The following is a 55459-nucleotide window of genomic DNA, read 5'->3' on the forward strand; positions in this document are numbered from 1 at the left end:
AATTCATTCCAGCCACTTTTAAGCTACAGCTTAAAACTATAGCTCACTGCCTACAGGAGCAACAGCAAGGTAGAGTTACTCGGTTCAGGAGTTTGCCTACCAGGGATGTGCCAGCATCCTGGAAAAGAGCCACCACTTCTGTCCCCCAGAGCTCTGTCCCTCCTGGAGATTCTGCACTGGAGCAAGGGAGCTGCCGACAGCTGCAACGTTGCACAGACTGTGTGCACCAAGAAGGGGCTCTTCCAGAAAGCTTAGGAAGAGACCCTGAAGCTTCACCTGGAGCTGACGTTTGTGCCAGACACGGAGCTTGGGATTCCCCTGTCGAAAACTGCTCGTGTTGGGGCAGTTAGGAGCATCTCTGTTGCCTTCCCTGCAGCCTCATGCTGGGGACACATCTGCCCTGTGCTCCTGCTGCTCCTGTTGCCTTGAGAGGCAAAGGAGGGAAACCCAGCGGAGCGAGGAGAAGAGCTTGGAGACAAGAGGGGAACCCTGGCAGGCAGGAAGTGTGTGATGAAGACTATGGAAGGAGGAAGGTCAGGGTATGTCTATTTTCTCCTTCAGGTTTGCTGTACCGAGAGCCTGGAGAGCAGCCCATAAAGTAACGCTGCGCCCCAAAGGTCGGTTGGGGAGGCGTGTGGGGCCCGGTGCCCACGGCTGCCCCGTGCTGGAGCTGGTGCCAGGGCCGGTGCCAGCAGCGCCGGAGGCGGGCGCGCTCTGCGCTCGGTGCTCTGCTCCCAACAAGGGCTGCCGTGATTCGGTAGCCGCGCGGACTCTGATCCTGCCCCTCCTCACAACACAGGCTGAGCGCGCGGAGCAGGGCCACAGCCAGGACGGTGGCACCCGCGGCAGCGTCGCGATGAGCGTCGCCCTCGAGCCGGGCATGAAGCCCTCCTGGCTCGGCGTGGACGTCTCCCGCGCGCTGCACCTGGCCGCCGTCTTCTGCCTGACGTGCGTGCTGCTGAAGGGCATCCAGCTCTTCCACCGCAGACGGGAGCTGCTCCGAGCCTTCGCCAAGTTCCCGGGGCCCCCCACCCACTGGCTCTTCGGACATGTCCACGAGGTAGGAGAGCAGCTGGATCTGCGTCCCCGAGGCGGGAAGGCGAGTGCAGGAATGAACTAGGTGCCTCTCTGTCAGCAAAGCAGTTTCCCCAAGCTGTAGGTGGGGGGGTATGAGATTGACACAAATTCAATGAGATTGTTTGTCAGTGAGACTGGCAAACCTTGTTTTTATCGGATCCATTTAGTAACTCAAATACATATAACAGACTTCACCTGTTTCTCTTGGGAATATGTCAGTGTTCGTTTTAAGGCACTCTTAGGTATGAGTATCTATTTAGCCAAATCACCCAGTATATGTATGGATATATATACACATAAATGGTGTAAAATATCTGATGAGGTCATGTAAAGCTATTCTATCTCCTTCCGGTCTTTTCAGAGATGAAGTGGAAAATGTAACTTCGTTAAAACTCAGAGTCCTGCCTTGGGAGGATAGGATTCCCTGTGGTAACTGTTGTTGGGAATTATAGGACGCAAACGGAATATAATCCAGCGTCGAGGAAGGCTGGCAGCCTCTGGTGATTGTCTGGCCTCTTTTAGCCCCTGGTAGAGGAAAACAATTTTTGAATAAGCCCAGGGCAGTTTAGTGTTCATATTGCAGCTCTTCTGTTTCCTCAATTGCATTTGCTGTCAGTGTGCAGTCGTTAACTAACACCTTTAAGGACTTTAGTCATTAACTAATATATTTAAGCCATTCTTTCTGGATGCTTTTCATGTTGGTTCCATTCCCAAACTTGCATTTCAGCCTCAGAGCAGACTATTAACTTGCTTCCTTAGAAACAAGCAGGGGTGATACTTTTCTTTTAAATCACTCAAGGGAGGAAAAAGTAATGGTGATGGCATTTTAGCCAGATCCTCAAATCTAGAACATTAGTTAGAAAAGTAAGAGCATTCAGTGCGATTTTGTTCCCAGCCTGGAGGATTTTAATCCCTATGCTCCCTGCACAGGCTTGGCACGGAGACGTTACAAGTAGAGGTTACTCACCTTGGCTCACGTCTCCATTTGGATAAAATCAATCCACCCTGTGCCAGCAAGAGGATAATTCCCTCTGACACAGATTAAATTGGATGCTCGTGCTCCAAGATCAAGGCAGGGTCCAAGGTCTTCTCTCCCTTGAACTTCTTCCATCCCTAGAAATTCAGGCACAATGGGGCTTATTCAGCACCTCTCACTTACTTCCACCATGTTTATGCTTCTTATTGCCTGATGACAAGCAAAAGTGCCAGCAAGCACCTCGATGGGAATTTCTGTTGTTGAAGTGTCACTGCACTGAAGGCATGGGGGCACGTCCCGTTCCTGCTGACATGGTCAGGGTAAACGCTAGCAGGTGGGTACTGCGGAGAGGTGCCTTCTTTTCAAGGAAATTGTTCAGTTTGGAAGCTGCAACCGGAGAAATGTACGTTTCTTCTCAGTAATTCCCAAGTCTTGAACACAAGAAGTTGAATACATGAAAACTGGATGTAGCTCTTAGGACATGGGGCTCTGCCAGATGCAGGGCGACTGCTGTCTGTGCCACGGGTGCCCACGGCCTGTCTGCAGCACGAAGGGAGCTCCGGGCAGACAGGCCCTCTGCCCACACGGCCACTTTTGCAACGGTGGCTGGTGCAGGGGTTGTGCCAGCCATGGTCGAGAGAGCTCAGCCACATAGATGTGCCATCTGTGCATGTTGTTTTGTGCCCTGCAAGACCCCGTGCTGCATCTCCCCTGGATACATTTGTGTTTCCTAGCTGAGAGAAGGCCGGCGTCGTTGATTGTTTGTGTATGGGCGTAGCCAAGCTCAAAGAGGAACAGAGATAGCCTAGCAATAAAGAAATTGGGCCAACGTTCACTGGGCTTGATAAACAGGAGCTGTCCTTGCTAATTTCTACACCAGTGTGAGTCACCTAGAGCACGTGGCACAGGACTGCATCCAAGCAGGTTTTGAAGAACTCCAGAAAAGGAGATTCCTTCCTCTCTTGGCAACCTGTTCCAGTGCTCTGTCACCCTCACTGTTAAGAAATTTTTCCTTAAGTTTTTGTGGAACTTTTGGTGTTTCAGTTTGTGTCCATTACTTCTAGTTCTGTTGGTGTCCACCTCTGAATAGAGGCCGTCCCCATCCTCTTCACTCCCTCCCTTGAGGTATTTGTATATATTCATTACATCCCCTCTCAGCCTTCTCTTCTTCAGGCTGAACAGGCCCAGCTCCCTCAGCCTCTCCTCATAGGGCAGATGTTCCAGGCCCCTGATCATCCTTGTGGCCCTGCACTGGACTCTCTCCAGCAGCTCCACATCCCTCTTGTACTGTGGGGCCCAGAACTGGACACAATACTCCAGATGCGGCCTCACCAGGGCTGAGAAGAGGGCCAAGATCACCTCCCTCGACCTGCTGGAGACGCTTTTCTTAACGCACCCCAGGATCCCATTGGCCTTCTTGGCCACGAGGGCACACTGCTGCCTCATGGTCAACTTGTGGTCCACCACGACGCCCAGGTCCCTCTCTGCAGGGCTGCTCTCCAGAAGGTCAGTCCCCAGCCTGTTACTGGTGTCTGAGGTTATTGCTCCGCAGGTGCAGGACCTTGCACTCGGCCTTGTTGCATTTCATGAGGTTTCTTACTGCCCAGTTGTTCAGTCTGTCCAGGTCTCTCTGGATGGCAGCGCAGCCCCCTGGGGTATCAGCTACTCCTCCCAGTTTGGTATCATCAGCGACCTTGCTGAGGGAGCACTCTGTGCCTTCATCCAGGTCAGTGTTTCAGTTCAGTAAATCGAACAGAACTGGACCAAGGACTGACCCCCAGGGGACACCGCTAACTACAGGCCACAAACTAGACTCTGCGCTGCTGATCACCACCCTCTTGGCTCTGCCGCCCAGCCAGTAATGGCGGCAGCCATCTCAGCACTAGTCTACCAAAATCCTTTCTTCTGTTCACTGTCATAGCTGGATTGGATCTCTGCACAGTTTGCCTGCTTTCACAGACTAATTTTTGTTCAAGGAAAAGGCTCATCTCCGTTTCTCTGCCTGTGACTTTAGACCTTTCCATTGAGACTTCTGAATAGTTCTTTGTTTTCTGGTGAAATCGTATTTCTCAGAAGGAAACTTTCAGGGAACAGAGATGAAGCCTTCTGGGAATGGGATGGTGGTCTACTGCATGTAAAATTAAATTCCTGAAAATCCAAGTAATATTTATTTGAAGTTATGAACCAGTATCCCTTTGTCTGTACTCTCTGGCTCTGATTTTAGACTATCAACTTTTACCTGAACTCCGGCCTCCTCCATGTAAATAGCTAGAGATCTGTGGAGCAAGTTTTCCAGTCAAGGACATTGTTGTACCTCAGCGGCCAAAGCAGCAATTCAGCTGGCTGCCATAAAGTGCTGCTGTATTTTGTCATTAACAAAGGGTGCTAATTGCTCACCAATATTCAAGTGAGAACATACTTTGATGTCACAAACTGCAGATACTGACTGAGGTAAATGTGATTCTCTTCTGGAGTCTCCATGGCAATAGAGAATGTAACATACATGCATTGGTAGGCAAGGTAGGCCATCATCCGTAAAGGTATTCTCGATGGTTAAAATCAGATTATATGGGAGAACTATTTTATATGAATATCTATTTCTCACGATACGCAAAGCCAGTGGGATCACGTGTTGTTTGTGATTACCTGTTCTTGTGATGCAGGAAGTCCTAGAGCTTTTTAAGAAAATGTGGTTTAGTTTTTGTTTTTCTCAATCTCAGTGCCTTCTCTTTTTCCTTTTCCACAATTAAGTTTTTGAAAGAGGAAGAGATTCTGGACAAGGTGGAGGCATGGGCACAAAAGTACTCATGTGCACACCCAAACTGGTTTGGGAGTTTCACTGGTGTCCTGGTTGTCTCAGACCCCGACTATGCCAAGACCCTGTTTGCCAGAGCAGGTAAGGGATGTTGCGTTCAACGGTGGAGCAAGAGCGGCAGAACTGCAAATGCCAAGAGAGCAGGTCACAGCAAAGTGGGGTCTCACAAATGGGTTGTCTTGCAGAAATCATCTAGAGGTGGCCAATTTTACCATTCTTTCACCTGGGTCCCACTCCTTTGTGCCTGAGTCTTGGCTGCTTCATGCACAGAGTTGCAGTTTCACTAGCAGGGGCTGCCTGGCTTTGACCGAGTCTGTCTACCCAAATAGCGTTCGTCCTCTCAGCTGTCTATCCCCTGAAATCTGAAGCATTTCTGATTTGCAAATCAATTTTCCTCAAGCTCCATCAAAAACAGTGTGTCTTCTTGGTGCCTGATGCCAAGGAGAGAGCTGCTGGGAGGTTTTTATCAGCTACAGGGAAACTTGGCTCAGGCCCTCACCTCATACGAGGGAGCAGTATGTTTAGTGCATTCCAAGAGAACGTGCTAAGCAGTGCTGTTAGGAAAGGAAAATCATTTATTTCCCAGCATATTCATTTGACTTTGGACCATTAATATGCTTATTATTCCAGTGCCTGTATCTGCTCTTATACATGAGTCTTCCAACAGGGCCAAACAGTGTTTGTTGTGAAATGCAAATTCTGATGGGATGATATCAATTCTGTTGCATCCCAACCCAAAGCTGTATCCCAGAGCAACTTTAAGGAGAAAACAAGTAGATTGATACTGGAAAAATAGTTACTTTTTTTTTTCTTTCTTTCTTGGTGAATTTCTTTTACAGATCCCAAGGATAGCATAGGTTATAAGCACCTTGTTCCGTGGATTGGTATGTATTCCCAGGGCTTGGGCTACCATGAATCATTGTGAAGTTAGCCAAGGACATACTATAAAGAAGCATCATTGCACTTGTTCCTTGATATAGTTATAGCTACCCTGAAATTTTCATGTTTATTGAAAAAGATGCTAAATAATGCTGCGTTTTTATGCTTCTCAGAAAGGAAGTTCAAACACCAGGCATTTGTAAAAATAACAGCCACCTTTGTCCATGGGAGAAACAGATTCAGCAGTGCCTTTTAGGGGGCCAATATAAAATTAATCTGCAAGTTCCTCTTCCTCTAGGAACATGGGCTTTCTTTTGCAGCATTAGTGCTGTGTAGTTTTGGTCCTGCCAAGAGCCAGGTGTGACAGCTTTTGACTGGTGCTTCCAAACTGTCACACCTGGTTGTGCCTGAGAGGTGCAGGAAATGGTAGATAGTGAAAACAGAAAAGCTTTCTTGGTTTGCAGAAAAGGCCCTTTCAAGCTGTGGGTGACGTTCAGTGAGGTTCTTGTTTCGCTTTACTCTGGGTCACCTCCAGCTGTGTTGGCACGTGAAAGTTGTCTGCCTGCAGCTGCTGAAATCTCAAGTGACATGAGCTCCATTGCCTGTGTTTCCCCAGGGAAAGGATTACTGGTCTTAAATGGGCCAAAATGGCACCAGCATCGAAAACTTCTGACTCCGGGGTTTCATTTTGACGTCTTGAAACCTTATGTGTCGCTGATGGCAGAGTCTACTAACGTGATGCTGGTAGGAATGATCCCCACTCCTGTCTTCTGTCCTTCTTTCTTTGTGTTGGTCCTGGCTGGTTAGAAGTGAACTGTTGGATCAGAGTTGGAGTACTCACCACCCGCATAGTTGATAACCGTGAGGACAAGCTTTGGCTTAGTTTAGCTTTCTGAATTGCCATGAGTCACTAGCTGCAAGCTGAAAGGAATTAATGAGCTCAGCTGCTTTTTGGTTTTGCCCTTTCTCAACTTTTGAATCCTCTAGTTCCTCACAGCTCCTCATAGACAGAGAATCAGCACAGTTTCCTTTCTCCCACAAGAGTTTCTGTAGGGATCATCCATGGGAAGAGCTGAGCAAGAGCTCCTCTCTTATATGCTGGGGAAATACCATAGATGAGAGACAGTAGGATACAGGAGAAGCCTTGAACAGAAGCTGTATCTTATGCACGAAAGGCCTATGTGCTTGCAAGACAGAGCCATAAAAAGCAGGTTTGATGAATGTCTAGGCAGTATCCAAGAGTGCCCAAGCCCAATGTGATGTCAAACACGGCACTCTTGGCCCCTGTCAGTCACCAAGAGCTCTCAGGTAAGCGAGAGCAGGTCCTGAGCAGACCGCCTGGGCCATGTGGGAGGCCTGGCACGGTCTCGGACTCCAGGAAGCCACACACAGACCCCAGTCCTCCTGAGCACCGAAGCCTCACAGAGCAGAAATGCCTCACTTGTGTCATTGCCCAATCCACAGGGAACGGGGGATACTCACTCCTTGGCGAACGGCAGCTCATGAGCCTCTGTGATTAGCTAAGAAAAGGCTGTTTGTACCCACACATGTTTTGACTCGGCATCAGAGTGACTGAACCCAAGCAAGGTGGAGGCTCAGATTGGGTTCTGGCTTCTCCTCTCTGGGATTTCAAGAAAGCCTTCCAAACAGATTTTTCCATATTTTTCTGGGACATAGCACTAGCTGAGCGCTCATTTAACTGGAGGGTAAGGGCAGATCTTGCAGAACAGCTTTTGACCTTCTCACCTGTGTCTCTTCCGGGCACTAGGATAAGTGGGAACAGCTGATCAAGGACGGGAGACCCGTGGAGCTCTTTGAGCACGTCAGCTTGATGACTCTCGATAGCGTCATGAAATGTGCCTTCAGCTGCTACAGCAACTGCCAGACTAACAGGTCAGTGGTGGCAGCTCCAGCCCGGGCCAGAGGTTTGCTGCTTGTGAGGGCCCTGTGCAGGCTGCTTGTCATGAAAATCTCTTTTTCATTTGAAGGATTCTCCAGCTCAAACAGGCAGGACAGTTCAGTGGCAAGAGGGTAGAGAAGTCCCCTTTTCCCGCAGGCAGAAGAGCTTCTTCCAAATCCCATATGAATAAGGTTTATTAATTATCAGGTCCTTAACAGATTTTGCAGTGGGAGGTTCTCTGGGGCACCTCAATGGTTTGGACTCTTGCTGTGTTAGTCACCTCTCTCAGACCCTGGGGGACTGGGGATCAAGGGAGCTGAGAACGTGGGGACTCATTGTACATCCCACCAGAACCAGCAGAGTAAACCCCATTCGCCCATTTTCCAGGGAAAACAGCTACATCCAGGCTGTGTACAACCTCTGCTTCATGATGAACCAGCGACTCGCCATTTTCCCCTACCACAACGACATCATTTACTGGCTCAGCCCCCACGGTTACCGGTTCAGGAAGGCCTGCCAGCTCGCACACCAGCACACAGGTAGTCCCTTCTCTTCATCCTTTCCTGCAGGACAGGTAAAGGCTGTCAGAGCCTTCCAAAGAGCAAGCCTGGTCCAAGCACTGCATCTATCTCATCTCGTGTTGCTGCTCCTGCCTCCGTCTTAAAGAAGCTCCATCCAGAACTGGGAAGTATTGAAACGTCATGAGATCCTGCATGGCAGCCAGAGGCGGTTTCGTTACTTACCTCCTTGCCAATGCAATTACACTGCCCAGAGCCTCAGAACAAGGATCTGGAGTCTCTGTGCAGAGCTGCAGTGCATTGAGTGGGGCAACAGCTGTGACCCAGCAGATCTGGCACATTTGGTTGCTGGTTCGGCTCTGGTGGATCCTGTTGTACTCAACAGAATTATTCACGGGCCTTTTGCACCCTCCTGGCAGTGCTGGATGCCACATGCAGCACAGCTTGCTGGATGGCAGCATCTGGGAGGAACCAGCATCTCCAGGAGAGTCTGTGTGACCTGGGCTGCCTGGACATGGTACCAGTGAATACAGTGTGTGCATAGGAGGCTCAGGGGACTCCAAGTCCTTATATTGAGGTTCAAAACTGTTGCTTACCTTCTAGTGTTGATAGAGTCTTAGAGAACTATTTTCCAGCAATGATTGATGTTGGACATGAAGATTTGCGGGAGTCTAATAACTCTTGGATTACTGGAGTCTGGGAACCCTCCTCCTAAAGCACCAGTGAGTGGTGAGAGGGAGACATCAGTCCCACAGACAACAACAGAGGAAGGAACGGTTTCTTTCCCATGCCATGCACGATTTAAATGCAGATTGTGTGGGTAAAATAGGCCAAGGAATCTGTGGTAGGCCAAGAAGGAGATTGCAAAAAAGAATTGCCTACTGCAGCTGGTGGCAATGTGCACATGATTTGTTGCCATCCTACTGAAAACACGAGACTTCCTGGGGTACAGAAAAGCAAGTGTCAGATGTGAGGAGGTGCATCTAAATGGAGATATCTCCTTACACCCTTGGGTGAGCTCTGCCTTGGAGGAGTGGGCTCAGCATCTCCTGCTGCTACTGAACCTTTCCCTCTTTCTTACTCAGACAAGGTGATTCAAGAGCGAAAGGAGTCTCTTAAGGATGAGAAGGAACTTGAAAAGATCCAGAAGAAAAGACACTTGGACTTCCTGGACATTCTGCTCTGTGCTAGAGTGAGTGGTGGGGAGTGGGTGTACAGCCCCTCATGGCCATGAGAGGACACAATCTACCAGGGTGGGCAATAGAGTCTGTCACAAACCACCATAGCCCTAGGGACTACAAGAGCCATTAAAACGGATACAATCAGCCTAAAAGTGGGTCCCCTGTTCTAGTCAGCTGAGAAGGGGGCAAGATGGCCTGATTTTCCTCTCCATGTCTCTGAAATGTTGATAGTGTCTGTTGAGGAACATAACAAGGACAGAAATTTCAGAGTCTTGCCAGTTTAAATGTAAAGGGCAAAAGGGTGACCAAGGGGTTTAAAAGCAAAGGACAAGGGGTTCTGAGCCAGTCTAAGCAGAGATTTGGATTGCCTTGTATGTATCCCAAGGGCATCCTCACCCTTCCTTGCAATAGCTGGAAGACTGTAATGTTCCCTTGTGGGTTAACCTGAGCCACTGAAAGTGTCTCTGGGCTGTTAGGACGAGAATGGATGTGGTCTCTCCGACGAGGACCTGCGTGCTGAGGTGGACACGTTCATGTTTGGGGGTCACGACACCACAGCCAGCGGCATCTCCTGGATCTTGTACTGCCTGGCGTCACACCCGGAGCACCAGGCGCGGTGCAGGGAGGAGATCCAGGGGATTCTGGGAGACCGGGATACACCTCGGTGGTAAGTTTTCTCAAGGTTGTTCAGAGGTGTCCTGGGATCCCTGGCACACATCACCCCATGGAGTGAATGCTGTTGGCCCCTCCACACCAGATGGTTGGCAAAAGCAAGGGGCCTGCGCGCTCACAAGTCCAGCGTGCCCGTGGGTGCAAGCTGTGCACCTGCAGCGGGAGGAGCCTCACCTCCTGCCTCTGCCTTCAGGGAGGACCTGGGGAAGATGACCTACACCACCATGTGCATCAAGGAGAGCCTTCGCCTTTACCCACCAGTACCTGGCATAGGTCGGCAGCTCAGCAAACCCATCACCTTCCCTGATGGACGCACCTTACCAGAAGGTCTGCAAATCCCCACCCTACATCTCAGCCATTACTTCTCCTCTGAGACATCAGATGTGTTCTTACTATGGAGATGTGGTGTGGCATCTCTGTTGCAGCTTTCCTGCTGTAGCTTTGTCCAAAGGCCCATGTTATCTTGAGCAGGAAAGAGGCAGCTGTTCACCAAGTCTGGCAAAGCTGCAGGTGGACGGCAGCAGGTTGCCAGCAAATGGTCCTGCCCTGACTTGCAGAGTGAGGATTAGCCTGTACTGTGCTTTTCCTATTTTTCTTAAGAGTCATAGAAGCAGGCAATCTTGGTGGGGAAGGTGAGGCACCTATGATGGAGGTGCCTGGCTAATCTGCACCTTTTGGCTGCCTACAGAATCCAACAGCTAAGTAAATGGAAAATTTATAGGATGAAATACCCACTCCTTGGAAGTCACTGACAAAACTCTCATAGGCTTTGAGTGGGTCAAGAAGGCTGTGCTGATTTAGACAGACTTTTGTGTAAGCAAGCTGCAGCATTTTGCTTTGTCACTGAGCTCTTTTCTCCTCTTCGGTTGCTTTACAGGTACAGTAGTTGCAATAAGCATTTATCTTATTCACAGAAACCCAAACGTATGGAAAGATCCTTTGGTAAGTTTTCTTCCACCCTTCTAATCCTTTTTCTGCTTTATCCTGTGTCCTCTAAAATGTCTTTGGCATATGTTACTAGGATAGCAGAGCCTTCTTGGTGCAGAGCATCTTTGCCCACAGGAGTCACAGCCCCCAGGAATTTCATGCATTCTCACAAATGATTGCCTTGTTTTAGTCTCTGAGATTGGTTGAAAAGCATATTCACACTGTGCCAGCCTTCCCCCAAGTCTACCTTGGTAGCTTTCAAGAAAGGACTATTAGATGTATCTAGATAGACCTTCCAAGTGCAGGCTTGTAGCTTTTCTAGCTCTCTGTACAGCACCTTTTTCAAGAATCTCCGTTCTCTACTTAAAACATTCCAAATGATGTTCCCCAGGTCAGTTGTTACCATGGTTTATTCCACTTATCACAAAAGAAACTTTTTCTTCTCTGTATTTGTCCAGCTTTGATTTACAGCCCTGCACATTCTCCCCTCTTTCCAATGGGATTGCTCAGAAATTAGAGGGTTGGATCCAGCACTTCTGCACATACCAGTCAGATCTTTTTCTCCTTAAATGATTGCTGTTTTTTCCTGTGCATACTTCATTTCCAGGTGTTTGATCCTTCACGCTTTTCTCCTGAGAATGGGTCTGGCAGACATTCCCATGCCTTTTTGCCTTTTTCTGCTGGAATGAGGTAAAATACATTGAATTGCTGAAGAATTACGGGGAGAGGAATGGTCTCTTCCCTGAAAACTTTAGTCTGATGAGAAAGTGCTGCTCTTATAATTTCCATTGCGGGAGCACATGGAGACCCATCAGAAAGCAAACTGTGAGCCCTGATGTGCTGGTGTAGAGGACAGAGTGGTTTTAGTCGTCCTGTCTCACCATCTCCTCCAGATTCCACCATAATACCTAGTGCAGAAGTCTCCCTCGTCAGCCCACGTGATAGCTCTCCTTAGCAATCACATCTGGCCAGAAGCAGAAGTAATATCTTTCCCGTGCAGTGAGAGAGGCTGAGCTGTAGGATCGTTGGGCCCTTTTGTTAAGGCTCTGTTTGGTGCATTCTGCTTGGCTTTGGTTGGTTTCCTGCATCCCCTGAATGTCTGTGTCCTCCCAGGAACTGCATCGGGCAGCAGTTTGCCATGAACGAGATGAAGGTGGCTCTTGCACTGACCCTGCTGCGCTTCGAACTCTCCCCCGATCCCTCCAACCCTCCCTGCAAGATATCTCAGGTCACCCTTCGTTCCAAAAATGGGATTCACTTGTACTTAAAGAAAATCCACTGATGCTGGAAAAAGGGCTCACTGTACATAGAGGAGGCATCGTGGCGATAACGAGTCAATATTTCATCAGGGGAAAAAGGCAAGGCAGGATTCAAGGATCTGGATTCCTGATTTCTGTGCTTCCTCCACCAGCCTTAGAGCCCTTTTTGGCCTGGAAGCCTATCACAACCTTTCCATTTGATTTACATGATTACCTGCCGTTTCTACCAGGCTTTTCCTCACCAAACTCTGTCTTTGCTCTCATGTCTTCTCCTGGTCTTTCCCATTGCCTTTCTACCTGCCTACACATCCATTGGTGCCTAGGCTGGAGATTCTCTACTTGCGTTTACTTCTATGAGGCCTTACAAGAACAGTTCATGTCAGATCTTGCTCTCTCTTTTGTACCTGGTGCATCTCTGTTTTGTTAAATCACTGATTATAGTTTGGTTTCTTAACCTATGACCAGATTACAAAATATTATGCCATATTTGTCTTTTTTATTTAATAAATTATTTATTCTTCCTGTAATAGCCGCTGCCTTTTTTTTTTTTTTTTTTTACTGTTGATGCCTACCAGTTTGATCAGGAATATCCTTTAGAAGTGAGAGATGAAAAGGAAACACACGGATCCCTCAGGTTCCCCCAAATCCCCCACGCTGACCGATGAGACTCCCAGGCAACTGTTTTGATGAGTACCAACACTGGCCATCAAAGCAATAAGAGGATCTTTCCTGGTATCGCAAAAGTCCCCTTCTGCCTGACGCCGCATTAGAAAGACCTGCTCACATGTGGGATGTGCAAGGACGGATTTTATGCCCTGCTGTCTCAGTTTAATCTTCTCTCTTAATTTCTCCCTCCTTCTGGCCAGAGGGCACAGGTGACTACCCCTGGGTTCTTCTGCTCTGCTCTACTTGCCCCACATTTTAGTTAACTGAATTAATTGGCGTTCCATGTACAACCTTCATTTAGCAGTTGCACAGGAAGAATGGTAATGGATAGAACCTGATGTTGTCCTCTTTTTTCTAATTATAAAGTTATGCAAGATGTCCTCTGGAGAGGCACTCAGTCACACCAGTGAGCTATCTCTGCAGAAATCATTACTGGGGTAGAAAGTGCAAAACTGCTAAATGCCAAATACTGCTGTTGTTATCAGCATTGTGGTGACATCACTGGTAGATCGTCAATTCAAGCTTCTTGTGCCAGCTGCCATAAAACACCCATTAGCTCAGTGCCTGTCTTCAATAAACTAGAATTTATAGAGGTGGAGCACATATAGAGCTGCAAGTGCTTTAACCACGAAGCCACACAACTCACATGAGCTGAGACGGGAACAACTCATCTCTTGCAACCACATCTCTCATCACTTGCCTTGACCCAACCATGTCACCACTAACCTCACCACAACTATGTCACACACTGCTAATGGATGCTGTTTTGAGCACACGACCTTTTGGTTGTAGAGAGCAAGAGGTACACCTTCAAATTTGCTTCTGGGGTCAGCATGGGCAATTGCCAGGCTCTCCAAAGCATGGGCCGCCAGTTCAGGGTTTCACTTATCCATGGCATGGTAGGAACTGCCATCTGCTGGGCAGACTGGCAAAAAATAATTTATCCAGACAACTTAATTCAGGCATAGGTCCAAGCATTGGCTGCATTGCAGGATTTATGTAGTGAGAAAACAAAATTTGTGCTGAATAGTCCAAGGCAAGAAGATGCACAACCCAGCCATTGGAGGTGAGGTTAATCCAAAGATTGGGTCTTGATGATATTTCCTAGGAGAAGCTCTGGAAATTTTCTTTCTCTTTCTTCTTTCAGCTGCAATAATATGCTTAATGTCTGCTCCTAAGGGACAATATTAATTACATTAATTAAAATTGTAGTTTTAACTGCAGAAAGGGTCACTGTAATGCTCACAAGGATAATACAGATAAACTGTGTCATTCTTCTCTTGCTCTGAATCTATCACCAACCCACAACAAATGCCACACTGAAGGTGGCCTCCAAACAACACTGTATGTCATGGTGTTCCAGGCATTGAAACCATGAATTAATTCCTTCCCTAAGAAAACCTTCAGTTTGCCTTGCAGTGACTACTGTGCTTCAGTAATATACTATTATAGCTAATTTAACCAGAAGAAATGCTAACAGAAATAAAGTCACTGTGTTCATGACTAACAATATGCCATTCAGCTTCATCTTGAATTCAGCTAGAATTTTGTTAACCCTGAGCTGACAAAAAAAAAAAAAAAAAAGACTTTCCACCCTGCCATGGATCTCTGCCTGTGGCTTGCATGGAGCAAACTTGGGTCACTGCAGCATTGCTGGCACCCTGAGCATGCAGCAGTGTCCCAGGAGGTGAGCATGGATGTGGGCTGGCATTTTTCTTCCAGTTGTAAATAGGTCACCGCTGTTTTGAGAAAGAGATCCAGCTGTCCTTCTCTTCCTCTAACGTGTTGCAACGTGGAGTGTCTTCTAACAGCAAGCCTTGTTTGGGAGCAGAGTCAAGCACAGGCTGCTTGCTGGCACCGAGCGCTGGTTCTTCGCCTTTCTAATAAGGGAGTCCTGGGAAAACACGCAACACAGCATGAGTCACACTATCCTGCAGCAAGCACGGGCAGATTTATCACCCTCATGCCCTGGGCAGAGCATTGCAGAAGCTCTCTCAAGTGGTGCTCACCTGTGGGTCATTTGTGCTTTGCACAAATTCCCACTCTACCCATATTGAAGTACTTTGACTTAATTCTACCAGACTGCCCCACAAACCCTTCCTACTTGTAGCAAAAATAAATATTGGGATATACCTACTTTTATCATCTGCACAGCTTCAACAAGAACTCAATACTGCCATGCCCCAGGCAAAGAAATATCCACTTTGTCATCCAGTGTGGATGGGAAATGCCTTGGTATTCCTGTCCATCAACTACCCTGAATATGCCAAGATTGCCTACAGCAGAAGAGGATGCTGTAGCTTTCAAGTGAAGGATAGAAGTCTGTCCTTCTATCAAGCCTACGTGCAGCTGCATTGCGAAAAAAAAAAAGGAGAAACTGAGGGTGGAGGAGAGGGACAGGATCTAGCCCACAGGAAGACACTGGTGGAAGCATTAGGAGACCATGTTTCTGGCAGGGATTCCAGCTGTGCTTCATAGTTAGGTTCCTGTTAGAAAGAAACAGATGGTGACACCATCATACAACTTTCCGGCAAACCAGCTGAGCTCTTCTGACTGTACTGAGCAACTTGTCTAAATCTTGATAGTCCCCAGCTGCCAGATAGTACAGATGTGGCAACAACTTTTACATCTTTCAGTCATTTATGAACCCTTATACACCACTCACAAATTCAAACCACACATACACAGTTACGATTGCTCTGCTCCAGAGGCTCTTGGTGTTGAAGTAAGTTCTGATATAAAAAGCCTAGAAAGTCAATCTTTGCCTGAGTACGTCCCAGACACGTCTGGGCAGTGGTTCACGAAGGGTGAAGTAAATTTATTTCTTGGGCAAGGGGATAATGCCATAATAATTGCTGACCCAGAAATGGTGCCAAAGATCTGCCTCCAAACCAGTCTGACCCCACACGTTGGTGAGAGCGGAGATTAGCGCTGTACCCAGGCTCAGGCATCTCAGCCTCAGGCACATTGGCCATGCTCAGAGCAGCCCTCAGCCTTGACCCTCCTGCATGGCAGCACGGAGCTCTGCATCTCTTGTCTGCTTATTTAGGGGACTAAGGGTAATAAAGAAGAAAGATCTGCTATTTCATATCTCAAAGAGTTGTAAACTTGTGGTTTTCAGTGGATATTTAAAAAGGCCAAATTTACAGCAACCAGAAGAATATAAATGGAGCTCAGAAAAAGGAGGAATTCAGAGCCGACCTGAGCTGTTGGGACCACCCCCATCCTTAGCAGGTGTCTAATCAAGGATCTCAGAATAGAATAGGTTATGTTATACACTGTACTGTTTGGAAAAATTATAGAAAAAGAACAAGTGTCAGGCCAGACTTCAGCTTCACCCCAGTTATTTTTGTCCACTTTCAAAACCAGAAAAAAATCAAAATGTCATTTCTGTTCAGAGAACTTTTCTTATTTACTTTGAAAAACAGGACTTCTTAGAGGTAATGTATCCCAGGAAGAAAAGATTTTTTTTAAGAAAAAAGTCATAATCTTGCTGGACCTTATGTTATCTGAATGATTATGCTTCACTTTGCCTTTATAATGAATTCTAAAAAAAGTACAAATCCAAACTTACAATGAAAAAGATTTCTTAAAAAAACCAATAAACTTCTGTGCAGAAACAATCATTCCCAATTGAAGGGCAATTGGCAGGTAGTCTTGGACATTGCCCCCATTTATATACAGAAGGATCAAGACTTTGGAAGGTAATATCTAGGTAAGATCTCTTGATAGATGTGACTTTTATTTTTCCTGAGCATTCCTGTCTCTATTTCTTCTACTATGGAAATGTTGACTTCCCATCTCTGCCAGGGAAAATGAATCCTAGATCAACAGAGATTGGCTTTGGAGCTAGTCCAGTTTATCCAGGCACAAGTCAGCTCCTGCCATAACCACAATGCCGGTGCAGCGCAGCCCAAAGCTCCATGTTCAAGCTGTAGGTCTTCTCTTCAGGTGTGAGGTGAACACTCAAGTTCATAACTAAAGTATCCCACAGTGAAAACAAGCTCTGAATTCTATATTTTGGGTTCTTACTATTTTTTTATGCAAGGTGAAGCAACCCGCTTGTTGCTAAGTGTGAGTAGCAGACGGGTAGGAGCATGTTGAGTGATGGAATGATGACCAGAAGTGCTTTCAAAAGAAATTCATCAACAAAAGCCTGTGCTTTTTTCTCTCAGAGAAGAGGTCAGTAGACCCAAGACTCATGCTAAGACCTATGCTAAGGGAAGGAGTAAGGCCTGTGATCATGGACAAGGCACGGAAACTTGGCTAGATCTATCTTCCATTAGGTAGACGTATAGATTTCATTTTCCAGCTCAGTGAGTTCATTAATAGTTCACTTTCAAATAGAGAAGATATATCTCTTGGGTTCAGCAAAGGTCCTTGATCTACTCGGTTCTCTAATGACTGAGATGATGAAATAGCAAGTACACTTATTAAAATTTAAAATGCTGTATAACCATGAGAAGCTGAAAGCACTTTGAAGGGCAATATTAGAATTCAAAATTACCTTGATAAATTGCAGAAATGCTCAAGTGAATAGGGTACAATTCTGTAAAGACACATACAAAGCATAAGGGCAGACATAATCATTGCACAAATCAAGAAGAGAAATGATCAACTAGGTAATAAACTTGCAGAAAAGATATTTTGTAGATACAGAAGATTACAAATGAAATCAATAATATCCTGATGTTGTAGTAAAAGCAAACACCACAGTAGGATATATAAGAACAATTATTTCTCAAAAATTTTATCTTGCATTTCCTTCTCCTAGATAAAATGAGAGAGTGTCCCTCAAGCCTGTTTTGAATTTTGAAGCATAAAAACAACTACATTTACTCTACAGTATATCTTGCCTACATATTCTAAATCGCAAAATGAGAAAAAAATTAATCAAAATAGCTGAAGTCACTAAAAAAAACACTACATACTTCTCTATGCTGGGGTCAATTTTCTTTTAAAACAAGATTTGAAAAATGCTGGCAGTAAATTCATGGAGTGGATAAGCCCTGGTAGGCAAACACAAAAGTCTGAAGCAAGAGAACCTGATTAGCTGGACTAAAACACAGAAATCACAATCTGCCCACTGCACTCAGGCAAGTAAAAGGGGATGGGACTGGGGTAACGGCCCCCATGTAAGTGGTGCCTGTATTTATTGTGAATAAGACAATGGCTTAAACTGCAGTTAGGCAGCTATAGCTTATCCACCACAAAGTGCTTGCTAAAAGTAGTTAGGCACTGGAATACGTAGCCTGGGAAATTCCATTTGCAGAGGTTTGGGGAAATTTGATGCTGCCCTGTGGCAGAAGCATGGACAACTTGAGACTTGGCGCCATCCTAGCTTTGCACATCAGTTTTTGAGGACTCAGTAAAACCTGCCGCTCTGCACTTGAAGCAGAAAAGGAAGGCAGGGCCACAAGATGCTGGACATGGGATGCAGGATGCATCACACCTCCTGCATCCTGCATAGCAGATCCTGTGTCCCGCACGTCCCATGGAGCTGGTGCTGCGCAGCACCCCTTGGCCCAGCTCTGTGCACCAGGAGCTGTGCTAAGGCTGCATAGGTGTCTGGGACTACTCTTATCCCAGCTCCAGAGTAAGACAGATCTTGCCAGAATATAGTTCTATCTCCCAGACAGCTTCCTACCTCCTGACCTAGCTATTAAAGTTCTAGCAGTAATAAAAATGCCTGCTTACAAGGGATATAAAAACAAGAGGAATAAAGACAGTCAAGGCTGGTTGCTGAGAGGTTACCTCATTCTGTAATCACTCCCAGCTTTCTGTTGAAAGGGTAATTGCAAAGATGAGGAGCTGACCTTGGACTGATTTGGCCCTTCAAACTAGTTTAACAGCCGTTCATGAGAGAGGCGATGCTCAATACAGCAGGATGAGTATACATTTCATTTAAAAAGATCTTGTTCTTTACTGTTACAGCTAAATAGCAAAACTCCTGGCCTTTCAATAACAGCAAAAATGCCATCTGCTCATGCAGTTATTCCTTTTCCTGCATAGACCACCATAGCACTGCAGGCGGTAGCATATCCCTGCATGCTGGCAGCACAGCCAAGGATGCAGGACCAGTGATGACAGCAGCTTGTTGGGATGTAGCCCCTGCCCAGGACCGGGCTGCTCCCAGATCCAGTTCATCCGTTGGTTCATTATCAGATGCTACCAAAAATTTCCATCCAAACTCCATTGGGAATTTCAAGCCTGGAAGTAGACTGTAAATTAAATAACTATTACAACATATTTGCAAGACAGCTGTATTAAATGCTTCCAGATTCATCCTCAAGACATGTGTGGTCAGATGGGATCCATGCAGCTCACATTACTCTGCAACACTTGCTGGGCCCTTGCTGTGATTTCCTCATATGTCATGTTTTTGGAAGCCTGAAACATTATTATTTTTGTTGGCATTCCAGCCACATTTCATCTTTCAACAGTAAGTGCTGCAGGAACACACAAGGACAGATGGGCCCCAGCTCTCTTCCTATCCAAATAAACACATGCATACCCAGGAAAGCAGCTGTCACAAGGTCATACTGCAGGGCAAAGTACTGATTCACCACTTAAATTACATGCATTCAACCAACCAGTTCTTCTGCAACAAGTGCCAACAATGTGCATTAAGTGAGTGAGAAAGTTCCTCTTTCCTGAAAGTTCCTCCAGCTTATGTCTCTAATTGAGTGGAGAGACTCCCAGGACTTCAGCCATCTTGCTAAGTGGCCAAGTGGCCAAACAGGCAGAGTCTGTCCTGCATCCTCTCCTCATGGGAAGCCAGTGCTGCATAGGACAAGCTGGAAGTAGTGTGCAAGAGAGGGAAGGAGGTGTCTTTCATAGCTATCCCAGGACTATGTGGTCCCTGGGTGTGGGTACTCCTGCTCAGGAGTGACAGTTGTCACAATAGAGACTGAATGACTCTTGTTCAGACTGTAGCTGAATCCTTCCCCCGAAAAATAACCAAGCTGATAGACTGCAATCTCCTGCCTCCAGTGGGACAACTTTTAAATCTGTCCTGAACTTTAGTTTAGACCCATCAGGCTTGTCATAACAATATACACTTTGTGTCCTGAGACCTGCCAAGTGGGGGAAAAGCTTTGACGCTGCTCAGTGCCTGCCAGGGGCGTTCTGGCAGCTCGAAACCTGCCTTTGCTCTACTGGGCGTCTTGGCATGCTCTTCAAAGTTCAAAGTTGTTGGCCGGTGTGGCTCTAACAACTTCATAGTCAAACAACACAATGTGTCAACAGAGCTGTGGTGGGAAAGCAGAATGATGCTGTGGAGATAACAGTTGCCAGGCAGAGGGTATTACTTATCCTTCCTCTTCCCCCCAACACTAAAGATCCAGAGGTTCTATCTTATATTAAGCTACAAGGATACAGATCAAGGGACAGTCAAACAGGGGAGCAGAAGAAATGTGTTAGGACAGCATTTAAGCAACCACAGTCCCCAATAGAAGGAGTATGAGAGATTTTCGGCTGTTATCATGGCTTTGGATTACAGCTTCTTACCATGCTACCAAAAGCACAGTCCCATGCAGACAGTTGTGCTGACGTTCAAGTGTCACTCGCAGTCACCAGCCAACATTTGTTGTAGTAGCAGGACATGAGTGGGACAGTGGATGTCCACATCATTCCTTCCAATGCAAGCAAAGTCCCTTATCTTATGGCTTGAGCTAATTTAGAGCATGGGAACAGGGCTGATCCCTGGCCTCAGGATAAGGTGTTAGATGCTGGATGGTTTGTCTCTAGCACCTATCCTGACCTATGTTTTTCTCACACAGCACATGCTGGTAATTGATCATTTCAAGATTTCCTAGCCTATGGCAGCTCATCCCAAGCCTCTGTGGTAAGTCTTGTCCATTTAGAACAGGCCTACAGAAAATCTAGCCTTTCTCCATCTGAGTTTCTTGTTATTTATTGCCAGCTGGCACTTTTGGAGAAATTCTTGTTGTCCTTGAACTTCTACACAAATGTAAATACACTTACTTTGAGAATGGCTGCCACTTTACTTACAAATAAAATGGCAGGTGGGTGAAAAGCCACAGTTCAGCAAGGACACAACTCCAAGTAAGTCCAGACCTGCAGGTGAGTGGGAATTTCAAGGATTCTTCACGTTTAAAGTTTGCACACTCACCTTACTCCAGCTGATACTCTTTACATTAACTATTTCCAAGGAAATGCCAAAGAAACCTAGTCTTGTGGACAATCTTGGAAGAATAGCAAACGGATTCTTGCAGCTCTGTAACAGGCTGAGAATAGACAACAAAAAGGGATGCCTTTTAGCATAAGTGTGTGTTTCTGGAGAAGTCTTCTACTAGCAACACGCAGCAGCAATGAACAGATTCACTCCCCAGCTGAAACTTTATCAGGTCTCCAAAGAGGCACAATAAGAGCAGACTTTTCGCTATCATGACATGCCCAATAGCCTTTACATCCACTGGAGCAGGTATCTGAATATCAGCATTCTCATCATGTTTTACATTGAAATATCCAGGCCACCAACTTCAAAATCTAAAGAATCAGAACCTCAGATGCTCCATCACTGCTGACACTAGAAGTCACTACTAGAAACTGCCACCTCCAGTGCTTGTCATGCCCGAACATTTGCTAAATTTCTCATTACCACTTCAGAAATAGATCACAATTTATCCTTCAGAAGACCACATCAGACTAGCTAACATCATTAGGAGGAGTAATATTCATCCAGGAAACTCACAACGAAGCTTCCAAGACAGGGCAGAAACAGTGAGTTTATCAAAATCTAATTTTTTTCCCCCTGGCCTATATATAGTAGGACTCTTTAGAGAAGAAGGATAAATTCCCTTTTATGCTGATTAGGTTATATACATTCACTTGGCTGTAAGCCAGCTATGTTTTACAGTGTTACAGCTGCTAAGAGTTTGCATAGTAAATTTCTTCCAGCTAAAGATGCCTGGATCTGTCCAGCACTGTGTGTTGTGTAGAGATGAGCTATTTGTTCCTCATTTCACATGGGCTTCCAGACCTGAGCAGGGAAGAGGGCAAAATGGAACACATGGCCAGCTCTCACCCTCTCTGACAGCTTCATCCACCTGGGCATGGATGGAAATAGCAGAGCTGGAGCTCTATGCTACCTACAAGCACTTTTAGTTGCTGATTGTAGAAAAAAAAAAGTTGTAAATATTTGCAGATCAGGTTGTTTCTTAACAAGCTACCTCTATCCATGTGTTGCAGGAAGTGGGTAAAAGGCTGAACAGGAGCAAGCAGTAACTTAGCCTCGGGGTTAAAGTGACGCATTGTCTACCAGAGTGTTTCTCACGCATTAAATTTCTGGCAGATAACGCTGGTGGCGGCAGTTCTCAGAGACAGCTCTAGCAGAGGAAAAGAGAGAGATCTTTTCATACGCTCCTGAGCTATTCATCAGACTGACCCAGAAGAAACAGAAGAGGAAGGAGGGAGGAGAAGGTGTTGTCGGGTAACCAGGACCCAGAGACAGCATGACACTCCTGCTGGACAAAATAGCCAAACCAGCTGTGCTTTTGCAGCTATCTTTGGTGCTTGGCTTCATCTTTGTGCTGCTGAAGGTGGCCCAGTTCCACCAGAAAAGGAAGAAAGTCATCAAAGCTCTGGAGGCTTTCCCTGGCCCACCGAAGCACTGGCTGTATGGTCACATTCATCAGGTAAGGAAAGAGTTGGGCTCCTGCAGGGCACAGGCAGGGAGGGTTTGTCCTAACAACTGTGCAAGATAAGTCTCAGGACAAGAGGGACGGAGAAGAGCACTGGATGAGGAGTGTGTGTCCCTTCTTACAGGAGAGAATCTCTTTGTACCAGGAGTGCAAATACTTGTGCAGGGCAGGCAGGAAGAGTACCTGGTTATGAGATACATATTGTTTTGGTAAAATATCTCTCTTCTGCATCAGACCTTTTACCAATAAAAGTGTCTCCTCCTATACCCACTTAAGAAGAGAAGGTCATGAAAGCAGAGAAGAAGAGAAGGTCATTTACTTGCAGCCATTTTCACTGTTCTGTAGGGTAAATGTCCTTGACTTCACACTGCATGCCCTCCTAGCACTGCTGAAATTAGATGATAGAACTGTATCAGTCCTGATCTCCCACGGATTGGGCACTAGGTAGTTCCTACATTGCCCATGCTGACTACAGACCCAGAGTGTGATGCCAAGGTGCTCTGACTCCATACAATGGTAATGCAGCTAAACTGCAGGGTCCCAGCAAGGGAGTCCCCCTGTCCTTGTGCTGCAGGGCTGCAGTAACTGAGGTAGCTTCGCTGGCTGTGCACTATCACCAGTGTGCAGCCTTTGCCTTGCCTTGCATCTCCTCCACCTGCAGAGTGGAAAGCCCCTTGCTCCAAGTCTGCCCACGGGCTCCCAGCATGGGTGTCTTGCACACGCTTTCCACAAGAGGGCAAGTTCTGCTCTCCCAGCTATGTCCTTCTTTTTTTCTGCCTGACACAGTCCTTTTTTAACTGTAATTGCAGATTACTCAAAATAAAGCTTTAGCTCAGTTTTTGGTGTGGGCAGAAGAGTTTCCGTATGCCTTTCCAAGGTGGCTTGGACCATTACCTACGTTACTTATCCATCACCCTGAATATGCCAAAACTGTATTTGCCCGAGGAGGTAAGTCTTCTCACTTGATTTTGGAAAGTCCTCTCATTGACATTTTCCTATCAAGATGAGGCTTGCCTTGAGCTGTCCGTTTTACCTGCTTCATATATTGCAGTTCCTCCTTTGCCCTCCTTCTCAAATTCCCACACAGGTGTCACGGAGCGGCTAACATTCTCACACAAGATAGGAGCCAGTGACCCTCTCAGTCCACCGCGTATATTATTGCTGGGTTTACTGTATCGTGAGCATCTGTCACCTCAATTCCTGTGTTTCCCACTAAAATTCAGTAAGCTGTGTGAGCTAGCACAGTAAATGGCCCTAAGAAGACATCTCTTCTTTCTCTTTGCTCTTCTTCCTCTGCTCCAATCTGTGGCTGAGGTACATGGGTTTCTCCGATAACTCTCATCCATTATCCTCAACTTTGGGATCTACTCTTCCTTTTCTACATGCATATCTCTCATTTCAGCTTGCTCTGGCTTTCTCAAGACCACTGAGAGTACAGTTGTAGAAGACCATGTTTAAACTTTACCTTTATTGTTATGGCATAGTTTATATATATTGAGATGACATTAATTCTACATTGGGATTAAGAGGAGAGCTTCTAATGTCAGTTTATCCTGATTTTTTTCTTGTTTTTCTTTTTTTTATGTTGATATTCATTAGCCATTTGTACGTTTTTGTAATATATACTTTTTGTTTTGTTCTGTTTGTTTTTAACAGACCCCAAGGGCCTGGCAACCTACAAGTTCTTAATTCCCTGGATAGGTAAATAATTTTTTAAAAAATATTCCTTTTGGCTATGCTAGACATTTCATGTGCTCCCCTCTTCATTTATTTTGCTTCCTTCCATTCTAAAATGTTTTTGCTATGGGAAGGTTCGTTTAGGTGAAATCATTAATACTACTGTCCACATAATTGTGGGATGCATGAAATAGATTTGCCTTGAGATATCTACCTTGACCACAAAGCAATGCAGCAAGTCTGTTCAGGGACTGAATTCAGAAACATATAACAGGGGTGAGAGATATTAAGGCAGAGGGCAGTCCAGTTCGTGACTTGCATACTGCTTCATGGAAGCCCTCCGTGAAGTTAACTGTCTCGTAGCTCAGTTTGTGCTGCAAAAGGCAACCAAGTATTTCACTTAGGGCAGAAAAAGCCGTCTGTGAGAGTAAGTTTTATGCTTCTGTCCTTATGCTTGTGGGGCAGGTATTGTCTACAGAAGGGAAGGGCCAGTGAGCAAAACCGGCTCTGCCTGTTTCATTCCCCTTGTGCTTGAGAAAGCCACACTGTTATGTGATATTTGGAATAAACAGACTTGAATCCACAATGTATCACTCCACTACCAACTCCTCATCCTCACAGGTCCTGTCTGTTGCTAGGAGGTAGCCACTTGACCAAAAAGCATCAGCGATACTGTCAATGCTGAGGTGATCAGACTATGAAATAGTTGATTGTGTCTTTGCTGTTTGTGTCTCAAGGAGACGGACTATTGGTCACGAGTGGAGCAAAATGGTTTCAACATCGGAAGCTGCTCACACCAGCATTTCATTATGATGTGCTGAAACCTTACATGACCCTGATGTCAGACTCAGTCAAAGTGATGTTGGTAAGAATCAGCCCTGCTACTTTCGAGTTATGCAACAGTCGAAATAATTAGGCCTGGGCCAGGATGATGGAAAGAGAGTGGAATTAGGTGGTTCCTAAAATTTCTTTCCTGATTATGAATTTTTCAGATCCTTTCAAAGTTCTCAAATTATTCCTTCTGACTTCCTTTGGCCATTCCACTAATTCTGCTGTTCATCTGCTTTTCAGAAAAAATCAGTCACTGCTAGGGTAGCTTTTCCTAGCTCCACAGTGGTAAGCATGGAAAAAGACTTCTTTGATTAGATTCACAGAGTAGGTAGTGAACTAGGACCTTTGCTTACAGAAGAGAAAGTAATTAGGAGAGTAGATCCGGGAAGAGGTGGATACAGACCTGATCATATCAAGTCCATTCTGATTGTCTCTTCCTCCTTCCTCTGGTCTCCAACACCAGGATAAATGGGAAAAGAACAAGCAGGGGAAGTCAGCAGAGATCTTTAATGATGTCAGCTTAATGACACTAGACACTATCATGAAATGTGCCTTCAGTTACGATGCCAACTGTCAGACTCAGAGGTCAGTAGCTAAACCCCTATATTCTAAGAAAACAAATACTCCTGTTCCTCCCCTCACATTGCTAACTCTGATTTCAAACTTGATTTCCTTTCAGCAACTCCGACTTTTACATCAAAGCTGTTTATGACCTGAGCTACCTCGTGGTTCAGAGAATCCGAAGTTTCCCTTTAAATGATTTCTTGTATGGAATGACTAGCAAAGGCCGCCAGTTTCAAGAGGCCTGCAAGCTGGCCCATAGCCACACAGGTACTTCTCTCTCTCGCTCTCTTTCTCTCCCTGGTCCTGTTTATTAGCTGAACCTCTCACACACTCACATCTGGAACAGCTCTGAGGGGGGTTGCAGCAGACACTGACCAGAGGGTTGCACATTAAACAGAGATCGAGCTGCTGATCAAGGGATTAAGAGCATGACCTCTCTGCAGGGGAAAGGTTTATCTAATAGACTGGTCATTCTCCTACACAGAAAAAATAATAAGAGAAAGAAAGATGTTGCTCTGCAGTGAAAAGGAACAGGAGAAGATCCAGAAAAAGAGACACCTGGATTTTCTGGACATTCTACTTTGTGCTAAGGTGAGTGTTTGAAAAAAAACGTATCAAACGCCAAGGGACATATCTGTGTTCCACTGAGGATGTGGCAGCAGGGAGCTCACAATCCTTTCCCAGCATGAATGACAACAGCTTCCCCATTTCACGTTTCCTAGGCTGGGAAAAGGTCGGTTGAAAGGAAGGAAATACAAACATGTGAGAGAGACTGAGCATAAGTGGAACTTCATCTTTCTTGTTCATTTTTATTGAGTACATAAATGGATTAAAAGAACTGAGCTGTTGGAAAACAGAGGAGAATCTTTGGAAAGATTACAAAGAGGCCATCGTCACTTTATGCCTTCCTAGACATCTTCGGATAGTCTGGAGGCAGTAGCCATTTGGCATTCAGGAGAGAGAAATAAAATATCTCTCGAGCTTTCCCAGAGCTACTGCCTTCTTTCTTGTCTCAATCTAAAACAAGTCTTGCAAGCCACAATACTGGAAAACACAACAGGAACCCTTGGTTGGGAACAAACAGGATGTCCCTCTGAAGAGCTGTGATCTGATCTGCCACCAAAGCCAAAGTCTGTAGCCCTATTGACTGCAGAGTCAACGGTCCATGGGCCTGACTGATTTCACTTATGTTGGATATATCTTCTACTGACTTATTTCCTTATTTATATGGATGTCAGATCTAAGTGTTGTCAGATCTTTTTTTTTTTTTTCACCATCATCTGTGGTGATTTTTATACACAATGAAGCAGGTTCCAACCCATGTACACATGTTGATGATATATTCTCCTCTCTAATAGGATGAGAATGGAGTTGGGCTGTCTGATGAGGACCTCCGTGCTGAGGTGGACACATTCATGTTTGAGGGCCATGACACCACAGCCAGTGGGATTACTTGGCTCTTTTACTGCATGTCAATATACCCAGAGTACCAGCAACGGTGTAGAGAAGAGGTCCAGGAGATATTAGGAGACCGAGATACAATTGAGTGGTGAGTTATAATGATTTAGTCCTTCACTTTGAACTCTTTTTATTTCTTTTAAGAAGAAAAATGCATTCACTTTACACTGTATCTGCACTAGGGCAATCTGCATTTCACATAACAATTCCGGACAGCAAAAGGAGGAGGAGGACAAAGAGAAATCCCAAAGGGAAGTGGGCTGCATGCCTTAGGAACAAAGCTCTGTCTTGCCTACCCTGTGTTTGCACATAGTGACCTGTCTTGTAGCTTTGATCCCAATCCTACAGTGCACTTGCTCTCCAAGAAGGAGCAGCCACCCATGGCTCCAGTGGGGTCCAGTCCACACAGGGGGCACGTGGGCACCTGTCCTCATTGCTGCCACACAAACGCAGCCCTACCTTTGGCCTGCTTTCAGGGAGGACCTTGGGAAGATGACATTCTGCACGATGTGCATCAAAGAGAGCCTGCGCCTGTTCCCACCGGTTCCTATCGTGGCACGACACCTCTCCAAACCCGTAACCTTTTCTGATGGGCGCAGTTTACCAGAAGGTCTGTTTACTTTGTTCATTTGTCTTGTTGCTGTCTACCACAAATGGGCCCCCTACCTACAGTTACTGTCTCTTGGGGCACTACAGGGTTCCCACAGCTCATGGTTCACAGTGAGCCCAGAATTATGTCCAAGGGGCCTCTCCAGAGCACTGCAGTGTATTGGATACCGCAGGCCTTGGTCCCGCTGTCCCTGTGATGGGAAGAGACAGACAGAGCCGGCTCAAATTCTTCTGAAACCAACAGAAATGCTCCTATGTCTTCTAAGACAGGCAGGGAACAGAAGCAAGAGCAAGATGATGTACATGGACAGCCTGTACTACTGCACCAGGCTTCCCTCATCCTCTTCTGCCCTGCCTTGCATTTCAATGTATTAACTTAAGCAAAGTGTCTGGTTTCTTCGTTCTCTTTCCCTCAGTTGTTCATGCTTTACTACTCAGCCCAATCTAATTGCCATTTACAGAGCTCAAACAGCACTTGCAGTGTGCTGTTCATGGCCAAACATGGAAGTTCACCCATTGGTACCAAAATGAGTCCTCACTTTGAGGCCGTTGTTTCTTCCGCATGAGGTGACCTACCTAAACAAGCGGGAAATGCCCCTATCAGTTCTCCTCTGAAATCTCTTGTGCAGTCTGGGGACAGTGAGCATCCCACAGATACTCCTCCTGTGTCTTTATGTTACTCTGATAGTCATGAGCTCTCTTCTCACTTTTCCTTTCCAGGCAGCTATGTAGCAGTGAACATATTTGCTGTTCACAGGAACCAGGATGTATGGGAAGACTCTGAGGTATTTTACCTGCATAACAAGAAGTGGGAGATGAGCTCTTAGTCCACATGTTTACTCCCTTTGAGCAAAACAGTCTTGGCCTCTCTGCATTGGATTTGGGTTTTTGTGTGTGTATATGTCTTTGTTTTTATTTTCCCCTCTTACTCCAACAGTCCACGGCTAAATGCAAAGTTCAACAGAGCTACCAAACACCGCAAAGGATCTGAACATGACAAAGTGCTGGAAAAGGGTTTTTAAAATTGTCTATCTTCATGCCTCCTGATATAGAAGTATTCAGACTGCCTTCAGCAGCCCTGGATAATGATGATGCAGAGGGCGTGAGAGAGAGCAAACTGATTAATAGGGATGTTCCACAGCCACCTGCCTCATCCCTGGCCTTTCATTTATCCTGGGATAAATCCTCCAGCAGCAACCACCAGTTCTCTGTCCTCATTCATCTGGTGGCTTTGCAAAGGGATCAATGTCAGCTGCAGCTCCCCATGAGCAGCAGAGGTCACGTTCAGTCTGGCTCTGGGACCATAGGAGGACTCGGAGCTGCTCATGTTGGAGCCATCGCTGAACTAACAGCCTTTGATCTTTCCATAGGTATATGACCCAATGAGGTTTTCTCCACAGAACGCTGCACAGAAGCACTCACATGCTTTCCTGCCTTTCTCTGCTGGACCCAGGTGAGAGTTCCTTCATTCCCTGCCTTCTCCATCACAGGTTGCCTCACATAGGAGAGTTAACCCAGAGCGCTTCTTCTGAAGCTAATCAGGCCCTATCTAGTAGATGCGGGATACTCATGTCTAAGTAACTTTCACAGAGCCAACAGAGAAAAATATGACCTTTTTGAGGTGAATGGTTTGAGGCCTGGCCCTCCTCCAGCACCTTCTGGTGAAGAAAGCACACTCCTCTGAAGTTCATATCTTTTTCTTTTTTTTCTTTTTTTGGTGCTTATTATCAAGCAACATCAGTACGCTGCCCCAGAGCAGCACGACTTCTGATGTGGCATGAAGAGATTCCTAGATAAGCTGTGCTGCTGGTACGTGCCTTGTGGCAGCAGCCAGAGATGCCACAGCAGCTCAAAGCTTCAAGAAGCTGGTGGGGGCTAGTGCAGGGCTTGGGAGTGACCGGGAATGAAGGCTGCAATCTGAGTCATTGATGTCCTCTCCCCAGGAACTGCATCGGGCAGCAATTTGCCATGAACGAGATGAAGGTGACTCTTGCCCTGACCCTGAAGCACTTCGAAATCACTCCTGACCCATCCAGGCCTCCCATTCTGATACCACAGCTTGTCCTCAAGTCTGCTAATGGGATCCATGTGCACTTGAAGAAGATTTGCTGACCTGGGGTAGCATGGAGGCAGCAAGTGGTCTTCTTCATCTAGGATGTCCCGCATGTTGCCAGTGACAGCCCTGTAGCCTCCTTGTTCCCCCATTCCAAAGGGACAGAAAGCCAAGAAACCTGCCCAGGATGCCTGGGCCACTTAGGTCTTCATCTGCTTTGTAGAGAACTTCTCCCTGAAACTACATCACACCCACAGATACCCTCCAAATTAAATGCTGGAAGTTTTCACATTAAACAGTTCTGGACTGGTTTGTGCAGTGTGTGATGGAAATGAAAGCCAGTGGCTGTTTCTGACACAATGCTGAACTTTCTTGTGTTGAGAGTGCTAAGGGAGCAGCTCAGAGACATGCTGCTAGAAACTCTGGAAAAAGAAAGCACTCACCGTTTTCTACAGAAGTGTCATTAGTCTTCTCCTCCTCCTCTATCTGAAGCTAGAATAAATGCAGTGCCCTTGGAGTGTGGTTTCCTTTGTATTTGTGGGGCAGGTTGTGCAGGATGAGGCCCGGCAGCCCAATGATAAGGCTTTGCTCTGCGCCTCATTGCTTGTCCAAAGCTTGGAGGAGGTGGGAAGAAGTCAGAGCAGTTAGGATTGTGAGGGTGCAATTCCGTGAGTGTTTTCTCAAGCAAGGAATACTGCTTAGGCTGTTCCTGCTCTCCTTTACCCCTATGAGCCTGGTTCCACTCCTCCCATGTCATGACTTACTAAGCCATTTTTGACTTTTGTGTTTGTGCGATAAAGCACATCACTGAGACAACCTGCAAAAGCAAAACAAAAATCACCCTCAACTGGCAGTAGTAACAACAAAATCAGTTCACAAAAAGCACCCCAAGTGGGAGCAAGGGTTCTTCTCATCCCCTTTTCTGCATGGGCTAAGAATGGCCCCCCAGTCCTGCGGCCGTGCAGTGGAGAAAGGCCCAAAACGCCTCACAGAGATTGATGGAAAACTGTTCACTAGGTGGCAGTGAAAGATTCAGAAAAACCCGGAGCTCTCCAGCCCTCCCGAAGCTGTGTTCAGGGAAGCACTTCACCATCTCTGCTAAATCAAACCGCCAGGGCTAGAGACATGGCAGGACACTGCTCCAGCAAAGGCAAGCTCCATTTCATACAGGAAAAAAAGGAAATACTTGTAAATGACAATTTTTGTCTTATCTGGTCCTCTGTGAGCACCAGGCAGGACTCCCCAGACACCTGTCAGCATTAGCTTGCATCGTGTCCACGACCAACTCTCACTCTCTGCCTGGTGGCCAAGGCAGGCCAGAGGGTACCACACACAGAAAGGTCTTCACCCTCCTGGACTGCCTCTTAAGCACTGCAGAGACTCAAGCTGTGTCTTGGATTCAGGATGCTGGAGCAGTTCTGACACCCTGGGTCCAAGCACACATCCTACTGCCATCCCCTTTCAGTTGTGCTGAAAGGAGACCATTTGCTCTCCCCGCACCTTATATCCACCTGCTCACCACCTGTAGCATCCCCCGGCAGAGTAGCAGGGCAGCAAGGAGCTGCATCCTGCCCTCTCCATCCTCTGTGGGAAGCAGAGCAGAACGCTGCTGTCGCAGTCCCACTACACATTGCAGGACTGAAGCACCAGTTTTCAGGCTGCCACTGCAGGTATCCAGGGTATTCAGCACATATCTAGGGAAAGCAAGGCACTGAGGTCTGGACACATACCTAAAATGCCACAGTGGGAGAATAAGGATAGAAGGAGGCTACTAGCCTAGACCTCGCCATAGGCCAGTCTAGCAATAGTGTCACCCAGAATTACTAGAAAGACTCATACAGGCAGATCTGCCAGGCACTGCCTCGTCTTCATCAACGTCAATAGGAAGTTTGATGTGTTTTCATAGGAAGAAGGAAAAACTGAGGCACAGCTGGAGACACAACTGTTGGCATGACTGGAGAGCAGGTTGCTTTGCAAGCACGGTCCTACCTATCCCGCCGAGCACAGGTAGCAGACAACTGGGCATGGGACTGGTTGGAAGAGAAAAAAGGGTTTTCAGAGAGTTAAATCATCCCAGGTCCTTAGGTGAGGCCTTAATATGCTGCAATAGCTGCTTTGAAGGGAAAAATCCGTCGTTCTTGCAGGTCTGATCGCTGAAACTGGTGTGTTACTCGCAGGGCACGTGTTGTTTGCATGAGAATGATGAGATTTAATTCTGCTCTGCCATCTTAATTGTGTATGAGATGTTTCAATGACCAGCCAAGGAAGAAGAAAGACACCTTGTATCTCTTGACGACCCCCCATCCAGTTTGCAGTCCAAGTCCTTTGCCTGCAAAGACCTGGTGCAGCCCAACTTGCCAGTCCACGCGTTGCCTGCAATGGGGTCTCATGCTGCTCCCTGCAGCCTACCTGAGCAGGTTGACAGCAGGGATGGGGAAAAACCCGGTGGAGAGAGGGCTGAGAGCGCAGAGGAGGGAGAAATGCAGCTGAAAGCCGATCCCTGCAGGTCTTTGAGCCCAAGTACAGGCAAGAAGGAAGCAGTCAAAACAGAAGGGGCATGGGGAGACAGCACCTCTCATCATCACGTCTCAGCTTGGGGTCTTCTTGTGCCGTGTTCTCCCTCGAAGCTCAGCTTTGCAAAGTGCCTTGAGATCTTCAGCAGCAAGGAGGCTCATCCCATTAAACATCAATTCCTGTGGACAAGGCTGCTTGTTTGGCTTTCAGCAGTCTGTCTGATTTTTATGAGTGGCCAAACCTGGATGATTTTGATCTGAGGCCTTTCCTGGAGATACAGTGATGGGAAATCTGCTCAGGAAACACAAATAAGCCTAGTTCCATTTTTGATCAAAAAAATGGATCATATTTCTAGATAGTTCTGGCAATAATCAGAGTAATTTGAAGCAAACACTTTTAAAAAGTCACTTCCTGTGTATACAGAATTACCAGTAACACAGGTTTGAAATGTCTGCACAAGATCAAAGTATTCTGGTGGAAGATCTACCACTGCCCATGTATCACTAACCCCCAGGCTCAGAAGTGGGCCCAGCACAGCAGCAACCAGGAGAAAATTCTTCCACTTTTCAGCTTATCCAGGCAAAACCAGGCAACCTAAACATCTCTCCCGCCTTTAAACACTGGGAGTTTCTGGCTGGCAGCGTGTTACAGCGACACCTGATAACCCTCTTCTACGGAGCCAACGTTAAACGGCTTCCAGAGAAGCACAAACAGCATGAGGAGCCAGGCAGGGCATCGTGACAGTGATCTAATCGTTTGCCCCAAACGTCCCCGTGCCACGCGATGACATTTCGGCACTTTCTTGGCTTTCTCCCCTCATCACCATGGCTACAGCAGCTGCCAATCAACAGGATATTTCTTACAGGGTGCCACCAGCCGCCCCAGAGACAGCCCCTTTGGCAGGGAGACACGTCAGAGACACCAAGTCCAGCTTGTAGCACCAAAAAATCCCCTTTCTTCCTTTCTTTCTCTCCCTCCTCCTCCTTTTTTATTTTTTTCCTTTCCCCCCCTTTTTTCCTTTTTTTTTCCTCTCTCTTTTCTTTTTTTTTTTTAGCACAAACAATGAAGCTAAAAGGTTAGGTATCAGCCCGATAATCATGAATGACGTGTCGTTATTACACGCTGCACATTCATTATCTCCCACTCCAGCCATGTCACAGGCGGCTGGAGGAGGGCAGATAACGGGGTGCCTTCATGCAGATGGCTTATTATCAGGATGTTCCAGGAGGGGCTTTAAGACAGTTAGTGATGCTGTTTGCCAGTTAAAGATTAGAGACCCCAGAGAATAATTAACAATCCCAAAACCCAGTTTTTCTGCTGGATTCTTCTGCTTTCTCCCCCCTCCCCCGGCCTCTTTAATCTATTCATTCTAGCAGGTGTAATAAAGTGATAAGGACAGGCTCCGGGGATGTTTGTTTGGCTACTACGGGTGTATAAACCAACAATGGATGGTATTTTACTCCTGGCTTTCTGGGGCTTGAATCTAGACCAAAAACTTCCCGGCCACCTTGCACGTACCCCCATGCGCTCCCACCTGGGCTGGCTGCCCTGCTGTGTCCAGGCTCCTTGTCCCTTCCCACAGAAGCACCAACTCGTAGCATCATCCCTGCCTTGGTAGCATCACTCCTCAGCCTGCACTGCCCTCACCTGCTGTCCACTCTTCTCTCTCTGCAATTCCCTACCTGCCCAGGGGAAGCAGAGAGGCCCCAGCACACTATGCCTGGCTCCCCCCACACTTCCTTGGCTCTTCCTAGGATCCCTGCATGAGCTCCCCATGGCTCACTGAAAGGACACAGACTCCAAGCCTTGGCTTCTGCAAGTCAGAGCTGTTGCTTGCAGCAAGCGTTTAATTAAAGTACTTTTTGATAATTTACATGTCCTCTGGGCTATGCAGTGCTAACCCCTTTGCTGGTGTCCTAATGCTGCTGTCTGCTTTGGAGTGTGCCTGGCATCCAAAGAAGGGGTAGGATTTGCCTGAGCGCTCCAGAAGACCATAGCTGGAGCAGAAGCATCCTAAGTGTCCACAGCCAAAGAGCCTTGCTAACCCCTTTCCTGCTTGCTCCATCTCGGATCTTCCCTGCAGTGTTCATGTGGGTCATGTGTGGGTGCAATGCCACAACACATGGCCACAGAATGGGGCTCAAGGAGGAGATGATCTCCACTGGCAGGGTGCAATGGTCGTGCAGGGGTATATGGCCTCCAGTGCACAGCATACATGATGACACGCGAAGCTCAGAAGAAAGAGCCCTTAACTGACGATGCCTTTGCCAGCTCCTTGGAAATGATCACATGCTAACCTGAAACTGCTGGTTGGGAACCATTTTTGAAAACCCCCTTCTCTCTGCACAAAATATGTACCTGGGTGCTAGATAGGGCTGCATCTGATCTCAAGGGGCCGTAATGCCTCATTGTGTGTGTGATCTGACACTGAGAAATCACGAGCTCAGGGAAGTGTCAGGATAACAGTGCCCTTCTACAAGGTGCCCTGCTGTCCAGGGGCCAAAGGGCCAAGTGGTATCCTCCAGCAACACAGCAGAAAGTTGTTGTCCCTGTAGAGAATGACCCTAACAGGTAAAAGTGGGTTTGTGGCTTCATGGTTTCCCATGGCTGGGGGCAGGAGAGAAGGTTGGTGAATGTGGCTAGTGCAAATTTGTGTGCCCATGCTGGGAAAGCAGAGCTGGTGTAGCCCTAGTGTTCAGCCCAATATTCACTGCTTGAATGGGAGTACTCCTTAGAGAGGGAGGTGAGGGGAAGAGAGACCTGCTTGCTGAACCCCTCGAGTCATGTTTTATGGGACAGCAAATTTCCTTCAAGAGCATCACTGGTCATTGGTCTGGCCACGTTTGGGCAGTTTCTCTAGGCATGCTTGCTCAGCAGCTTTTCAAAATGACCACCTTTGCCCTACAATATCCAAAGAAATGCACTTGAGCCTGTGCTTAGACCACTAACTGCCACTCGATTACCTTTTAATAGACAGAGGCTCATGAGAGAGATCACCCAGATTGCCAGAGATGTCCATCAGCTGGGTGTTCTCACGTACCACTAGCCTCTCTCAAAGGTGTCCCCAGCTCACAAGGTCAACGTGGCTGGCACAAGTGCTGGAACACCAGGAGAAGTTGTCTTTCCAATCATGTTCCTCTTGTCAGAGAGGGTTGAAACAGCACTGTGCTTTAAACAGCATCCCCGACTCTATCAGCAAGAGATGAGATATCCTAATTATGGCAATAGAGGCGAGAATCCAGGCCGTATCAGCCAGCACAGAAAGGTAAACAAGAAATATAACAATGGACCCTTAACACTCATTAGCTGTGTCAGATAATACTTCACTTTTCTCCCTTTGGGGCTTAAAATCTAATTAAGATTTCCCAACAATAAATTTCATTTATACTTGCTGTCTTTTGTTCGTTTTAGGATCACACCAAGAAACGTCCGCGAGCTGCCTGCTCAGCACTGCGCGCGCTTCCTGCTGCTCTTCAGCAGAGGAGCCTTTTCTTGCAGAAAGACTCCAGGCCCTGCTCCACAGACAGGGGAAACTGAGGCAGGACAGTATAACAGACAGCATGAAGGGGAGGCTGCCACTGGGAGGTGATACAAACAACACAAAATGACTCTTGCAAAAGAGGTTTTCCTGGAAAAGTGAACTCTAAAGACTGAAACAGTGGCTGGACTCTGACCAGGACCAAGCACCGATGCTCCTGGGGTTATTCCAAAGCAGGCAACAAGCAGGTCGCTTCCCTCTGCCTCTTTGTACCCACAGCTCCGGGACGGCTAGTGACAGCCCAATTTCCCTCATGCAGCTAGGTCCCTTCATTCCTTGGCTTCTTCCAGGGAAAGGGACCCTTTGCACTTCAGATTTGCTCCCAGCCAAGCAGCTACACAATACCCCATGGCGCCACCAGTTGTAGTGCCCATGGCCAAACCCCTCCAGAGCATCAGCTCATCTCCTTCCCTGCTCCCACAAAAACCCTCTGCGCTTGCCTCACGTCCAGGCCATGCACATGACAGGGGATAACCTGACACTGTTACTCATTAGAAGGGTGTTGTTTATAACTTATTTTGCAACCGAGAGGTAAAAATTAATAGGCTCCCACTCTCACCACACCCCCAGCCAGGAGCCAGAGTGCTGACACAGTGGGAATGCTCAATGCCTAATCCCCCTTCAGTTCTGCTGAGCAAATCATTACCAGCCAGCTCTGGGGAGCTTGTTTTCCAAATTCACATGCTACTCAGCACTCAGAATCAGGGGAGAGGCGCCCATTAGGGAAGGTGAGCGGGAAGAACATGTAGGAAGAAGCAGGGACCCATTTATCGATCAGGGAAAGGCAGCGCTTCTCTAGTGCTGGGGAAATGAAAGCAGAGAGTCTCACAGACCCCACATTTCCAGGAGACAGTCTCAGGCTGGATCAGCCCCTAGCTGAAAGAGGAATATTGGTTAAAGAAAATGGCTCTAGTGCAGAGCAATGATGAGCATAGGTCCCCTCCCAAGCCCCCACTGACTCACGCCACCCCAAGAAGGATTTGACCCCTCCAAACCTCCTGTCCATTTCCTCCCACAGGGGATTTCTCAGCTGAAATGGTGATTTCTAAGCGTGGGGGCTCTGGGGCATTTTCTAAACATTTGCCTACATGAGGCTGTTCAAAGTAGCAGTTTTTAGGGCAGGTCTGTTACCAAAACACTTATGTCCTGCATACCTGCTTTTTCCCATCATCACCTGTTAGCCATGGGCTATCAAGTGCAAGGCAACAGTAGCTCACAGCATTTGGGGACACCATGGTCCAACTCAAGGCCACGGCTCCCAGCACCCTTCTCCCCTCTCCCATCCTGTTGCTCTCCGCAGCCAAGAGCAGCTCTTTTTGCTTGTGCTCCCCATCAGGACCATCATTACGCCTTAGTTGTAGCCTTTGGGGAATAGCTGGCAGTTTTCCATATCAGAAGGCTCCAGGGTATTTTGCAGGCGTTCATCTGGGAGGAGATCCACTGCATCTGCCTGTCTGGGGAAACATCTCCTCTAGGAGAGGGTTGGGACTTTTTGGCTACCAGCAGATGCAGGAGAAAAGCCCCAGCAGCACCCCGCTTTCGGGGGTGAAATCTGCAGAGCAGAGATGTCTCAGAGCAGGGCTGTGCGAATGAGAAGCAAAGTGACAACTCAAATATCCCTGTGTGTTCCCCCAGCAGTCCAGCTCCTGCTTCTGCTGCATCTACAAAACCAGCCTCCAAAGCTCCTTCCGAAGCAAGGCGAGGGGTCCCCACACTTTCCAACCATGCAGATCACAGCCTACCCAAACTGGCATTTCACAGCAGGTCAAACATCTCCCCTTGCCTTCAAGGTGATGGTCAGCAATGCACAGGGGTGACAGAAAGAGAGATGCTACAGGGGTTCAGCATCCTCCCCAGCACCTTCTCCAGGAGTTTCAGTCTCTGGATGCCACAGCTTGAAAGGACCCCTGCTTCCGGGGATGGTGACCCTGGCAGGTGCCATCATCCCACAGCCATGCAAGGTGTCCTGATCCATTCCCCAGTGCCATCCCTCCTTCAGCAAAACAAGACCCTTGCACAGGGAGCTGGTTAATGAACAGCCCAAGAGAACAGCTCACGCCAGCATCTGGCAGCCCTGGAGCCAGTGGCACTGCCTGGAGCGGAGCCGGCACCACTTCCTAGCAACACCAGGGAAGCAGATGCCTTTCACATGTCCCCCAGCCCTGCACAAGGTGCCCACTCTGCCCCGGGCCTGTGCTCGGGGGCCCACATTGTTCAGGCACCGCTGTTCACAGAGCATCCTCGGGGAAGTGCTGAATTAGTGCCATGCTGCAGTTTCCCTCATGGCAAAGGAAGAGGGATGAGGTTCACCTGCACCCAAAGGCCCTTCCAGGCCGTGGGCTGGGGCAGGAGCAGGCGCTGTCCTAGCAGGATCAAGCACTGCCCGTCCCTGCAGCCAGGCGTGACGCGCAGTGAGCTTCACCCCCAGGCCAGGAGCAGAGCCTGCGCCTGGGAAGCAGCAGGAGTGCTGCCCCTTCAAGTGTTCCTGCAGGTGACCAGTAGGACATGGCACAGTCCTTGTTTAGTCCTTCTCCTGTAGGTTAAAACCATGGAAAACGGGCTGGAGGAGGCATCTTGTCTCTCCCTCCACCCCCAGGAAAGGATGCACTGGCCTCTTACCATTGCAAAGCAATAAGGTGCAGAGCAAAATAAGCTTTCTCCTCTTCCTCTCCCCTGTCTGTTCACAGACACACATGAGAGCACTCTGGGCTGCAGTCTGAGCTAGGAAGTAACGAATGGGTCCCACCAAGCAGGGACCATGAGGACAGGAGAGGAGCAATGCTCAGACCCGGGGAGCGCAGGGCTGGACCACTCTTGGCCCCTGAACACCCCTTCCATCCCAGAGGCTCCCTCCGCCAGGCATCCACCAGCTCACCCTGCCTGCAGGCATCCGCCAGCTGGGAGTGCTGGTGGATGCCACCAAGTCTTCTGCGTGATTAGCAAAAATGATCCTCTTTGTGGTCATGCTGCTGTTGTATTGAAGGACAACTCCCTTTATTGCTCACAGGGGTGATATATACAGAGGAACATATTTGTTCTGAAATCAAAATGCTCGGTTCGGAGCCTTTGGTTGTCCAAAGGAAGGTTAAACACCAAGAAGAGTGCAGATTTCAATCAGCAGCTCCAGGAGGGCTGGGGGCAGATAGGGATGGAAGGAGCCCTCTGCCCCATTAAGCTCCATATCCAGAGCAGCCGGGTCCCTGCAGAGCTAGCAATGAGAGGCGACAGCGTCAATGTGTCAGTGAAGGGACAACCAGCCCTGGGGCTGTTGGGTATGCCATTGGGTAGGGGCATCCGTGACTCAGGACCAGGCTCTCCTGTGCCTGGAGTGGTGGAGAGGATGGTGAGTTTCTCCTGACCTCTCTCTGCATCGGTGCCAAGGCTTTGGCTGCTTTCTTGGAGGCCTTTCCCCTTCCCTCCTCTAGGTTAAGCCAGATAAGACCCCCTGAAATGCCTTCAGGGCTGGCACAGGATCACACAACCAACATAAGACTCCCATGCTTGGCTCCAGGCCCACGGTCATGTCTGGGATCAGGACAGATCAGCGTAAGCTATGGGGTCTGGTGATCCCACAGCAGGAGAGATCTCACTCTCCTGGAGACAGACCCCTGCATGGACACCAGGCTCCGAGGAGCCTTGCTGAGATGCAGAACATCATGAGCCATCCCGCACATGGGACACAGAAAGGGAGAAGGTCAGAAAATGATGGACTTGCAGAGGTCGAGGTATCAGTCATGTATGGGGGAAGTCAGTGCAGAGGGTCCCTGTGAAAATGTCCCTCATGACAGAGGGAAGCAAAGTGAGGGGTGGAGAGGAAGAACAAGGGCTGATCGTCAGGGCATGTGCTACATTGCGGTGGTGACCACCTTCTCCTCAGGCTCCACAAAGTTCTCGTAGGTATGCTCACTTTCTTTGGACCTGGAATGGAAGAGGAAAGCACAGGCAGTTAGCTCACTCCAGGGTGAGGCTGGACTCTGGCAAGAACAATTTCCTCCAAGGTATTGTTGGGGACCCTGACCATAGAATCATAGGATCATTAGGGTTGGAAAAGACCTTCAAGATCATCAAGTCCGACTGTAAGGCCATGCATGTCAGACACGTCCTGATTGACATTGTGCTTGCAGCAGTATCAAAGTAAGAAGTTAGTCAAGTATGGAGGTCACCATAGAATCTTAAAGGTTTTTCATTCCCAAACTATTTATCTGCAAAGGAAAAAAGCTGGGCTGGAGGTAGGGATCCCTCTCTGAGTGAGACAACCGAATCCCAGAGCACGTAGGGCAGATTAATTTATAGAGAAGACTGTTTTGACACCCAGCACCTGGAGAACAGAAGGCTGAGAGGGGATCTAATGAGTGTCTATAGGCACCTCAAGGGAGGCAGTGAGGAGGATGGTGCTGCCCTTTTCTCAGTGGTGGCCACTGATAGAACTAGAGGAAACAGGCAGAAACTGAAGCACCGAAAGTTCCACAGGAACTTAAGGAAAAAATTCTTAACAGTGAGGGTGACAGAGCACTGGAACAGGTTGCCAAGAGAGGTCATGGAGTCTCCTTCTGTAGAGATCTTCAAAACCCGCCTGGACGCAGTCCTGTGCCACGTGCTCTAGGTGACCCTGTGTGTGTTGGGGGGTTGGACTAGATGACCTCTGGAGGTCCCTTCCAACATTAAGCATTCTGTGATTCTATTCTTCTATGGTGATCTAGGTCTGGAGAGACCTAGGAGTCTGGAGGCTCTGACCTCCCCTGTTCAAAGGTGTGATGCAGCATTAAAAAAACACAGAGTGTAGCAGGTTGCAAGGGGTGGACCGTGAGTCTTGGCTGCAGAAAGGAGCAGAGAAAAGGGAGGGCTGGATGATTCCTCACTACCTTCTTCTCTGCCCCTGTGGTGGATATTGGCCACAATAACCAGGTACACGGGGTCTGTGAGAGCCAGAGTGGGAGGGAAGCTGTGGCTCTGCATGCCCAGAGCAGAGAGAAGGTCTTGAGCAAGGCCTTCACCTGAAGTCCGCTGCTGTTGTTACATATCTCCCTTCATGGCCGTTGGAGAGGACAGTTTCATGCTTGTCTCCGATGCTCACCACTTCCTCAACGTTTTCCCTGGAGGGAGGGAAGAAAGAGCCTGTTGGTAGGAATTGAGACAGAACAAAGGAAAGGCCTTGCAGACATGGGCAGGGGAAGAGCAGCTGGGGCTCCTGCCAACACCAGGGAGGGAGGACTTCTTAGACACCAGTGACCTTGTGAGTCAGAGGCACCTCCAGCTAAACATGTGATCCTGGACTCGGCTCTTACAGGTCCATCTTAACCCAGTTGTGTGCCTGCTGCTGGCACTCCCATCACCAGCCTGGGCTGGTGACAGCACTGCGGCTCTCAGTAAGACTCATCTATCAATACTTGGGATTGTTCTCTCCTGCTAACAGGTTTTTCCAGCTTTCTTCACTGTGGCCTGTTGCAAAACAGTCACCAACAGCCCAAGTGGACACACAGTGCAGAGACTGTCCCATGGCCGTCTGGAGGGTGCGTCTGTGCGCGCGGGTACATCCGCACAGGCACGACTCAGGGGTTTCCATTTGGATCTAGGTCTGAATCCTTTGTAGAAGGAAGTGCAAGGCAGGAACAGCCTCAGCTGGAGCCAAAAAGCACAGACTGGAATGAGTCCATGAACTGAATGGCCCCAGAAATGCAGAAGGGCTTGGAGGTGGCGGGTGGACGCGGGTGCATTGCGCATGCACGTCGCTACCTCCTTCAGCGCTCGCTAAAGGGCAATTTCCGAGACTTTTTCAAGGAACAGAATGGCATAAACAGGCGGTGACTTAAGCTGATAACTGCTGTCAAAGTGACAGTGCCAAGCTGGCAACATGCCAGGCTGCTGAGCTTTGCAAGCATCTCTTCTGAAGACAGGCCAGATTAATTAAAACAAGCTGCCATCCCCCCCGGCCTCCTCACCAGCCTCGCTGGCAGAGCCGAGCCCTAGTGCTGGAGCCAGGGACACCTCTGGGCTCCTTGGCAGAGGCAGCCCAAAATGGGCAAGCAAGGGCAGGGGTGGGTGACACCACCTCTGACGCCTGGTCTGTGGGTGTAAATCTCCTGTGACTCAGTTTAGGAGCAATGGTTTCTCTTTGGCAAGCAAAGACTGCATTTTAGCTCAGGTCAACCTCTACAGAATGTCTCCAGAGACATTTAAAATGGTTAGAAATCAGAAGATACATATACACATATATGCTAATATATGCACATATATAAGCAAATACATGTATACATATATATTTGCTTGCACTGGAGCTGAATGTCTGGAAGATGATATGGGCACAGTGATGCATCTAGGTCCTACTAGGTCCTTCTTCTCGTGCCTGCAGAGGCTGCACAGCTGCACGCATGTAAGAAACCTCTTGCTGGTGCAAAGCCCAAAGTGCCTGTACTGGGACAGTGACTGGGAACAAGGCTATAGTCCCTCTTCTGTCTCTCCCTTGGTTTTGGGCTCAGATTCAAGATCAAGTTACTGCAGCTTAGCAAGTTGCCATGGGTCAGCTGGGAGGAGCAGCAGGCCCTGTGCTCTTTTAGCTTGCGGAGACCAAGGGTGAACAGCAGTGCCCAGCCTTCTCCAACAGGCTCAGATCCGTCCACTTAGCTTCTCTATGCCCCAGGCTCCACATGGGGAGCTGCCTGGCAAAACCTCATCAATTTCCCCTTTGGTTCTCTGCATGAGTACGATTTAGACACCACAAACACATGGCAGATGCACTGGAAATAAGGCCAGGGGAGCTGTCATCAACAAGCCATGAAAGCACCCACTTCTCAGGAAGGGTTTTACTCTCCGCTGATGGCTTATAGGGAATCAGCTCATGAGGCAGCCATAGTAAAATTCAGTTCAAGATTCAGTCCACCCATCCTAAATCTTTAGGAAACAAGGCTCAGGCAAATACTTCTTTCTGCTGATCCTCCTTCCCTTTGCTCCACATTACAGCCAGGAAGAATCTTGACTACAAGAAGCAGCTGTGATCAGAGCACAGGACGGGCAGTCTTTTCCATCCACCCTTGATTCACTGTGTGCGATGGTCACTGTGTTCCCAGCACTAGCACAGATCTGTGCAGAGGCATTAGGACTGCGAGAGCTAAGCCAAGCCCAGAGTAACCCCTGGGTGCCTGGCACTCCCAGCACTTACTCTTTCTCCTTGCACCAGAGCTTATTGACCGTGAAAGCGATGGCCACCAGGACAAGGAACACAACCACTGCGATGACGCCTTGCGACCACGGCTGGAGGTTGCCCCGGGCTGTAGAAGGAAAGGACAACATGTATTAAAAGCACCTCCTTGCACTTCACTAGTTCACCTTAGCTTCCTCGTACCAGCGTCAGTGGTGTCCAGCCAGGAGTTGAGACCTGCAAAGCCAAGCAGGGCATGATGCTGCTAAACCAGCACAGTCCTTAACCAATGGCAGCAGCACCGGCAGGGGGAAACTGAAGAAAACCCCCTGACTGACAGCAAGAACAGAAGAAATCGGGAGGGGATTTGAGGGGAAAGTTTCCCAAAGAGCACAGACATTTTAGTATGGGCTCCTGTGAACGGTATGGCAGACCTTGGCTGTCCTTACAACGTGAGCCTAAGCACAAATACTGCTACGTGCAGAGACAGCAAATCTAAAGAACAGTTCTTAAACACCTGTGGATAAATGCAAAGGAGGAGAAAAGGTCTCTGTGTTAAATAGGACAAACACCAGAGTTACTAATGGCTGAAGATATAGACCTGATAAAATTATAGTATTTGTCTAAAGTGCTGCGGGGAAGAAGGAAGAGGGGTTTCAACCAACTGTTTACTCTGGATACCAAGGTCCCACAGACAATGCTCCTCATTATTTTCCAAATACTGTCTGGTCAAATGAGCATCCTGAAATAGTGGCGCTATACAGTTTGTTTCTGTTTGTTTGTTTTTATTTAGCCATGAGATGGCCAGGAGTGAAGGGTAGGGACCTGCAAGACAACCTTGCTGATGAAACCAGTGTATTGTCATTTGGGCCCTCACTGACCAGATCCCCCCCTCCCACAGGACAACACTGCCTTTACCTGACTTGTCCGTCGGGACATGAAGCTTTCTAGAGAACGACCGGGAGGAAGCAAAACCCTGACCAGACAAGACATCACCCACTTTCACTTCTAGTATGCAATCACATGCCTGGCCTTGTTCAACAGGTCTGTCTGCAAAAAACATCTGGAAAATGAGTTTTGCTCTTCGTCACCATGCCCAAGCCACAGTCTAGTCCCATGAACACTCACAGAGGTACAGGAGGGCTGTGAGATGTAATGCAGGATGAAGAAGAAACTCAAGGCCAGCACCAAGAGAGAAGGAAAATCTTAGTTCCCAGTCTTTTGCTTGAACTGCTTGTTTAACTCTTCTCATGGACTGTCATACTCAAACATACCTACACCCATCCTTAAGTGTTGAAAGAATGTGCAGTCACATCCTCTTAGGACTTGGTTATCACTTTGTTTGGATAAGGTTTTTCTTGTTTCTGTTGATTAAAAATGAACTTTTCCACATAAATCAAACCTCCCAGCTGCAGCCCAGCTTGGGAAGGGCAGAGGGGAAGGTGGAAAGCTCCCTGCCACTGAGCATCAGACCTCAGTCCATGCAAGATCCCATTCCATGCCAGCTGCCAACCCACATGCTGGGAGCCCTTGCAAAGGCACAGAGCACGGGGATGACCATGGCAAGCAGAGCCAGTGTCCTCAGCCTTGTCAAGCACTGCTGTCCCACAGCTTCCTTCTGGTGCTGGAGGCATGCAGCAGCTGGGCACTTGCAGCAGGCAAATCTCTGCCATAAACCACAAATGATCTTTTGTGGAGGCAATAAAGCGAGCTAAGCAAACTCTATTTGCAAGCTAAACATCCACACTCAGCTACTCACTGGGTCTGCTGCTGACAGCTATGCCATCACTGTTGGATGATTGCTTTTTAGGAGCCCCCGATCTTTGGGTCACATCATTTCAAGAGGACCTTGGCTTTTAGAAAAACAAAAGCAGCAAAGAGCCATTTTCCTTGTGGAGGTGAAACACAACTCGATTTAGCAAACTGAGAGCTTGGAGCAAGCCAGAAGAAGCACTTAAATGTGTTTACTGAGGAGTCCCAGGGCCAAAAGCACTCACAGGAATATAGGCGGAAATTCCCTCTTGTCTCAGTGTGCTCTGGCTGAAATCCGCCTGCATCAGCGGCTAGTGTTGCCAGTAAGAAAGGGATGAGCTGGGTGCAACAACAGGGCTTGGGCACTGCCCTGGGGCATCCACAGCGGTGGAGCAGGTCCTGCACATGGGTGCAGCCCCGGAGACACCCACAAAATCCACCCTTGGCTTTGGCCAGCCCTGCTTCCTCCTTCACCCTGTCCTTGGCTGCTGGATTTATTTATTATTTGTGCTTAATTCTTCCTGCTGGGGCCAGGGTTTTCCACGCGAGCCTCAGAAGTGAAACCCGGGTCCAGCCCTTAGTGAGGTTGCTGCTGAGGTTAAGGGAGTTCAAGAACAAGCTGGATAAACCCGTACTGGGGGGACCAAATTCTCAAAACTTGCATCTCCCGGTTGCTCAGGACAGGAGCTAAATGGGTAGGAGACTTCCGGCCAGCAAGTCTTGGGAGGCCCCAGGTGCTTTTTCTCCAGTGAACTCTCACTCCAGCAGCTGTTTTCATGAGCCTTCAAGCGAGGACAGTGGTGTCCCCAAGGGCGGCATGGGGATAGGCTGCACGTGCCCTGGGGAGCATGACCCAACGTGAGAAAAAAATTTGCCTGAACATTTTCTCCATGCTCCATAGGCTGAAGACATCCTGCTCCAAAACCCACCTTCATCTCCTTGCCACCGAGACGTGCCCCAGGGCCAAGCTACCCCCTTCCCACCGCCAAGGTTTTTTCCTTGAACAAAATAAGCAATTCGGGTGCAACCATGTGCTGGCCACGCATCAGAGTCCGTGGCTCTGCAGGCATGAACAAAACCAAGGAAAATGGCAATATTAGCTCTTGCCCATGCTGTGACTCTTTCATACTCCAGGCTTGTTTAAATACATATGCACGTGCCTTGACGCATCTTCCTCTAGCACTCGGAAAACTGGCCCTTCCCTGTGCTCTGTCACGTCCAAGAAAGTTGCTGCAGGCTCTAAACCCTTTCTGAACCTTTTTTCTTTCCCCTCTTCAAGGCAACAGCAAACCTTTTAATCCTGCTGACAGTGGAGACCCCACACTGTTAAATCCTTAGCAAGTTGGTAAACAAATGCAGGAAGAGCAGTCAAGGTTGGGGCACCAGGAGGAGAAAGGGGGAGGGAGTTTTCCAGGACTTTGGCAGGATCAGATTAGTTTTAATTACTCCTGGTTATATTCTTTCATGTTTTCCCTTTTTTTTTTCCCACAAATGGCATAAAACTACTGTGACAGCAACAGGAAACTTCTCTATCAAGTCTTCAGCAAGGCAGTGGAAGCTCAGTTTGCAGAAGGAAATATTTCCCCCTGCCACCTCAGCAGCGATTGGCATTAAAGATTAACAGGAGAATATATGAGATCTCAGCAAGCAGGGAAAGCAACCAAGCGCAGGGCTCTTCTGGGGAAGAGCGGGAGGAGAGAGAGAGAGAAAAAGCAAGCCTTAAGAAAACAAATTACTCATCGCAGTGCAGAGATAAATCAGAGCTGTTTTTACCTCTGTGTAACCAGGTAAGATAAATCTCTGCTCTAAGTTTCAGCACTGAACTGAATAAGGGGAAAATTGCCTATGCTTCACCTCGGGAGAGATTTTGCAGCACCAAACCTCCCTTCTGCCCCCATGTACATGAAGTCAGAGCTCTAAGCATGGCATTTTCCCCTTTCCCTTCCCCAGACAGATCTTTTGGGGTCCCCCCCGTGCTCAGAGACACAGTGCGTGCCCTGTGCAGCCTTCACTTGCCCCGTGCCTCCGTTTCCCTGGAGCGATGGGCTCACCTTCCTGACACGAGGCAGGCTCCAGCGTCAGGAGCAGCCCCAGGGCGACGAGCCGCAGGGTCGGCATGACGGCAGGGACAACAGCGGGGACGGGAAGGGCTGCGGTGAGCAGCCCCGGGCAGGAGCGGTGAGTTATCAAGCGCGTCGGGGAGGGAGGCCGCTGCTCACACCTGGCTATTCCAATCCGGCCCTGGGACGTGCTGGAGGGAGGTGCCTCCGGCCGCGCGTCCTGGGCGGGCTGGGAATTTGGGGGCAGGTAACTTGAACCTGACTGAACCCTTAGGGCTTGGAAGGGGCCAGAAGCGACGCATTGACCAAGAAGGAAGAAGGGAGACCTCTCCTGAGAGGCCAGGGATTTCGGGGAATGCGGTCAAGCTGACGGGACCTGAAATCCCCCAAGGTGGCTATGGCCCCTTCAGCCGTGCTCAACACCAATTGCTCCATCAAGATCATTACCAAAATCCCTAAACAGAGTACACATAGTTCTCATTTCATTGAGCCCTTAGGACTGTTTCCATTTTTTTTCTTGATTGTAGAAGAGGCAGAGACACACGGTGAATCACGACAGATAACAGCGCTGCAACTGATGGCTTTAACAAGGAAGCTCGCTGCACACCCACCCTCACGGCTGCAGTTATTCCCAAGGTAATTTAAGTTGTTGGAAATTTAAGAGTTGTTCTCTGCTCATTCCTTCTCTTTCCTCTGGATCTAAAGGCATGCTATTTATTCCAGAAATGAGCTTGAGTTAGCTTGCGACTTGCAAGACCCACCTGCAAGGTGAGGCAATCCTCTTGCTTAGCCCTGATGGTTTGTTTTTTTTGCTGGCAAACTCTTCAAGGCCAGGAACTTCTTTGTGCTGTTCCTGGGAAAGATGAGGCACAGCAGGGACCTGCCCATAATATGGCCCTATAAAAACCATTCAGTTACAAATAATAAGGAATTAGGTTTAGCTTGTAAAGGGTAAAAATGAGAGTGAACTTTGGCTGCCCACTGACGTATCTGCATTTTATCCATTCAGAGGAAGAGTGCAGAGCTTGTGCTCCCGGGTAGTTGCTTGTTGTTTACCGCTTGGCACAACCCAGATGAAAAACAATTGTCTAGAACAAATGAATTAAAATCACCAAACTGTGAGTACCCAGTCCTGCTGCCACCCTGAGAAAACCAAACGAAACCAAACGAAACCAAAACAAAATAGTGTCTGAGCCATCACCAAGAGGGACAGTGCCTACACCAGGGCATCTGGTCTACTCGGCTCCAGGGGACCCAGAGGACCCATGGCGAGACAAACCCTTGCACCTCTGTCTTATAGGTGAGGGAATGTGAGGCAGGGAAAGGGGAACATCACCCTGCAGATAGGCAAACAGTCAAAGCGCAAAGAGAGCCAGACCCAGTCCAGTTCTCTCCCAAGGACTCATAGAGGTATTTGCCCAAACAGCGAGTCTTCTACAAAACTAGGGCTTGATATGTTGATGTGTTCCCCAAAATGGCATTTTTTTTTCCAAATGAATGTCTTTTTTTAAGCCCAAATTAACATCTGCTCAAAGGCATTCCCGAATCTAAAAGCTATTCTTGCTCGATATGGCCCTAAACACAGATGCTGGTTCCTTTTAGAACATTTTTGTGGAGCTCTGTGGAGCTTTTATGGAGGTTATTTTTCTTTCTCATTTCCTTCCTCCCTTCCTTCTGTCCTTCCTTCCTTCCATCCTTCCTTCCTTCTCTCTCTCCTTCATCCTCTCCATCTCCTCCTCCTTCCTCAGAATGAGTCATAAAAATGAAGAAGGAAAAGAGATAAGAACAAGCCTGAACATCCTCTAAAGATGAGAATATTTTCCTTAAAAAAAAAAATGTTTTAATGAGTGCTCAGATATTTTTTGTTTATTTCCTTTGATGCTAATTAGGCATTTTTCTCTACAAAAGATATTTTTCCTCTGGAATAACCCCCTGAAACAAAGACTTGGCAGGCCCTTACGGCTGCAGGTTGCACCCGTGGTGGCTGCGGTCCTGCTCCTTGCTGTGGGGAGCACTCGTTGGCCCTTCTGTAGCCTGGACTCCTCAGCGGGGTCGGCCAGGATCACGCTTGGCAGGACAGAGGGGCACTGCAATGAGTTAGCTATTTCGGTGGTGGGTTATTTAATTACAGACTAACCCATTCACTGGCACTGCTGTCTGAAGGCACCATCCTGGTTTTGCAAGGACTGCAAGGATCATCCTCTGCTTCCTGCTGAAAATGTCCCCTCCCCTCCCAAAATGGCAGTGCCAGGGCTGTGCCCAAGTTCTCCTATTGCTGAGCCACCAAATCCATCCCAATCTGGAGCCCCAGGACTCATGTTGGGGCTGTTCCCACCACAGCTGGTCTCCCAGCCCAGCTGCCATCCCTATGCAGGAGCAGCACCCAGTGGGACAGGGGACACCAAAACTCTTCCATGGTGCACGATGTGTAGGAGATATTGCTCAAAAACCCTCCTAACTCCTTTAGTGAATCACCAGAGGAGCATTTTGCTAAACAGAGCGATCAGTCAGACCAGCAATCAATCACCCCACCGCAGATGCTGGGACCTTCTAAAATGTGGTTGATACCCCACTGCAGTGCTTGGACCTCATAAAACGTGGCTGACACCCCATTGCAGATGCTCAGAGAATGACCCAGTGTCCAGCAGCATTGCATGCAGCTGCTATTTTGTACATTAACGGGTAGATTTAGTCCCTTTTGGAGCTCTCTGCTCTTCTCTCCACCTCCGTGAAGAAGGCCAATAGGTTTAGCGCTATTAACAAGGCTGACCGCACATTTTAAAGTCTTGCAGCCTTAAAAAATGCAGCTAAACCACCACCTGAACTGTCCCAGCTTGCCCTGGACCAAGAAGGAATCAAACCAAATAACCACAGGTGACCCTAGAATCCCTCCCTGCCTCCAGTTCAGCCCTAAGGCCGTGGAAAGAGCCAGTATTAATGAGCCCTCTTTGGCTTCCTGGCCTACTCAGAGGACAGGCTGTGCTCCCAATGCTTTCCGAGCACAAGGAAAAGGCCTTGGCACTGCTGGAGTGGCAAGTAACCAGGATCCTGATGAGCGAGGTGCAGAAAGGGAGAGGAATTCTGTCTGGATATTCCCTTCTGCCCAGTGCTATCAAACGCAATGAATAATTTACTATCCGATCATCTCTAATCTTCGCCCCGTAAAATCAGTAGCAAGCTGGGAGGGTTTTTGAAGCCTCCAGCTGCATTCACTGATAAGACATGAGGCAGGAAAGATTGGAAACCCATAAAAATGATAATCTCAGGCTTCAGTATAACTTGGTGGAAGGGTTTTCTCCTGTCCTTTCATTAAGGATGGATTTCATGATCTTACTTAAATAACAGCAAGCCTTCTCATGAGGAATCTCTCATCCAAAACCCGATTTCATCATCATTAGGAAATAGGAGGCCAATCAGGCAGAAAAAAAAAGTAGCTGGACCGCAGGTTAGTGCAAGGGCCAAGTCCCTGCAGAGCAAACAGCATCTATTATTACAAGGGCAGGGGAAACGGGGCTATCGGAGGTATTTTGTTAATACAGAGCAAAGCTCTAAGCATCAGGAACACTGTCCTAAATGAACAACCCTCCAACCCTTGTTGGTACTTGGCTAATTTATCCTTTGTGTAAAAGCTCTTTGCCGCCTGAGGAGGGAAGGACAAGATCCTACACCCTCCTCTCAGGCACTGCCAGAGCATTCATGACCTCTTTAAACTTTTTTCTAGGTTATAATTCCCATCATTCAAGGTGGGAGTGAGGCTTAGCTGTGCTGGGGTGATGTTCCTGCCTCACACAAGGGGTGTTCAGTCCCTTGGCTCTTGGACCTCCTTGTAAAGCAACCACACTGCATCTGTTCATGATCTGAAGTCTCTCACCCAAGGGGAGGAAGGTGAGATGGACAGATGATCTGGGGGAGCGTCTCAGATGGTCAGGGTCAGGCTCGGTCATATCCAGCCAAAGAGATGAAGAAGCGACAAGGCAGGGCTTTGCGGGGTGACTGTCCTCCAGTGTATGCCTTGCGGTTGCCTCATCCTAAGCGGCATGGTTGTCTTTTCCCTGGATGGCTGGAGGGAATTTTGCAGGTCAAGGAGGTGGCATGGTAAACCCCTTTCAGTGGCCCACTCAGCTTGAAACCAATATGAAGACCACCTAAGAGACATGGGGCAAAACCCGTGGGGCAAAACCCATGGGGCAAAACGATCCCAAACCACTGGCCAAAACCCTAAATGTGAGCCCAGTCACCAAGCAAAGCCCCATCTTCATCGTTCACCTCCTTAGTACGAAGAGGAACATCACATCTTATCCAGCCTGTTTGCGTACAAGTGGATTCCAATGAATATGGAAGATGGATGAACAAAGACAACCCTCTTGCTCATACACGTCCTTCTGTGAGTGTAGACATTATCTGGGAAAAGAACAGAAAGGGAGAAAAAAACAACAGTTCATTAACCATTTATACATGAATCTCAACCAAGATGACCAAGAGGAGGAGAGGGAAGGAGTTGGCTGGTTTAGTTGGGGGCATGGTTCAGGAAATAATTATTGCAGATACCAGAATGGGAGAAAATTAGAAGTGTAAACTGTAATCAGATGTTAAGTTGCTTTTCTTCTGCTAATTGAAATAATATTTTCCCCACTATCCACCACTCTACCCCTTTCAGATGCTAATCCCTATCAAACATGGACTTACAATTACAAATTCATAGGCATCTTTCCCAGGAGCAGAAATTGCTTTGCCCTGTAACCTCTAAGATGAGGTCTTAATAGGAATTCACGAGCAGTCGCTGGTAAAGCTTCATTAGCCGGAGAGAATAGACAAGGGCAAGTTGCAGTGCTCCCTAACCACTCTAGGGAAAAATTAATTTAAATTACTTTGTAAAGTAACAAGGCCAGATAATGTGTTTCCTTCTTGGATTATTGTTTTCCAACATCCTAATGCGCTCGTAGATTAGGTTGCTCTGCCTGTCTTGATGGTGGCCCATACTGACTAAATTGTGATTTATGGGGAGCAGTATCCTTGGGAGAGAGAAATGCATCTGCTTTGGCTGGAGTTGGATGGAGACAAGGTGAAGGAACGGCCTTTCCTTGCTGTGTTGGGCTGGGAACGTCTGTGCTGGGTCACTGGGTAATGTAGCAACCACCTCCAGCAGAACTTCAACACCGGCCAAAAGAGAAGACTTTCTACTGAGGATGGCACTTCAGCTTTTCCCTGACTAAAAACTGGTCCAATCAGTGCAAAAGGTCTTGTTCTTTTGCTTCCTGGAGGCCAGATGTAGGAGATGCTGAGCCTTGGCTTTGAGGGCTAAACCGGCATGGGAAGCCTCCACCAGAAACCTCGGTAGGTACCAGCCTCAAGCTACCTCCAGAGACAAAACTAAAGTGCACCAAAACACGCTAAAAACTAAGCCTGCATCCCTTAGTGTGCTGTGATTTCTCTCCCCCTTCAAGACATTTGAAAGCCCTTGTCCCTAAAAGAGTTGACTTTTCCACCAGTGTCAGGCAGACCTTTCCCCTGAAAGCTCTTGGTGCTGTGGACCCGGGCAGGCTTCACACCCTCCTTGCTGAGGTTGTAATTTTCTTGTGTTTTTATGGAAATCTGCAGCGACAGGGAGCACCAAGTGAAGTGACGTGAGAAGATGCAGCGATAAGCGGCTTGGCAGAAGGGAGCTGCTGGCTCTGGTTCTTGAGCGCGCTCGACTCTTTCAGTAGCACTTTGGCGGGTTGCTCTGCAGCCTGGGCGCTGCGTGATGAACCTGAGAACCACCGGGCAGAATAGGCCTGTCTGGCAAAATCGTCAGGGGACGCAGGGATAATTCAATAAAGAGACAAAGAGTTCAAAGGGCCCTTCGGCAACTGGAGACCGACAAACGGGACTGATCATGCGAGCTGATTAAATAGGTTCACAACTGACCCAGGAGTCCTAGGAGACCAAACTGAAGCCTGGAAGATTTATGAGGAGCTACCTGAATTGCAGAGAGAATATATTTCTTTTATTCCTGGCTTCTGTACGGGTTTGCTGTTTTTTTTCGAAGCAGGAAGAGTGGGTTGGAGAGATATGCATTGAGATGGAGGGATAGATAAGTAGGAAGGTAGATAGATGGATGGATGGACAGACTCATGACCTGTCTGATTATTTTTCTGTCGCCAGATACTCAGGGGGAAGATAGAGGAGCCCTGTGGTACCAAGATCCGTCTTCTGCGATTCTCTCATCCAAAACTGCAGCATATACAAATGGGATTATAACCCCCAAGCATGAGATTTTCTGATCAGCTCTCTCCTGTCAGCCCTGCTCCTGCATCCACTTATCACTTGCATTTCTTTTATCCCACTCAGCAGCCAGGTCCTGCCAGAATTCCCTCCAAGTCCTGCCAAATCCTCGGCTCGGGCCGTGCCGCCCGATGACGAGCCCTCGGCTTCAACAACTCAGCGCCTGATAACTGGAGCCCCTGAGTCCTGCCTGGTTTTGCTGTCAGGATGTAGCCGCATGGGTCCATAATGCTCCTAGAAAGCGGCCAGGCTGGGTTCCTCTTGGGAAGGACACCCTTGGATCCCCGAGGGGTAGGCAAGATCTCAGTGTAACCCCAGCAAGACGCTTTCCCTGTCCCCAGTGCCAGCGCTCGGCATCATCTGAGGAAGATCTCTCCATTTTTATGGTTTCTGCAGATCCCATAGCCTTTCAGGAGGTCCTCAGTAGAGCTAAGAAGCACCCCAAAAGTGGGAAATTGGCCTGAGCATCCCCAAAATGTGGGGTGTGAGCTGCCAGAACATGCCAGCTGGCACCAGCCCTATCTGTTTCCCTGATAATCAGCACAAGAAATATTTCTTTAGATGACATCTTGCTCCTCCTTCTTTCCAGCACCCACACTTTCTGCTGGCATTTGAAGGGGAAAAAAATAACAAGACCAACAGAAGCGAGCAAAACGCATGGAATAACCTCACTTCTTTTCAATGAGCTCCAGTTGTTGCTTTACAAGTGCACTCCAGCCCCAGCAAGTGCCAGACAAAAGCTCCCCTCTCCTCCTCCGTGTCTGCTGAACAGCCTCATTATTTCCACAGCCGCATCTGCTGGGCGACGAGCGCGATTTCCATAACACAGGGGCAGGATTTGGCCCGGCTGCTGCACCGTCGCTGTTGCAACAGGCAGGAGCCTTCGGGTGGTTGGAAAAATCAAGCAAAAAAAAAAAAAAGAAATCAAGTTAAAAAAGATCAAGCAAAAAAAAAAGAAATTGAACACGTGAAGTCACTTTTCTGGCTGCCGCCCAAGCAAACAGATGTAGGTAGGAGTGGAGATGGGAAAACATCACATCATCTTGTGCTTTGTGCAACCGTTCAGAGGCTGCTCTTGTCTCGGAGGGAGGCGGGATGGACACGGAGAGACTGGGGGGATCTCACGCCAGCCCAAGGAAACCTGCACGGGGGTTTCTCGGCTCGCAGTGAGACACAGGGAGCTTTGGGAGGTCCCTTGGCTGCCACGGCTGGGATAGGATGGGATGGGAGCCATGCGCCAGGATCCCATGGGAAGGACAACGAGGAAAGGGCAGAATGAAGCGGCGCGAGGTCTTTGTGCCGCCGGGCTGGGAACCAGCCTGCCCTTTAAACTAGCGCCTCGGAGGATTTCAGGAACAAAAGTCAGAGACCCCCTGAGAGATGCCTGTGCCTGGGATTGAAGAGAAGTGAACGGTTCCAGGATGGGGAGAGCTATCAATTAGAAATAAAGAAATAAATGAGCACTGGGGCATGGTCACAGCTGCCAGTGCTTCCACCTGGAGGCGCGAGCGCTTGCAGAGGCTTCTTGCTTCCTGGATCTCTCCGTGAGACCCCATATCCCACACGCTCTGCCTCAGTGAGAGTGGCTGCCTGGGACATCGCCTCTGCCTCTACACCCCAAAATACCAGATTTTGCAGGAAAATAGACACACTGCTTCAATGGGGCAGTTTTAGTGTAGCAATGCTCTGTTTGTGGCAATTCACAAAGCTTTGGGAAGAGCATCACCTTGAGCAGAGGGGAAAGAGAGGGGGAGCCCTTGGAATAGTCTGTTTGAAAAATGCCAGGAAAACCCAGAACTGTGTTAGCCGATGTAATCCCCTTGCAGCGAATGCTGTCCAAACCCCAGGTTTGTGCGGGAGGCAGGAGAGCTGCCGGCAGGCTGGGATGCACAGCGCAGTGTCTGCACGCCATTGCCCTCTCCTGGGAAGAGGCAGGAATACGAGCAGGAATATGAGCTGGGACGCTTTGCCGGCGCTGTTCCCGGTGCGGATGGAGGCATCGTCCCGCGGCGCGGGCTGGGAGCACCAGGCCTTGCCGGGAGCCCCGCGCAGCCGCGGCGGCGCAGGAAGCTCTTGTGCTGTGGTTACCTTTGATGGGAGCGTTATCTGCACACAGGGCTTCCCTGAGACCTGTTCAAAGGACGCGCTCGGTGAAAGCTGGAAGTCAAAGCAGCCACCTCGGCTCAGGTGTCCCCTCTGCATGGCTGGAGCAAGTGCGGTGCTGCACAAGGATGCTGGAGCAAGCGTGGTGCTGTGCAAGGATGACAGACCCCGTGGCACAGCACAGGAGCAGATCGGGAGGATTTTCTGCAGACAAAACCAAACCCTGCCAGGTGTTTCAAGCTGTGTGACATCAGGATTTGCAGGTCTGCCTCAGTTACCACTGTGCAGCCTGAGCAGCTGCACAGCACCTTACACAATGCAACGTGACAGACCCCTTGGTGCTCACTGTAGGGTGTTTTGCTGCAA

At 48.2% G+C, this 55459-nt stretch overlaps 3 protein-coding genes across 3 annotated transcripts; 2 read left to right on the forward strand and 1 right to left on the reverse strand.

The window, feature by feature from the left end:
- The first annotated feature begins 847 nt into the window (after nt 1-847).
- On the forward strand, nt 848-12324 carry LOC148595953 (cytochrome P450 4B1-like). Its single transcript, XM_088536887.1, has 12 exons — nt 848-1060; nt 4805-4949; nt 5708-5752; nt 6364-6491; nt 7516-7640; nt 8035-8186; nt 9251-9357; nt 9823-10013; nt 10212-10345; nt 10896-10960; nt 11553-11635; nt 12059-12324. Exons 1-12 carry the CDS (start codon nt 857-859, stop codon nt 12225-12227), a joined length of 1548 nt encoding a protein of 515 aa, XP_088393013.1. The 5' UTR covers nt 848-856; the 3' UTR covers nt 12228-12324.
- Nucleotides 12325-22281: 9957 nt separating this feature from the next.
- LOC104566065 (cytochrome P450 4B1) lies at nt 22282-30174 on the forward strand. Its single transcript, XM_010212814.2, has 12 exons — nt 22282-22529; nt 23345-23483; nt 24192-24236; nt 24950-25077; nt 25507-25628; nt 25723-25874; nt 26092-26198; nt 26966-27156; nt 27542-27675; nt 28395-28459; nt 29045-29127; nt 29618-30174. The coding sequence occupies exons 1-12, from the start codon at nt 22347-22349 to the stop codon at nt 29784-29786; spliced, it is 1518 nt and encodes a 505-aa protein (XP_010211116.2). The 5' UTR covers nt 22282-22346; the 3' UTR covers nt 29787-30174.
- A 9327-nt stretch (nt 30175-39501) lies between these two features.
- Nucleotides 39502-46784, reverse strand: PDZK1IP1 (PDZK1 interacting protein 1). Its single transcript, XM_010212804.2, has 4 exons — nt 46718-46784; nt 42936-43044; nt 40774-40872; nt 39502-39697 (listed from the first exon to the last, which is right to left on the reverse strand). The coding sequence occupies exons 1-4, from the start codon at nt 46782-46784 to the stop codon at nt 39625-39627; spliced, it is 348 nt and encodes a 115-aa protein (XP_010211106.2). The 3' UTR covers nt 39502-39624.
- Nucleotides 46785-55459: the final 8675 nt, after the last annotated feature.

Source organism: Tinamus guttatus, unplaced genomic scaffold (assembly GCF_059628265.1).
Source record: "Tinamus guttatus ecotype Peru unplaced genomic scaffold, ASM5962826v1 Tinamus_guttatus_pri_ptg000044l, whole genome shotgun sequence".
NCBI lineage: Eukaryota > Metazoa > Chordata > Aves > Tinamiformes > Tinamidae > Tinamus > Tinamus guttatus.

What these genes read in the sequence shown, in the direction of transcription:
- LOC148595953 (XM_088536887.1), top strand. Translation starts at nt 857, where the DNA reads ATGAGCGTCGCCCTCGAGCCGGGCATGAAGCCCTCCTGGCTCGGCGTG. An exon ending in TGGACGCACCTTACCAGAAG is followed by an intron (nt 10,346 to 10,895) that starts GTCTGCAAATCC and finishes GTTGCTTTACAG; the next exon opens with GTACAGTAGTTGCAATAAGC. An exon ending in ACGTATGGAAAGATCCTTTG is followed by an intron (nt 10,961 to 11,552) that starts GTAAGTTTTCTT and finishes CTTCATTTCCAG; the next exon opens with GTGTTTGATCCTTCACGCTT.
- LOC104566065 (XM_010212814.2), top strand. Translation starts at nt 22,347, where the DNA reads ATGACACTCCTGCTGGACAAAATAGCCAAACCAGCTGTGCTTTTGCAG. An exon ending in ACTCAGTCAAAGTGATGTTG is followed by an intron (nt 25,078 to 25,506) that starts GTAAGAATCAGC and finishes CTCCAACACCAG; the next exon opens with GATAAATGGGAAAAGAACAA. An exon ending in ATGTATGGGAAGACTCTGAG is followed by an intron (nt 28,460 to 29,044) that starts GTATTTTACCTG and finishes ATCTTTCCATAG; the next exon opens with GTATATGACCCAATGAGGTT.
- PDZK1IP1 (XM_010212804.2), bottom strand. Translation starts at nt 46,784, where the DNA reads ATGCCGACCCTGCGGCTCGTCGCCCTGGGGCTGCTCCTGACGCTGGAG. An exon ending in CTCTGGTGCAAGGAGAAAGA is followed by an intron (nt 40,873 to 42,935) that starts GTAAGTGCTGGG and finishes CCCTCCCTCCAG; the next exon opens with GGAAAACGTTGAGGAAGTGG. An exon ending in ACAACAGCAGCGGACTTCAG is followed by an intron (nt 39,698 to 40,773) that starts GTGAAGGCCTTG and finishes CTTCCATTCCAG; the next exon opens with GTCCAAAGAAAGTGAGCATA.